The sequence below is a fragment of the Lampris incognitus genome, chromosome 12, assembly GCF_029633865.1.
Source record: "Lampris incognitus isolate fLamInc1 chromosome 12, fLamInc1.hap2, whole genome shotgun sequence".
Lineage (NCBI taxonomy): Eukaryota > Metazoa > Chordata > Actinopteri > Lampriformes > Lampridae > Lampris > Lampris incognitus.
Window position 1 is genome coordinate 46662814 of NC_079222.1, and position 72089 is coordinate 46734902.

Below are 72089 nucleotides of genomic sequence, written 5' to 3' on the forward strand. Positions count from 1 at the left end.
AAAACCGTTTGACTGCTCTTCGTCCGATTATAAATCAGTTTGACTGCTCTTCGTCCGATTATAAATCAGTTTGACTGCTCTTCGTCCGCTTATAAAACAGTTTGACTGCTCTTTATCCTTTTATAAAGCAGTTTGACTGCTCTTCATCCTCCTATAAATCAGTTTGACTGCTCTTCATCCTCTTATAAAAGAGTTTGACTGCTCTTCAACCTCTTGTAAAACAGGTTGACTGCTCTTCATCCTCTTGTAAACCAGTCTGACTGCTCTACATCCTCGTGTAAAACAGTTTGACTGCGCTTCATCCTCCTATATAACAGTTTGACTGCTCTTCGTCCGATGATTGACTGCTGTTCATCCGATTATAAATCAGTTTGACTGCTCTTCATCCTTTTATAAAGCAGTTTGACTACTCTTCATCCTCTTTTAAATCAGTTTGACTGCTCTTCATCCTCTTATAAAACAGTTTGACTGCTTTTCGTCCTCTTATAAAACAGTTTGACTGCTCTTCATCGTTTTATAAAGCAGGTTGACAGCTCTTCATCCTCTTATAAAGCAGTTTGACTGCTCTTCATCCTCTTATAAAACAGTTTGACTGCTCTTCGTCCTCTTATAAAACAGTTTGACTGCTCTTCATCGTTTTATAACGCAGGTTGACAGCTCTTCATCCTCTTATAAAGCAGTTTGACTGCTCTTCGTCCGATTATAAATCAGTTTGACTGCTCTTCGTCTGCCTATAAAACAGTTTGACTGCTTCTCATCCTTTTATAAAGCAGTTTGACTGCTCTTCATCCTCTTATAAAACAGTTTGACTGCTCTTCAACCTCTTGTAAAACAGGTTGACTGCTCTACATCCTCGTGTAAAACAGTTTGACTGCTCTTCATCCTCTTATAAAACAGTTTGACTGCTCTTCGTCCTCTTATAAAACAGTTTGACTGCTCTTCATCGTTTTATAAAGCAGTTTGACTGCTCTTCATCCTCTTATAAAGCAGTTTGACTGCTCTTCATCCTCCTATAGAACAGTTTGACTGCTCTTCATCCTCTTATAAAGCAGTTTGACTGCTCTTCATCCTCTTATAAATCAGTTTGACTGCTCTTCATCCTCTTATAAAGCAGTTTGACTGCTCTTCATCCTCTTATAAATCAGTTTGACTGCTCTTCGTCCGATTATAAATCAGTTTGACTGCGGTTCATCCGCTTATAAAACAGTTTGACTGCTTTTAATCCTTTTATAAATCAGTTTGACTGCTCTTCGTCCGATTATAAATCAGTTTGACTGCTCTTCGTCTGCTTATAAAACAGTTTGACTGCTCTTCATCCTTTTATAAAGCAGTTTGACTGCTCTTCATCCTCTTATAAATCAGTTTGACTGCTCTTCATCCTCTTATAAAAAAGTTTGACTGCTCTTCAACCTCTTGTAAAACAGGTTGACTGCTCTTCATACTCTTGTAAACCAATCTGACTGCTCTACATCCTCGTGTAAAACAGTTTGACTGCGCTTCATCCTCCTATAGAACAGTTTGGCTGCTCTTCGTCCGATTATTGACTGCTCTTCGTCCGTTTATAAATCAGTTTCACTGCTCTTCATCCTCTTATAAATCAGTTTGACTGCTCTTCATCCTCTTATAAATCAGTTTTACTGCTCTTCGTCCTCTTATAAAACAGTTTGACTGCTCTTAATCCTTTTATAAAGCAGTTTGACTGCTCTTCATCCTCTTATAAATCAATTTGACTGCTCTTCATCCTCTTATAAAACCGTTTGACTGCTCTTCGTCCGATTATAAATCAGTTTGACTGCTCTTCGTCCGATTATAAATCAGTTTGACTGCTCTTCGTCCGCTTATAAAACAGTTTGACTGCTCTTTATCCTTTTATAAAGCAGTTTGACTGCTCTTCATCCTCCTATAAATCAGTTTGACTGCTCTTCATCCTCTTATAAAACAGTTTGACTGCTCTTCAACCTCTTGTAAAACAGGTTGACTGCTCTTCATCCTCTTGTAAACCAGTCTGACTGCTCTACATCCTCGTGTAAAACAGTTTGACTGCGCTTCATCCTCCTATATAACAGTTTGACTGCTCTTCGTCCGATGATTGACTGCTGTTCATCCGATTATAAATCAGTTTGACTGCTCTTCATCCTTTTATAAAGCAGTTTGACTACTCTTCATCCTCTTTTAAATCAGTTTGACTGCTCTTCATCCTCTTATAAAACAGTTTGACTGCTCTTCGTCCTCCTATAAAACAGTTTGACTGCTCTTCATCGTTTTATAAAGCAGGTTGACAGCTCTTCATCCTCTTATAAAGCAGTTTGACTGCTCTTCATCCTCTTATAAAACAGTTTGACTGCTCTTCGTCCTCTTATAAAACAGTTTGACTGCTCTTCATCGTTTTATAACGCAGGTTGACAGCTCTTCATCCTCTTATAAAGCAGTTTGACTGCTCTTCGTCCGATTATAAATCAGTTTGACTGCTCTTCGTCTGCCTATAAAACAGTTTGACTGCTTCTCATCCTTTTATAAAGCAGTTTGACTGCTCTTCATCCTCTTATAAAACAGTTTGACTGCTCTTCAACCTCTTGTAAAACAGGTTGACTGCTCTACATCCTCGTGTAAAACAGTTTGACTGCTCTTCATCATCTTATAAAGCAGTTTGACTGCTCTTCATCCTCTTGTAAATCAGTTTGACTGCTCTTCGTCCGATTATAAATCAGGTTGACTGCTCTTCGTCCGCTTATATAACAGTTTGACTGCTCTTCATCCTTTTATAAATCAGTTTGACTGCTCTTCGTCCGATTATAAATCAGTTTGACTGCTCTTCATCCTTTTATAAATCAGTTTGACTGCTCTTCGTCCGATTATAAATCAGTTTGACTGCTCTTCGTCTGCTTATAAAACAGTTTGACTGCTCTTCATCCTTTTATAAAGCAGTTTGACTGCTCTTCATCCTCTTATAAATCAGTTTGACTGCTCTTCATCCTCTTATAAATCAATTTGACTGCTCTTCATCCTCTTATAAAACTGTTTGACTGCTCTTCGTCCGATTATAAATCAGTTTGACTGCTCTTCGTCCGATTATAAATCAGTTTGACTGCTCTTCATCTTCTTATAAATCAATTTGACTGCTCTTCATCCTCTTATAAAACCGTTTGACTGCTCTTCGTCCGATTATAAATCAGTTTGACTGCTCTTCGTCCGATTATAAATCAGTTTGACTGCTCTTCATCCTCTTATAAATCAGTTTGACTGCTCTTCGTCCTCTTATAAAACAGTTTGACTGCTCTTCATCGTTTTATAAAGCAGTTTGACTGCTCTTCATCCTCTTATAAAGCAGTTTGACTGCTCTTCATCCTCATATAAACCAGTTTGACTGCGCTTCATCCTCCTATAGAACAGTTTGACTGCTCTTCATCCTCTTATAAATCAGTTTGACTGCTCTTCATCCTCTTATAAATCAGTTTGACTGCTCTTCGTGCGATTATAAATCAGTTTGACTGCTCTTCGTCCGATTATAAATCAGTTTGACTGCTCTTCGTCTGCTTATAAAACAGTTTGACTGCTCTTCATCCTTTTATAAAGCAGTTTGACTGCTCTTCATCCTCTTATAAATCAGTTTGACTGCTCTTCATCCTTTTATAAAGCAGTTTGACTGCTCTTCATCCTCTTATAAATCAATTTGACTGCTCTTCATCCTCTTATAAAACCGTTTGACTGCTCTTCGTCCGATTATAAATCAGTTTGACTGCTCTTCGTCCGATTATAAATCAGTTTGACTGCTCTTCGTCCTCTTATAAAACAGTTTGACTGCTCTTCATCCTTTTCTAAAGCAGTTTGACTGCTCTTCATCCTCTTATAAATCTGTTTGACTGCTCTTCATCCGATTATAAATAATTTTGACTGCTCTTCGTCCTTTTATAAAACAGTAGACTGCTCTTCATCCTTTTATAAAGCGGTTTGACTGCTCTTCGTCCTCTTATAAAACAGTTTGACTGCTCTTCATCCTCTTATAAATCAGTTTGACTGCTCTTCATCCTTTTATAAAGCAGTTTGACTGCTCTTCATCATCTTATAAATCAATTTGACTGCTCTTCATCCTCTTATAAAACCGTTTGACTGCTCTTCGTCCGATTATAAATCAGTTTGACTGCTCTTCGTCCGATTATAAATCAGTTTGACTGCTCTTCGTCCTCTTATAAAACAGTTTGACTGCTCTTCATCCTTTTCTAAAGCAGTTTGACTGCTCTTCATCCTCTTATAAATCTGTTTGACTGCTCTTCATCCGATTATAAATAATTTTGACTGCTCTTCGTCCTTTTATAAAACAGTAGACTGCTCTTCATCCTTTTATAAAGCGGTTTGACTGCTCTTCGTCCTCTTATAAAACAGTTTGACTGCTCTTCATCCTCTTGTAAAACAGGTTGACTGCTCTTCGTCCGATTATAAATCAGTTTGACTGCTCTTCATCCTCTTATAAATCAGTTTGACTGCTCTTCGTCCGCTTATAAAACAGTTTGACTGCTCTTCATTCTCTTGTAAAACAGTCTGACTGCTCTACATCTCGTATAAAACAGTTTGACTGCTCTTCATCCTTTTATAAAGCAGTTTGACTGCTCTTCATCCTCTTATAAATCAATTTGACTGCTCTTCATCCTCTTATAAAACCGTTTGACTGCTCTTCGTCCGATTATAAATCAGTTTGACTGCTCTTCGTCCGATTATAAATCAGTTTGACTGCTGTTCGTCCGCTTATAAAACAGTTTGACTGCTCTTCGTCCTCTCATAAAACAGTTTGACTGCTCTTCATCCTTTTATAAAGCAGTTTGACTGCTCTTCATCCTCTTATAAATCAGTTTGACTGCTCTTCATCCGATTGTAATTCAGTTTGACTGCTCTTCGTCCTCTTATAATACAGTTTGACTGCTCTTCATCCTTTTCTAAAGCAGTTTGACTGCTCTTCATCCTCTTATAAATCAATTTGACTGCTCTTCATCCTCTTATAAAACCGTTTGACTGCTCTACGTCCGATTACAAATCAGTTTGACTGCTCTTCGTCCGATTATAAATCAGTTTGACTGCTGTTCGTCCGCTTATAAAACAGTTTGACTGCTCTTCGTCCTCTTATTAAACAGTTTGACTACTTTTCATCCTTTTATAAAGCAGTTTGACTGCTCTTCATCCTCTTATAAATCAGTTTGACTGCTCTTCACCCTCTTATAAAACCGTTTGACTGCTCTTCGTCCTCTTATAAAACAGTTTGACTGCTCTTCATCCTTTTATAAAGCAGTTTGACTGCTTTTAATCCTCTTATAAATCAGTTTGACTGCTCTTCATCCGATTGTAATTCAGTTTGACTGCTCTTCGTCCTCCTATAGAAGAGTTTGACTGCTCTTCGTCCGATCATTGACTGCTCTTCGTCCGATTATATATCAGTTTGACTGCTCTTCGTCCGATTATAAATCAGTTTGACTGCTGTTCGTCCGCTTATAAAACAGTTTGACTGCTCTTCGTCCTCTCATAAAACAGTTTGACTGCTCTTCATCCTTTTATAAAGCAGTTTGACTGCTCTTCATCCTCTTATAAATCAGTTTGACTGCTCTTCATCCGATTGTAATTCAGTTTGACTGCTCTTCGTCCTCTTATAATACAGTTTGACTGCTCTTCATCCTTTTCTAAAGCAGTTTGACTGCTCTTCATCCTCTTATAAATCAATTTGACTGCTCTTCATCCTCTTATAAAACCGTTTGACTGCTCTACGTCCGATTACAAATCAGTTTGACTGCTCTTCGTCCGATTATAAATCAGTTTGACTGCTGTTCGTCCGCTTATAAAACAGTTTGACTGCTCTTCGTCCTCTTATTAAACAGTTTGACTACTTTTCATCCTTTTATAAAGCAGTTTGACTGCTCTTCATCCTCTTATAAATCAGTTTGACTGCTCTTCACCCTCTTATAAAACCGTTTGACTGCTCTTCGTCCTCTTATAAAACAGTTTGACTGCTCTTCATCCTTTTATAAAGCAGTTTGACTGCTCTTCATCCTCTTATAAATCAGTTTGACTGCTCTTCATCCGATTGTAATTCAGTTTGACTGCTCTTCGTCCTCCTATAGAAGAGTTTGACTGCTCTTCGTCCGATCATTGACTGCTCTTCGTCCGATTATATATCAGTTTGACTGCTCTTCAGCCTTTTATAAAGCAGTTTGACTGCTCTTCATCCTCTTATAAATCAGTTTGACTGCTCTTCATCCTCTTATAAATCAGTTTGACTGCTCTTCAACCTCTTATAAAACAGTTGGACTGCTCTTCATCGTTTTATAAGGCAGTTTGACTGCTCTTCATCCTCTTATAAAACCATTTGACTGCTCTTCATCCTCTTATAAATCAATTTGACTGCTCTTCATCCTCTTATAAAACCGTTTGACTGCTCTTCGTCCGATTATAAATCAGTTTGACTGCTCTTCGTCCGATTATAAATCAGTTTGACTGCTGTTCGTCCGCTTATAAAGCAGTTTGACTGCTCTTCGTCCTCTTATTAAACAGTTTGACTGCTCTTCATCCTTTTATAAAGCAGTTTGACTGCTCTTCATCCTCTTATAAATCAGTTTGACTGCTCTTCATCCGATTATAATTCAGTTTGACTGCCCATCATCCTCCTTTATAACAGTTTGACTGCTCTTCGTCCGATTATTGACTGCTGTTCATCCGATTATAAATCTGTTTGACTGCTCTTCATCCTTTTATAAATCAGTTTGACTGCTCTTCATCCTCTTATAAAACAGTTTGACTGCTCTTCGTCCTCTTATAAAACAGTTTGACTGCTCTTCATCGTTTTATAAAGCAGTTTGACTGCTCTTCATCCTCCTATAGAACAGTTTGACTGCTCTTCATCCTCTTATAAAGCAGTTTGACTGCTCTTCATCCTCTTATAAATCAGTTTGACTGCTCTTCGTCCGATAATAAATCAGGTTGACTGCTCTTCGTCCGCTTATATAACAGTTTGACTGCTCTTCATCCTTTTATAAATCAGTTTGACTGCTCTTCGTCCGATTATAAATCAGTTTGACTGCTCTTCGTCTGCTTATAAAACAGTTTGACTGCTCTTCATCCTTTTATAAAGCAGTTTGACTGCTCTTCATCCTCTTATAAATCAGTTTGACTGCTCTTCATCCTCTTATAAAACAGTTTGACTGCTCTTCAACCTCTTGTAAAACAGGTTGACTGCTCTTCATCCTCTTGTAAACCAGTCTGACTGCTCTACATCCACGTGTAAAACAGTTTGACTGCGCTTCATCCTCCTAAAGAACAGTTTGGCTGCTCTTCGTCCAATTATTGACTGCTCTTCGTCCGTTTATAAATCAGTTTGACTGCTCTTCATCCGATTATAATTCAGTTTGACTGCTCTTCGTCCTCCTATATAACAGTTTGACTGCTCTTCGTCCGATTATTGACTGCTGTTCATCCGATTATAAATCAGTTTAACTGCTCTTCATCCTTTTATAAAGCAGTTTGACTGCTCTTCATCCTCTTTTAAATCACTTTGACTGCTCTTCATCCTCTTATAAATCAGTTTGACTGCTCTTCGTCCTCCTATAAAACAGTTTGACTGCTCTTCATCGTTTTATAAAGCAGTTTGACTGCTCTTCATCCTCTTATAAAGCAGATTGACTGCTCTTCATCCTCATATAAACCAGTTTGACTGCGTTTCATCCTCCTATAGAACAGTTTGACTGCTCTTCATCCTCTTATAAAGCAGTTTGACTGCTCTTCATCCTCTTATAAATCAGTTTGACTGCTCTTCGTCCGATTATAAATCAGTTTGACTGCGGTTCATCCGCTTATGAAACAGTTTGACTGCTCTTCATCATTTTATAAATCAGTTTGACTGCTCTTCGTCCGATTATAAATCAGTTTGACTGCTCTTCGTCTGCTTATAAATCAGTTTGACTGCTCTTCATCCTCTTATAAAACCGTTTGACTGCTCTTCGTCCGATTATAAATCAGTTTGACTGCTCTTCGTCCGATTATAAATCAGTTTGACTGCTCTTCATCCTTTTATAAAGCAGTTTGACTGCTCTTCATCCTCTTTTAAATCAGTTTGACTGCTCTTCATCCTCTTATAAATCAGTTTGACTGCTCTTCGTCCTCTTATAAAACAGTTTGACTGCTCTTCATCGTTTTATAAAGCAGTTTGACTGCTCTTCGTCCTCTTATAAAACAATTTGACTGCACTTCATCCTCATATAAACCAGTTTGACTGCGCTTCATCATCCTTTTATAAAGCAGTTTGACTGCTCTTCATTCGCTTATAAAGCAGTTTGACTGCTCTTCATCCTCTTATAAATCAGTTTGACTGCTCTTCGTCCGATTATAAATCAGTTTGACTGCGGTTCATCCGCTTATAAAACAGTTTGACTGCTTTTAATCCTTTTATAAATCAGTTTGACTGCTCTTCGTCCGATTATAAATCAGTTTGACTGCTCTTCGTCTGCTTATAAAACAGTTTGACTGCTCTTCATCCTTTTATAAAGCAGTTTGACTGCTCTTCATCCTCTTATAAATCAGTTTGACTGCTCTTCATCCTCTTATAAAAAAGTTTGACTGCTCTTCAACCTCTTGTAAAACAGGTTGACTGCTCTTCATACTCTTGTAAACCAATCTGACTGCTCTACATCCTCGTGTAAAACAGTTTGACTGCGCTTCATCCTCCTATAGAACAGTTTGGCTGCTCTTCGTCCGATTATTGACTGCTCTTCGTCCGTTTATAAATCAGTTTCACTGCTCTTCATCCTCTTATAAATCAGTTTGACTGCTCTTCATCCTCTTATAAATCAGTTTTACTGCTCTTCGTCCTCTTATAAAACAGTTTGACTGCTCTTAATCCTTTTATAAAGCAGTTTGACTGCTCTTCATCCTCTTATAAATCAATTTGACTGCTCTTCATCCTCTTATAAAACCGTTTGACTGCTCTTCGTCCGATTATAAATCAGTTTGACTGCTCTTCGTCCGATTATAAATCAGTTTGACTGCTCTTCGTCCGCTTATAAAACAGTTTGACTGCTCTTTATCCTTTTATAAAGCAGTTTGACTGCTCTTCATCCTCCTATAAATCAGTTTGACTGCTCTTCATCCTCTTATAAAAGAGTTTGACTGCTCTTCAACCTCTTGTAAAACAGGTTGACTGCTCTTCATCCTCTTGTAAACCAGTCTGACTGCTCTACATCCTCGTGTAAAACAGTTTGACTGCGCTTCATCCTCCTATATAACAGTTTGACTGCTCTTCGTCCGATGATTGACTGCTGTTCATCCGATTATAAATCAGTTTGACTGCTCTTCATCCTTTTATAAAGCAGTTTGACTACTCTTCATCCTCTTTTAAATCAGTTTGACTGCTCTTCATCCTCTTATAAAACAGTTTGACTGCTCTTCGTCCTCTTATAAAACAGTTTGACTGCTCTTCATCGTTTTATAAAGCAGGTTGACAGCTCTTCATCCTCTTATAAAGCAGTTTGACTGCTCTTCATCCTCTTATAAAACAGTTTGACTGCTCTTCGTCCTCTTATAAAACAGTTTGACTGCTCTTCATCGTTTTATAACGCAGGTTGACAGCTCTTCATCCTCTTATAAAGCAGTTTGACTGCTCTTCGTCCGATTATAAATCAGTTTGACTGCTCTTCGTCTGCCTATAAAACAGTTTGACTGCTTCTCATCCTTTTATAAAGCAGTTTGACTGCTCTTCATCCTCTTATAAAACAGTTTGACTGCTCTTCAACCTCTTGTAAAACAGGTTGACTGCTCTACATCCTCGTGTAAAACAGTTTGACTGCTCTTCATCCTCTTATAAAACAGTTTGACTGCTCTTCGTCCTCTTATAAAACAGTTTGACTGCTCTTCATCGTTTTATAAAGCAGTTTGACTGCTCTTCATCCTCTTATAAAGCAGTTTGACTGCTCTTCATCCTCCTATAGAACAGTTTGACTGCTCTTCATCCTCTTATAAAGCAGTTTGACTGCTCTTCATCCTCTTATAAATCAGTTTGACTGCTCTTCATCCTCTTATAAAGCAGTTTGACTGCTCTTCATCCTCTTATAAATCAGTTTGACTGCTCTTCGTCCGATTATAAATCAGTTTGACTGCGGTTCATCCGCTTATAAAACAGTTTGACTGCTTTTAATCCTTTTATAAATCAGTTTGACTGCTCTTCGTCCGATTATAAATCAGTTTGACTGCTCTTCGTCTGCTTATAAAACAGTTTGACTGCTCTTCATCCTTTTATAAAGCAGTTTGACTGCTCTTCATCCTCTTATAAATCAGTTTGACTGCTCTTCATCCTCTTATAAAAAAGTTTGACTGCTCTTCAACCTCTTGTAAAACAGGTTGACTGCTCTTCATACTCTTGTAAACCAATCTGACTGCTCTACATCCTCGTGTAAAACAGTTTGACTGCGCTTCATCCTCCTATAGAACAGTTTGGCTGCTCTTCGTCCGATTATTGACTGCTCTTCGTCCGTTTATAAATCAGTTTCACTGCTCTTCATCCTCTTATAAATCAGTTTGACTGCTCTTCATCCTCTTATAAATCAGTTTTACTGCTCTTCGTCCTCTTATAAAACAGTTTGACTGCTCTTAATCCTTTTATAAAGCAGTTTGACTGCTCTTCATCCTCTTATAAATCAATTTGACTGCTCTTCATCCTCTTATAAAACCGTTTGACTGCTCTTCGTCCGATTATAAATCAGTTTGACTGCTCTTCGTCCGATTATAAATCAGTTTGACTGCTCTTCGTCCGCTTATAAAACAGTTTGACTGCTCTTTATCCTTTTATAAAGCAGTTTGACTGCTCTTCATCCTCCTATAAATCAGTTTGACTGCTCTTCATCCTCTTATAAAACAGTTTGACTGCTCTTCAACCTCTTGTAAAACAGGTTGACTGCTCTTCATCCTCTTGTAAACCAGTCTGACTGCTCTACATCCTCGTGTAAAACAGTTTGACTGCGCTTCATCCTCCTATATAACAGTTTGACTGCTCTTCGTCCGATGATTGACTGCTGTTCATCCGATTATAAATCAGTTTGACTGCTCTTCATCCTTTTATAAAGCAGTTTGACTACTCTTCATCCTCTTTTAAATCAGTTTGACTGTTCTTCATCCTCTTATAAAACAGTTTGACTGCTCTTCGTCCTCCTATAAAACAGTTTGACTGCTCTTCATCGTTTTATAAAGCAGGTTGACAGCTCTTCATCCTCTTATAAAGCAGTTTGACTGCTCTTCATCCTCTTATAAAACAGTTTGACTGCTCTTCGTCCTCTTATAAAACAGTTTGACTGCTCTTCATCGTTTTATAACGCAGGTTGACAGCTCTTCATCCTCTTATAAAGCAGTTTGACTGCTCTTCGTCCGATTATAAATCAGTTTGACTGCTCTTCGTCTGCCTATAAAACAGTTTGACTGCTTCTCATCCTTTTATAAAGCAGTTTGACTGCTCTTCATCCTCTTATAAAACAGTTTGACTGCTCTTCAACCTCTTGTAAAACAGGTTGACTGCTCTACATCCTCGTGTAAAACAGTTTGACTGCTCTTCATCATCTTATAAAGCAGTTTGACTGCTCTTCATCCTCTTGTAAATCAGTTTGACTGCTCTTCGTCCGATTATAAATCAGGTTGACTGCTCTTCGTCCGCTTATATAACAGTTTGACTGCTCTTCATCCTTTTATAAATCAGTTTGACTGCTCTTCGTCCGATTATAAATCAGTTTGACTGCTCTTCATCCTTTTATAAATCAGTTTGACTGCTCTTCGTCCGATTATAAATCAGTTTGACTGCTCTTCGTCTGCTTATAAAACAGTTTGACTGCTCTTCATCCTTTTATAAAGCAGTTTGACTGCTCTTCATCCTCTTATAAATCAGTTTGACTGCTCTTCATCCTCTTATAAATCAATTTGACTGCTCTTCATCCTCTTATAAAACTGTTTGACTGCTCTTCGTCCGATTATAAATCAGTTTGACTGCTCTTCGTCCGATTATAAATCAGTTTGACTGCTCTTCATCTTCTTATAAACCAATTTGACTGCTCTTCATCCTCTTATAAAACCGTTTGACTGCTCTTCGTCCGATTATAAATCAGTTTGACTGCTCTTCGTCCGATTATAAATCAGTTTGACTGCTCTTCATCCTCTTATAAATCAGTTTGACTGCTCTTCGTCCTCTTATAAAACAGTTTGACTGCTCTTCATCGTTTTATAAAGCAGTTTGACTGCTCTTCATCCTCTTATAAAGCAGTTTGACTGCTCTTCATCCTCATATAAACCAGTTTGACTGCGCTTCATCCTCCTATAGAACAGTTTGACTGCTCTTCATCCTCTTATAAATCAGTTTGACTGCTCTTCATCCTCTTATAAATCAGTTTGACTGCTCTTCGTGCTATTATAAATCAGTTTGACTGCTCTTCGTCCGATTATAAATCAGTTTGACTGCTCTTCGTCTGCTTATAAAACAGTTTGACTGCTCTTCATCCTTTTATAAAGCAGTTTGACTGCTCTTCATCCTCTTATAAATCAGTTTGACTGCTCTTCATCCTTTTATAAAGCAGTTTGACTGCTCTTCATCCTCTTATAAATCAATTTGACTGCTCTTCATCCTCTTATAAAACCGTTTGACTGCTCTTCGTCCGATTATAAATCAGTTTGACTGCTCTTCGTCCGATTATAAATCAGTTTGACTGCTCTTCGTCCTCTTATAAAACAGTTTGACTGCTCTTCATCCTTTTCTAAAGCAGTTTGACTGCTCTTCATCCTCTTATAAATCTGTTTGACTGCTCTTCATCCGATTATAAATAATTTTGACTGCTCTTCGTCCTTTTATAAAACAGTAGACTGCTCTTCATCCTTTTATAAAGCGGTTTGACTGCTCTTCGTCCTCTTATAAAACAGTTTGACTGCTCTTCATCCTCTTATAAATCAGTTTGACTGCTCTTCATCCTTTTATAAAGCAGTTTGACTGCTCTTCATCATCTTATAAATCAATTTGACTGCTCTTCATCCTCTTATAAAACCGTTTGACTGCTCTTCGTCCGATTATAAATCAGTTTGACTGCTCTTCGTCCGATTATAAATCAGTTTGACTGCTCTTCGTCCTCTTATAAAACAGTTTGACTGCTCTTCATCCTTTTCTAAAGCAGTTTGACTGCTCTTCATCCTCTTATAAATCTGTTTGACTGCTCTTCATCCGATTATAAATAATTTTGACTGCTCTTCGTCCTTTTATAAAACAGTAGACTGCTCTTCATCCTTTTATAAAGCGGTTTGACTGCTCTTCGTCCTCTTATAAAACAGTTTGACTGCTCTTCATCCTCTTGTAAAACAGGTTGACTGCTCTTCGTCCGATTATAAATCAGTTTGACTGCTCTTCATCCTCTTATAAATCAGTTTGACTGCTCTTCGTCCGCTTATAAAACAGTTTGACTGCTCTTCATTCTCTTGTAAAACAGTCTGACTGCTCTACATCTCGTATAAAACAGTTTGACTGCTCTTCATCCTTTTATAAAGCAGTTTGACTGCTCTTCATCCTCTTATAAATCAATTTGACTGCTCTTCATCCTCTTATAAAACCGTTTGACTGCTCTTCGTCCGATTATAAATCAGTTTGACTGCTCTTCGTCCGATTATAAATCAGTTTGACTGCTGTTCGTCCGCTTATAAAACAGTTTGACTGCTCTTCGTCCTCTCATAAAACAGTTTGACTGCTCTTCATCCTTTTATAAAGCAGTTTGACTGCTCTTCATCCTCTTATAAATCAGTTTGACTGCTCTTCATCCGATTGTAATTCAGTTTGACTGCTCTTCGTCCTCTTATAATACAGTTTGACTGCTCTTCATCCTTTTCTAAAGCAGTTTGACTGCTCTTCATCCTCTTATAAATCAATTTGACTGCTCTTCATCCTCTTATAAAACCGTTTGACTGCTCTACGTCCGATTACAAATCAGTTTGACTGCTCTTCGTCCGATTATAAATCAGTTTGACTGCTGTTCGTCCGCTTATAAAACAGTTTAACTGCTCTTCGTCCTCTTATTAAACAGTTTGACTACTTTTCATCCTTTTATAAAGCAGTTTGACTGCTCTTCATCCTCTTATAAATCAGTTTGACTGCTCTTCACCCTCTTATAAAACCGTTTGACTGCTCTTCGTCCTCTTATAAAACAGTTTGACTGCTCTTCATCCTTTTATAAAGCAGTTTGACTGCTCTTCATCCTCTTATAAATCAGTTTGACTGCTCTTCATCCGATTGTAATTCAGTTTGACTGCTCTTCGTCCTCCTATAGAAGAGTTTGACTGCTCTTCGTCCGATCATTGACTGCTCTTCGTCCGATTATATATCAGTTTGACTGCTCTTCGTCCGATTATAAATCAGTTTGACTGCTGTTCGTCCGCTTATAAAACAGTTTGACTGCTCTTCGTCCTCTCATAAAACAGTTTGACTGCTCTTCATCCTTTTATAAAGCAGTTTGACTGCTCTTCATCCTCTTATAAATCAGTTTGACTGCTCTTCATCCGATTGTAATTCAGTTTGACTGCTCTTCGTCCTCTTATAATACAGTTTGACTGCTCTTCATCCTTTTCTAAAGCAGTTTGACTGCTCTTCATCCTCTTATAAATCAATTTGACTGCTCTTCATCCTCTTATAAAACCGTTTGACTGCTCTACGTCCGATTACAAATCAGTTTGACTGCTCTTCGTCCGATTATAAATCAGTTTGACTGCTGTTCGTCCGCTTATAAAACAGTTTGACTGCTCTTCGTCCTCTTATTAAACAGTTTGACTACTTTTCATCCTTTTATAAAGCAGTTTGACTGCTCTTCATCCTCTTATAAATCAGTTTGACTGCTCTTCACCCTCTTATAAAACCGTTTGACTGCTCTTCGTCCTCTTATAAAACAGTTTGACTGCTCTTCATCCTTTTATAAAGCAGTTTGACTGCTCTTCATCCTCTTATAAATCAGTTTGACTGCTCTTCATCCGATTGTAATTCAGTTTGACTGCTCTTCGTCCTCCTATAGAAGAGTTTGACTGCTCTTCGTCCGATCATTGACTGCTCTTCGTCCGATTATATATCAGTTTGACTGCTCTTCAGCCTTTTATAAAGCAGTTTGACTGCTCTTCATCCTCTTATAAATCAGTTTGACTGCTCTTCATCCTCTTATAAATCAGTTTGACTGCTCTTCAACCTCTTATAAAACAGTTGGACTGCTCTTCATCGTTTTATAAGGCAGTTTGACTGCTCTTCATCCTCCTATAAAGCAGTTTGACTGCTCTTCGACCTCCTATAAACCAGTTTGACTGCGCTTCATCCTCCTGTAGAACAGTTTGACTGCTCTTCGTCGGATTATAAATCAGTTTGACTGCTCTTCATCCTCTTATAAAATAGTTTGACTGCTCTTCATCCTCCTATAAACCAGTTTGACTGCGCTTCATCCTCGTATAGAACAGTTTGACTGCTCTTCATCCTTTTATAAAGCAGTTTGACTGCTCTTCATCCTCTTATAAATCAATTTGACTGCTCTTCATCCTCTTATAAAACCGTTTGACTGCTCTTCGTCCGATTATAAATCAGTTTGACTGCTCTTCGTCCGATTATAAATCAGTTTGACTGCTCTTCGTCCTCTTATAAAACAGTTTGACTGCTCTTCATCCTTTTCTAAAGCAGTTTGACTGCTCTTCATCCTCTTATAAATCTGTTTGACTGCTCTTCATCCGATTATAAATAATTTTGACTGCTCTTCGTCCTTTTATAAAACAGTAGACTGCTCTTCTTCCTTTTATAAAGTGGTTTGACTGCTCTTCGTCCTCTTATAAAACAGTTTGACTGCTCTTCATCCTCTTGTAAAACAGGTTGACTGCTCTTCGTCCGATTATAAATCAGTTTGACTGCTCTTCATCCTCTTAGAAATCATTTTGACTGCTCTTCGTCCGCTTATAAAACAGTTTGACTGCTCTTCATTCTCTTGTAAAACAGTCTGACTGCTCTACATCTCGTATAAAACAGTTTGACTGCTCTTCATCCTTTTATAAAGCAGTTTGACTGCTCTTCATCCTCTTATAAATCAATTTGACTGCTCTTCATCCTCTTATAAAACCGTTTGACTGCTCTTCGTCCGATTATAAATCAGTTTGACTGCTCTTCGTCCGATTATAAATCAGTTTGACTGCTGTTCGTCCGCTTATAAAACAGTTTGACTGCTCTTCGTCCTCTCATAAAACAGTTTGACTGCTCTTCATCCTTTTATAAAGCAGTTTGACTGCTCTTCATCCTCTTATAAATCAGTTTGACTGCTCTTCATCCGATTGTAATTCAGTTTGACTGCTCTTCGTCCTCTTATAATACAGTTTGACTGCTCTTCATCCTTTTATAAAGCAGTTAGACTGCTCTTCATTCTCTTATAAAACAGTTTGACTGCTCTTCATCCTCCTATAGAACAGTTTGACTGCTCTTCGTCGGATTATAAATCAGTTTGACTGCTCTTCATCCTCTTATAAAATAGTTTGACTGCTCTTCATCCTCCTATAAACCAGTTTGACTGCGCTTCATCCTCATATAGAACAGTTTGACTGCTCTTCATCCTTTTATAAAGCGGTTTGACTGCTCTTCATCCTCTTGTAAAACAGGTTGACTGCTCTTCAACCTCTTGTAAAACAGTCTGACTGCTCTACATCCTCGTATAAAACAGTTTGACTGGTCTTCATCCTTTTATAAAGCAGTTTGACTGCTCTTCATCCTCTTATAAATCAATTTGACTGCTCTTCATCCTCTTATAAAACCGTTTGACTGCTCTTCGTCCGATTACAAATCAGTTTGACTGCTCTTCGTCCGATTATAAATCAGTTTGACTGCTGTTCGTCCGCTTATAAAACAGTTTGACTGCTCTTCGTCCTCTTATTAAACAGTTTGACTACTCTTCATCCTTTTATAAAACAGTTTGACTGCTCTTCATCCTCTTATAAATCAGTTTGACTGCTCTTCATCCGATTATAATTCAGTTTGACTGCTCTTCGTCCTCCTATATAACAGTTTGACTGCTCTTCGTCCGATTATTGACTGCTGTTCATCCGTTTATAAATCAGTTTGACTGCTCTTCATCCTTTTATAAAGCAGTTTGACTGGTCTTCATCCTCTTTTAAATCAGTTTGACTGCTCTTCATCCTCTTATAAATCAGTTTGACTGCTCTTCGTCCTCTTATAAAACAGTTTGACTGCTCTTCATCGTTTTATAAAGCAGTTTGACTGCTCTTCATCCTCTTATAAAGCAGTTTAACTGCTCTTCATCCTCATATAAACCAGTTTGACTGCGCCTCATCCTCCTAAAGAACAGTTTGACTGCTCTTCATCCTCTTATAAAGCAGTTTGACTGCTCTTCATCCTCTTATAAATCAGTTTGACTGCTCTTCGTCCGATTATAAATCAGTTTGACTGCGGTTCATCCGCTTATAAAACAGTTTGACTGCTCTTCATCCTTTTATAAATCGGTTTGACTGCTCTTCGTCCGATTATAAATCAGTTTGACTGCTCTTCGTCCGATTATAAATCAGTTTGACTGCTGTTCGTCCGCTTATAAAACAGTTTGACTGCTCTTCGTCCTCTTATAAAACAGTTTGACTGTTCTTCATCCTTTTATAAAGCAGTTTGACTGCTCTTCATCCTCTTATAAATCAGTTTGACTGCTCTTCATCCGATTGTAATTCAGTTTGACTGCTCTTCGTCCTCTTATAATACAGTTTGACTGCTCTTCATCCTTTTATAAAGCAGTTAGACTGCTCTTCATTCTCTTATAAAACAGTTTGACTGCTCTTCATCCTCTTGTAAAAAGGTTGACTGCTCTTCATCCTCTTGTAAACCAGTCTGAATGCTCTACATCCTCGTGTAAAACAGTTTGACTGCGCTTCATCCTCCTATAGAAGAGTTTGACTGCTCTTCGTCCGATCATTGACTGCTCTTCGTCCGATTATATATCAGTTTGACTGCTCTTCAGCCTTTTATAAAGCAGTTTGACTGCTCTTCATCCTCTTATAAATCAGTTTGACTGCTCTTCGTCCTCTTATAAAACAGTTGGACTGCTCTTCATCGTTTTATGAGGCAGTTTGACTGCTCTTCATCCTCCTATAAAGCAGTTTCACTGCTCCTCATCCTCCTATAAACCAGTTTGACTGCGCTTCATCCTCCTATAGAACAGTTTGACTGCTCTTCGTCGGATTATAAATCAGTTTGACTGCTCTTCATCCTCTTATAAAATAGTTTGACTGCTCTTCATCCTCCTATAAACCAGTTTGACTGCGCTTCATCCTCGTATAGAACAGTTTGACTGCTCTTCATCCTTTTATAAAGCGGTTTGACTGCTCTTCATCCTCTTGTAAAACAGGTTGACTGCTCTTCAACCTCTTGTAAAACAGTCTGACTGCTCTACATCCTCGTATAAAACAGTTTGACTGGTCTTCATCCTTTTATAAAGCAGTTTGACTGCTCTTCATCCTCTTATAAATCAGTTTGACTGCTCTTCGTCCGATTATAAATCAGTTTGACTGCGGTTCATCCGCTTATAAAACAGTTTGACTGCTCTTCATCCTTTTATAAATCGGTTTGACTGCTCTTCGTCCGATTATAAATCAGTTTGACTGCTCTTCGTCCGATTATAAATCAGTTTGACTGCTGTTCGTCCGCTTATAAAACAGTTTGACTGCTCTTCGTCCTCTTATAAAACAGTTTGACTGCTCTTCATCCTTTTATAAAGCAGTTTGACTGCTCTTCATCCTCTTATAAATCAATTTGACTGCTCTTCATCCTCTTATAAAACCGTTTGACTGCTCTTCGTCCGATTATAAATCAGTTTGACTGCTCTTCGTCCGATTATAAATCAGTTTGACTGCTGTTCGTCCGCTTATAAAACAGTTTGACTGCTCTTCGTCCTCTCATAAAACAGTTTGACTGCTCTTCATCCTTTTATAAAGCAGTTTGACTGCTCTTCATCCTCTTATAAATCAGTTTGACTGCTCTTCATCCGATTGTAATTCAGTTTGACTGCTCTTCGTCCTCTTATAATACAGTTTGACTGCTCTTCATCCTTTTATAAAGCAGTTAGACTGCTCTTCATTCTCTTATAAAACAGTTTGACTGCTCTTCATCCTCCTATAGAACAGTTTGACTGCTCTTCGTCGGATTATAAATCAGTTTGACTGCTCTTCATCCTCTTATAAAATAGTTTGACTGCTCTTCATCCTCCTATAAACCAGTTTGACTGCGCTTCATCCTCATATAGAACAGTTTGACTGCTCTTCATCCTTTTATAAAGCGGTTTGACTGCTCTTCATCCTCTTGTAAAACAGGTTGACTGCTCTTCAACCTCTTGTAAAACAGTCTGACTGCTCTACATCCTCGTATAAAACAGTTTGACTGGTCTTCATCCTTTTATAAAGCAGTTTGACTGCTCTTCATCCTCTTATAAATCAATTTGACTGCTCTTCATCCTCTTATAAAACCGTTTGACTGCTCTTCGTCCGATTACAAATCAGTTTGACTGCTCTTCGTCCGATTATAAATCAGTTTGACTGCTGTTCGTCCGCTTATAAAACAGTTTGACTGCTCTTCGTCCTCTTATTAAACAGTTTGACTACTCTTCATCCTTTTATAAAACAGTTTGACTGCTCTTCATCCTCTTATAAATCAGTTTGACTGCTCTTCATCCGATTATAATTCAGTTTGACTGCTCTTCGTCCTCCTATATAACAGTTTGACTGCTCTTCGTCCGATTATTGACTGCTGTTCATCCGATTATAAATCAGTTTGACTGCTCTTCATCCTTTTATAAAGCAGTTTGACTGGTCTTCATCCTCTTTTAAATCAGTTTGACTGCTCTTCATCCTCTTATAAATCAGTTTGACTGCTCTTCGTCCTCTTATAAAACAGTTTGACTGCTCTTCATCGTTTTATAAAGCAGTTTGACTGCTCTTCATCCTCTTATAAAGCAGTTTGACTGCTCTTCATCCTCATATAAACCAGTTTGACTGCGCCTCATCCTCCTAAAGAACAGTTTGACTGCTCTTCATCCTCTTATAAAGCAGTTTGACTGCTCTTCATCCTCTTATAAATCAGTTTGACTGCTCTTCGTCCGATTATAAATCAGTTTGACTGCGGTTCATCCGCTTATAAAACAGTTTGACTGCTCTTCATCCTTTTATAAATCGGTTTGACTGCTCTTCGTCCGATTATAAATCAGTTTGACTGCTCTTCGTCCGATTATAAATCAGTTTGACTGCTGTTCGTCCGCTTATAAAACAGTTTGACTGCTCTTCGTCCTCTTATAAAACAGTTTGACTGCTCTTCATCCTTTTATAAAGCAGTTTGACTGCTCTTCATCCTCTTATAAATCAGTTTGACTGCTCTTCATCCGATTGTAATTCAGTTTGACTGCTCTTCGTCCTCTTATAATACAGTTTGACTGCTCTTCATCCTTTTATAAAGCAGTTAGACTGCTCTTCATTCTCTTATAAAACAGTTTGACTGCTCTTCATCCTCTTGTAAAAAGGTTGACTGCTCTTCATCCTCTTGTAAACCAGCATGAATGCTCTACATCCTCGTGTAAAACAGTTTGACTGCGCTTCATCCTCCTATAGAAGAGTTTGACTGCTCTTCGTCCGATCATTGACTGCTCTTCGTCCGATTATATATCAGTTTGACTGCTCTTCAGCCTTTTATAAAGCAGTTTGACTGCTCTTCATCCTCTTATAAATCAGTTTGACTGCTCTTCGTCCTCTTATAAAACAGTTGGACTGCTCTTCATCGTTTTATGAGGCAGTTTGACTGCTCTTCATCCTCCTATAAAGCAGTTTCACTGCTCCTCATCCTCCTATAAACCAGTTTGACTGCGCTTCATCCTCCTATAGAACAGTTTGACTGCTCTTCGTCGGATTATAAATCAGTTTGACTGCTCTTCATCCTCTTATAAAATAGTTTGACTGCTCTTCATCCTCCTATAAACCAGTTTGACTGCGCTTCATCCTCGTATAGAACAGTTTGACTGCTCTTCATCCTTTTATAAAGCGGTTTGACTGCTCTTCATCCTCTTGTAAAACAGGTTGACTGCTCTTCAACCTCTTGTAAAACAGTCTGACTGCTCTACATCCTCGTATAAAACAGTTTGACTGGTCTTCATCCTTTTATAAAGCAGTTTGACTGCTCTTCGTCCGATTATAAATCAGTTTGACTGCTCTTCGTCCGATTATAAATCAGTTTGACTGCGGTTCATCCGCTTATAAAACAGTTTGACTGCTCTTCATCCTTTTATAAATCGGTTTGACTGCTCTTCGTCCGATTATAAATCAGTTTGACTGCTCTTCGTCCGATTATAAATCAGTTTGACTGCTGTTCGTCCGCTTATAAAACAGTTTGACTGCTCTTCGTCCTCTTATAAAACAGTTTGACTGCTCTTCATCCTTTTATAAAGCAGTTTGACTGCTCTTCATCCTCTTATAAATCAGTTTGACTGCTCTTCATCCGATTGTAATTCAGTTTGACTGCTCTTCGTCCTCTTATAATACAGTTTGACTGCTCTTCATCCTTTTATAAAGCAGTTAGACTGCTCTTCATTCTCTTATAAAACAGTTTGACTGCTCTTCATCCTCTTGTAAAAAAGGTTGACTGCTCTTCATCCTCTTGTAAACCAGTCTGAATGCTCTACATCCTCGTGTAAAACAGTTTGACTGCGCTTCATCCTCCTATAGAAGAGTTTGACTGCTCTTCGTCCGATCATTGACTGCTCTTCGTCCGATTATATATCAGTTTGACTGCTCTTCAGCCTTTTATAAAGCAGTTTGACTGCTCTTCATCCTCTTATAAATCAGTTTGACTGCTCTTCGTCCTCTTATAAAACAGTTGGACTGCTCTTCATCGTTTTATAAGGCAGTTTGACTGCTCTTCATCCTCCTAATAAGCAGTTTGACTGCTCCTCATCCTCCTATAAACCAGTTTGACTGCGCTTCATCCTCCTATAGAACAGTTTGACTGCTCTTCGTCGGATTATAAATCAGTTTGACTGCTCTTCATCCTCTTATAAAATAGTTTGACTGCTCTTCATCCTCCTATAAACCAGTTTGACTGCGCTTCATCCTCGTATAGAACAGTTTGACTGCTCTTCATCCTTTTATAAAGCGGTTTGACTGCTCTTCATCCTCTTGTAAAACAGGTTGACTGCTCATCAACCTCTTGTAAAACCGTTTGACTGCTCTTCGTCCGATTACAAATCAGTTTGACTGCTCTTCGTCCGATTATAAATCAGTTTGACTGCTGTTCGTCCGCTTATAAAACAGTTTGACTGCTCTTCGTCCTCTTATTAAATCAGTTTGACTACTCTTCATCCTTTTATAAAGCAGTTTGACTGCTCTTCATCCTCTTATAAATCAGTTTGACTGCTCTTCACCCTCTTATAAAACCGTTTGACTGCTCTTCGTCCTCTTATAAAACAGTTTGACTGCTCTTCATCCTTTTATAAAGCAGTTTGACTGCTCTTCATCCTCTTATAAATCAGTTTGACTGCTCTTCATCCGATTGTAATTCAGTTTGACTGCTCTTTGTCCTCCTATAGAAGAGTTTGACTGCTCTTCGTCCGATCATTGACTGCTCTTCGTTCGATTATATATCAGTTTGACTGCTCTTCAGCCTTTTATAAAGCAGTTTGACTGCTCTTCATCCTCTTATAAATCAGTTTGACTGCTCTTCATCCTCTTATAAATCAGTTTGACTGCTCTTCAACCTCTTATAAAACAGTTGGACTGCTCTTCATCGTTTTATAATGCAGTTTGACTGCTCTTCATCCTCCTATAAAGCAGTTTGACTGCTCTTCGACCTCCTATAAACCAGTTTGACTGCGCTTCATCCTCCTATAAACCAGTTTGACTGCGCTTCATCCTCGTATAGAACAGTTTGACTGCTCTTCATCCTTTTATAAAGCAGTTTGACTGCTCTTCATCCTCTTATAAATCAATTTGACTGCTCTTCATCCTCTTATAAAACCGTTTGACTGCTCTTCGTCCGATTATAAATCAGTTTGACTGCTCTTCGTCCGATTATAAATCAGTTTGACTGCTCTTCGTCCTCTTATAAAACAGTTTGACTGCTCTTCATCCTTTTCTAAAGCAGTTTGACTGCTCTTCATCCTCTTATAAATCTGTTTGACTGCTCTTCATCCGATTATAAATAATTTTGACTGCTCTTCGTCCTTTTATAAAACAGTAGACTGCTCTTCATCCTTTTATAAAACGGTTTGACTGCTCTTCATCCTCTTATAAAACAGTTTGACTGCTCTTCATCCTCTTGTAAAACAGGTTGACTGCTCTTCGTCCGATTATAAATCAGTTTGACTGCTCTTCATCCTCTTATAAATCAGTTTGACTGCTCTTCGTCCGCTTATAAAACAGTTTGACTGCTCTTCATTCTCTTGTAAAACAGTCTGACTGCTCTACATCTCGTATAAAACAGTTTGACTGCTCTTCATCCTTTTATAAAGCAGTTTGACTGCTCTTCATCCTCTTATAAATCAATTTGACTGCTCTTCATCCTCTTATAAAATAGTTTGAGTGCTCTTCATCCTCCTATAAACCAGTTTGACTGCGCTTCATCCTCGTATAGAACAGTTTGACTGCTCTTCATCCTTTTATAAAGCGGTTTGACTGCTCTTCATCCTCTTGTAAAACAGGTTGACTGCTCTTCAACCTCTTGTAAAACAGTCTGACTGCTCTACATCCTCGTATAAAACAGTTTGACTGGTCTTCATCCTTTTATAAAGCAGTTTGACTGCTCTTCATCCTCTTATAAATCAATTTGACTGCTCTTCATCCTCTTATAAAACCGTTTGACTGCTCTTCGTCCGATTACAAATCAGTTTGACTGCTCTTCGTCCGATTATAAATCAGTTTGACTGCTGTTCGTCCGCTTATAAAACAGTTTGACTGCTCTTCGTCCTCTTATTAAACAGTTTGACTGCTCTTCATCCTTTTATAAAGCAGTTTGACTGCTCTTCATCCTCTTATAAATCAGTTTGACTGCTCTTCACCCTCTTATAAAACCGTTTGACTGCTCTTCGTCCTCTTATAAAACAGTTTGACTGCTCTTCATCCTTTTATAAAGCAGTTTGACTGCTCTTCATCCTCTTATAAATCAGTTTGACTGCTCTTCATCCGATTGTAATTCAGTTTGACTGCTCTTCGTCCTCCTATAGAAGAGTTTGACTGCTCTTCGTCCGATCATTGACTGCTCTTCGTCCGATTATATATCAGTTTGACTGCTCTTCAGCCTTTTATAAAGCAGTTTGACTGCTCTTCATCCTCTTATAAATCAGTTTGACTGCTCTTCATCCTCTTATAAATCAGTTTGACTGCTCTTCAACCTCTTATAAAACAGTTGGACTGCTCTTCATCGTTTTATAAGGCAGTTTGACTGCTCTTCATCCTCCTATAAAGCAGTTTGACTGCTCTTCGACCTCCTATAAACCAGTTTGACTGCGCTTCATCCTCCTATAGAACAGTTTGACTGCTCTTCGTCGGATTATAAATCAGTTTGACTGCTCTTCATCCTCTTATAAAATAGTTTGACTGCTCTTCATCCTCCTATAAACCAGTTTGACTGCTCTTCATCCTCTTATAAATCAATTTGACTGCTCTTCATCCTCTTATAAAACCGTTTGACTGCTCTTCGTCCGATTATAAATCAGTTTGACTGCTCTTCGTCCGATTATAAATCAGTTTGACTGCTCTTCGTCCTCTTATAAAACAGTTTGACTGCTCTTCATCCTTTTCTAAAGCAGTTTGACTGCTCTTCATCCTCTTATAAATCTGTTTGACTGCTCTTCATCCGATTATAAATAATTTTGACTGCTCTTCGTCCTTTTATAAAACAGTAGACTGCTCTTCATCCTTTTATAAAGCGGTTTGACTGCTCTTCATCCTCTTAGAAAACAGTTTGACTGCTCTTCATCCTCTTGTAAAACAGGTTGACTGCTCTTCGTCCTCTTATAAATCAATTTGACTGCTCTTCATCCTCTTATAAATCAGTTTGACTGCTCTTCGTCCGCTTATAAAACAGTTTGACTGCTCTTCATTCTCTTGTAAAACAGTCTGACTGCTCTACATCTCGTATAAAACAGTTTGACTGCTCTTCATCCTCTTATAAATCAGTTTGACTGCTCTTCATCCTCTTATAAATCAGTTTGACTGCTCTTCGTCCTCTTATAAAACAGTTGGACTGCTCTTCATCGTTTTATAAGGCAGTTTGACTGCTCTTCATCCTCCTATAAAGCAGTTTGACTGCTCCTCATCCTCCTATAAACCAGTTTGGCTGCGCTTCATCCTCCTATAGAACAGTTTGACTGCTCTTCGTCGGATTATAAATCAGTTTGACTGCTCTTCAGCCTTTTATAAAGCAGTTTGACTGCTCTTCATCCTCTTATAAATCAGTTTGACTGCTCTTCGTCCTCCTATAGAAGAGTTTGACTGCTCTTCGTCCGATCATTGACTGCTCTTCGTCCGATTATATATCAGTTTGACTGCTCTTCAGCCTTTTATAAAGCAGTTTGACTGCTCTTCATCCTCTTATAAATCAGTTTGACTGCTCTTCATCCTCTTATAAATCAGTTTGACTGCTCTTCAACCTCTTATAAAACAGTTGGACTGCTCTTCATCGTTTTATAAGGCAGTTTGACTGCTCTTCATCCTCCTATAAAGCAGTTTGACTGCTCTTCGACCTCCTATAAACCAGTTTGACTGCGCTTCATCCTCCTATAGAACAGTTTGACTGCTCTTCGTCGGATTATAAATCAGTTTGACTGCTCTTCATCCTCTTATAAAATAGTTTGATTGCTCTTCATCCTCCTATAAACCAGTTTGACTGCGCTTCATCCTCGTATAGAACAGTTTGACTGCTCTTCATCCTTTTATAAAGCAGTTTGACTGCTCTTCATCCTCTTATAAATCAATTTGACTGCTCTTCATCCTCTTATAAAACCGTTTGACTGCTCTTCGTCCGATTATAAATCAGTTTGACTGCTCTTCGTCCGATTATAAATCAGTTTGACTGCTCTTCGTCCTCTTATAAAACAGTTTGACTGCTCTTCATCCTTTTCTAAAGCAGTTTGACTGCTCTTCATCCTCTTATAAATCTGTTTGACTGCTCTTCATCCGATTATAAATAATTTTGACTGCTCTTCGTCCTTTTATAAAACAGTAGACTGCTCTTCATCCTTTTATAAAGCGGTTTGACTGCTCTTCATCCTCTTATAAAACAGTTTGACTGCTCTTCATCCTCTTGTAAAACAGGTTGACTGCTCTTCGTCCGATTATAAATCAGTTTGACTGCTCTTCATCCTCTTATAAATCAGTTTGACTGCTCTTCGTCCGCTTATAAAACAGTTTGACTGCACTTCATTCTCTTGTAAAACAGTCTGACTGCTCTACATCTCGTATAAAACAGTTTGACTGCTCTTCATCCTTTTATAAAGCAGTTTGACTGCTCTTCATCCTCTTATAAATCAATTTGACTGCTCTTCATCCTCTTATAAAATAGTTTGAGTGCTCTTCATCCTCCTATAAACCAGTTTGACTGCGCTTCATCCTCGTATAGAACAGTTTGACTGCTCTTCATCCTTTTATAAAGCGGTTTGATTGCTCTTCATCCTCTTGTAAAACAGGTTGACTGCTCTTCAACCTCTTGTAAAACAGTCTGACTGCTCTACATCCTCGTATAAAACAGTTTGACTGGTCTTCATCCTTTTATAAAGCAGTTTGACTGCTCTTCATCCTCTTATAAATCAATTTGACTGCTCTTCATCCTCTTATAAAACCGTTTGACTGCTCTTCGTCCGATTACAAATCAGTTTGACTGCTCTTCGTCGGATTATAAATCAGTTTGACTGCTGTTCGTCCGCTTATAAAACAGTTTGACTGCTCTTCGTCCTCTTATTAAACAGTTTGACTACTCTTCATCCTTTTATAAAGCAGTTTGACTGCTCTTCATCCTCTTATAAATCAGTTTGACTGCTCTTCACCCTCTTATAAAACCGTTTGACTGCTCTTCGTCCTCTTATAAAACAGTTTGACTGCTCTTCATCCTTTTATAAAGCAGTTTGACTGCTCTTCATCCTCTTATAAATCAGTTTGACTGCTCTTCATCCGATTGTAACTCAGTTTGACTGCTCTTCGTCCTCCTATAGAAGAGTTTGACTGCTCTTCGTCCGATCATTGACTGCTCTTCGTCCGATTATATATCAGTTTGACTGCTCTTCAGCCTTTTATAAAGCAGTTTGACTGCTCTTCATCCTCTTATAAATCAGTTTGACTGCTCTTCATCCTCTTATAAATCAGTTTGACTGCTCTTCAACCTCTTATAAAACAGTTGGACTGCTCTTCATCGTTTTATAAGGCAGTTTGACTGCTCTTCATCCTCCTATAAAGCAGTTTGACTGCTCTTCGACCTTCTATAAACCAGTTTGAATGCGCTTCATCCTCCTATAGAACAGTTTGACTGCTCTTCGTCGGATTATAAATCAGTTTGACTGCTCTTCATCCTCTTATAAAATAGTTTGACTGCTCTTCATCCTCCTATAAACCAGTTTGACTGCGCTTCATCCTCGTATAGAACAGTTTGACTGCTCTTCATCCTTTTATAAAGCAGTTTGACTGCTCTTCATCCTCTTATAAATCAATTTGACTGCTCTTCATCCTCTTATAAAACCGTTTGACTGCTCTTCGTCCGATTATAAATCAGTTTGACTGCTCTTCGTCCGATTATAAATCAGTTTGACTGCTCTTCGTCCGCTTATAAAACAGTTTGACTGCTCTTCATTCTCTTGTAAAACAGTCTGACTGCTCTACATCTCGTATAAAACAGTTTGACTGCTCTTCATCCTTTTATAAAGCAGTTTGACTGCTCTTCATCCTCTTATAAATCAATTTGACTGCTCTTCATCCTCTTATAAAATAGTTTGAGTGCTCTTCATCCTCCTATAAACCAGTTTGACTGCGCTTCATCCTCGTATAGAACAGTTTGACTGCTCTTCATCCTTTTATAAAGCGGTTTGACTGCTCTTCATCCTCTTGTAAAACAGGTTGACTGCTCTTCAACCTCTTGTAAAACAGTCTGACTGCTCTACATCCTCGTATAAAACAGTTTGACTGGTCTTCATCCTTTTATAAAGCAGTTTGACTGCTCTTCATCCTTTTATAAATCAATTTGACTGCTCTTCATCCTCTCATAAAACCGTTTGACTGCTCTTCGTCCGATTACAAATCAGTTTGACTGCTCTTCGTCGGATTATAAATCAGTTTGACTGCTGTTCGTCCGCTTATAAAACAGTTTGACTGCTCTTCGTCCTCTTATTAAACAGTTTGACTACTCTTCATCCTTTTATAAAGCAGTTTGACTGCTCTTCATCCTCTTATAAATCAGTTTGACTGCTCTTCACCCTCTTATAAAACCGTTTGACTGCTCTTCGTCCTCTTATAAAACAGTTTGACTGCTCTTCATCCTTTTATAAAGCAGTTTGACTGCTCTTCATCCTCTTATAAATCAGTTTGACTGCTCTTCATCCGATTGTAATTCAGTTTGACTGCTCTTCGTCCTCCTATAGAAGAGTTTGACTGCTCTTCGTCCGATCATTGACTGCTCTTCGTCCGATTATATATCAGTTTGACTGCTCTTCAGCCTTTTATAAAGCAGTTTGACTGCTCTTCATCCTCTTATAAATCAGTTTGACTGCTCTTCATCCTCTTATAAATCAGTTTGACTGCTCTTCAACCTCTTATAAAACAGTTGGACTGCTCTTCATCGTTTTATAAGGCAGTTTGACTGCTCTTCATCCTCCTATAAAGCAGTTTGACTGCTCTTCGACCTCCTATAAACCAGTTTGACTGCGCTTCATTCTCCTATAGAACAGTTTGACTGCTCTTCGTCGGATTATAAATCAGTTTGACTGCTCTTCATCCTCTTATAAAATAGTTTGACTGCTCTTCATCCTCCTATAAACCAGTTTGACTGCACTTCATCCTCGTATAGAACAGTTTGACTGCTCTTCATCCTTTTATAAAGCAGTTTGACTGCTCTTCATCCTCTTATAAATCAATTTGACTGCTCTTCATCCTCTTATAAAACCGTTTGACTGCCCTTCGTCCGATTATAAATCAGTTTGACTGCTCTTTGTACGATTATAAATCAGTTTGACTGCTCTTCGTCCTGTTATAAAACAGTTTGACTGCTCTTCATCCTTTTCTAAAGCAGTTTGACTGCTCTTCATCCTCTTATAAATCTGTTTGACTGCTCTTCATCCGATTATAAATAATTTTGACTGCTCTTCGTCCTTTTATAAAACAGTAGACTGCTCTTCATCCTTTTATAAAGCGGTTTGACTGCTCTTCATCCTCTTAGAAAACAGTTTGACTGCTCTTCATCCTCTTGTAAAACAGGTTGACTGCTCTTCGTCCTCTTATAAATCAATTTGACTGCTCTTCATCCTCTTATAAATCAGTTTGACTGCTCTTCGTCCGCTTATAAAACAGTTTGACTGCTCTTCATTCTCTTGTAAAACAGTCTGACTGCTCTACATCTCGTATAAAACAGTTTGACTGCTCTTCATCCTTTTATAAAGCAGTTTGACTGCTCTTCATCCTCTTATAAATCAATTTGACTGCTCTTCATCCTCTTATAAAACCGTTTGACTGCTCTTCGTCTGATTATAAATCAGTTTGACTGCTCTTCGTCCGATTATAAATCAGTTTGACTGCTGTTCGTCCGCTTATAAAAAAGTTTGACTGCTCTTCGTCCTCTTATAAAAACGTTTGACTGCTCTTTATCCTTTTATAAAGCAGTTTGACTGCTCTTAATCCTCTTAAAAATCAGTTTGACTGCTCTTCATCCGATTGTAATTCAGTTTGACTGCTCTTCGTCCTCTTATAATACAGTTTGACTGCTCTTCATCCTTTTATAAAGCAGTTAGACTGCTCTTCATTCTCTTATAAAACAGTTTGACTGCTCTTCATCCTCCTATAGAACAGTTTGACTGCTCTTCGTCGGATTATAAATCAGTTTGACTGCTCTTCATCCTCTTATAAAATAGTTTGACTGCTCTTCATCCTCCTATAAACCAGTTTGACTGCTCTTCATCCTTTTATAAAGCGGTTTGACTGCTCTTCATCCTCTTATAAATCAGTTTGACTGCTCTTCGTCCGATTATAAATCAGTTTGACTGCGGTTCATCCGCTTATAAAACAGTTTGACTGCTCTTCATCCTTTTATAAATCAGTTTGACTGCTCTTCGTTCGATTATAAATCAGTTTGACTGCTCTTCGTCCGATTATAAATCAGTTTGACTGCTGTTCGTCCGCTTATAAAACAGTTTGACTGCTCTTCGTCCTCTTATAAAACAGTTTGACTGCTCTTCATCCTTTTATAAAGCAGTTTGACTGCTCTTCATCCTCTTATAAATCAGTTTGACTGCTCTTCATCCGATTGTAATTCAGTTTGACTGCTCTTCGTCCTCTTATAATACAGTTTGACTGCTCTTCATCCTTTTATAAAGCAGTTAGACTGCTCTTCATTCTCTTATAAAACAGTTTGACTGCTCTTCATCCTCTTGTAAAAAAGGTTGACTGCTCTTCATCCTCTTGTAAACCAGTCTGACTGCTCTACATCCTCGTGTAAAACAGTTTGACTGCGCTTCATCCTCCTATAGAAGAGTTTGACTGCTCTTCGTCCGATCATTGACTGCTCTTCGTCCGATTATATATCAGTTTGACTGCTCTTCAGCCTTTTATAAAGCAGTTTGACTGCTCTTCATCCTCTTATAAATCAGTTTGACTGCTCTTCATCCTCTTATAAATCAGTTTGACTGCTCTTCGTCCTCTTATAAAACAGTTGGACTGCTCTTCATCGTTTTATAAGGCAGTTTGACTGCTCTTCATCCTCCTATAAAGCAGTTTGACTGCTCCTCATCCTCCTATAAACCAGTTTGGCTGCGCTTCATCCTCCTATAGAACAGTTTGACTGCTCTTCGTCGGATTATAAATCAGTTTGACTGCTCTTCATCCTCTTATAAAATAGTTTGACTGCTCTTCATCCTCCTATAAACCAGTTTGACTGCGCTTCATCCTCGTATAGAACAGTTTGACTGGTCTTCATCCTTTTATAAAGCAGTTTGACTGCTCTTCATCCTCTTATAAATCAATTTGACTGCTCTTCATCCTCTTATAAAACCGTTTGACTGCTCTTCGTCCGATTACAAATCAGTTTGACTGCTCTTCGTCCGATTATAAATCAGTTTGACTGCTGTTCGTCCGCTTATAAAACAGGTTGACTGCTCTTCGTCCTCTTATTAAACAGTTTGACTGCTCTTCATCCTTTTATAAAGCAGTTTGACTGCTCTTCATCCTCTTATAAATCAGTTTGACTGCTCTTCACCCTCTTATAAAACCGTTTGACTGCTCTTCGTCCTCTTATAAAACAGTTTGACTGCTCTTCATCCTTTTATAAAGCAGTTTGACTGCTCTTCATCCTCTTATAAATCAGTTTGACTGCTCTTCATCCGATTGTAATTCAGTTTGACTGCTCTTCGTCCTCCTATAGAAGAGTTTGACTGCTCTTCGTCCGATCATTGACTGCTCTTCGTCCGATTATATATCAGTTTGACTGCTCTTCAGCCTTTTATAAAGCAGTTTGACTGCTCTTCATCCTCTTATAAATCAGTTTGACTGCTCTTCATCCTCTTATAAATCAGTTTGACTGCTCTTCAACCTCTTATAAAACAGTTGGACTGCTCTTCATCGTTTTATAAGGCAGTTTGACTGCTCTTCATCCTCCTATAAAGCAGTTTGACTGCTCTTCGACCTCCTATAAACCAGTTTGACTGCGCTTCATCCTCCTATAGAACAGTTTGACTGCTCTTCGTCGGATTATAAATCAGTTTGACTGCTCTTCATCCTCTTATAAAATAGTTTGACTGCTCTTCATCCTCCTATAAACCAGTTTGACTGCTCTTCATCCTCTTATAAATCAATTTGACTGCTCTTCATCCTCTTATAAAACCGTTTGACTGCTCTTCGTCCGATTATAAATCAGTTTGACTGCTCTTCGTCCGATTATAAATCAGTTTGACTGCTCTTCGTCCTCTTATAAAACAGTTTGACTGCTCTTCATCCTTTTCTAAAGCAGTTTGACTGCTCTTCATCCTCTTATAAATCTGTTTGACTGCTCTTCATCCGATTATAAATAATTTTGACTGCTCTTCGTCCTTTTATAAAACAGTAGACTGCTCTTCATCCTTTTATAAAGCGGTTTGACTGCTCTTCATCCTCTTAGAAAACAGTTTGACTGCTCTTCATCCTCTTGTAAAACAGGTTGACTGCTCTTCGTCCTCTTATAAATCAATTTGACTGCTCTTCATCCTCTTATAAATCAGTTTGACTGCTCTTCGTCCGCTTATAAAACAGTTTGACTGCTCTTCATTCTCTTGTAAAACAGTCTGACTGCTCTACATCTCGTATAAAACAGTTTGACTGCTCTTCATCCTCTTATAAATCAGTTTGACTGCTCTTCATCCTCTTATAAATCAGTTTGACTGCTCTTCGTCCTCTTATAAAACAGTTGGACTGCTCTTCATCGTTTTATAAGGCAGTTTGACTGCTCTTCATCCTCCTATAAAGCAGTTTGACTGCTCCTCATCCTCCTATAAACCAGTTTGGCTGCGCTTCATCCTCCTATAGAACAGTTTGACTGCTCTTCGTCGGATTATAAATCAGTTTGACTGCTCTTCAGCCTTTTATAAAGCAGTTTGACTGCTCTTCATCCTCTTATAAATCAGTTTGACTGCTCTTCGTCCTCCTATAGAAGAGTTTGACTGCTCTTCGTCCGATCATTGACTGCTCTTCGTCCGATTATATATCAGTTTGACTGCTCTTCAGCCTTTTATAAAGCAGTTTGACTGCTCTTCATCCTCTTATAAATCAGTTTGACTGCTCTTCATCCTCTTATAAATCAGTTTGACTGCTCTTCAACCTCTTATAAAACAGTTGGACTGCTCTTCATCGTTTTATAAGGCAGTTTGACTGCTCTTCATCCTCCTATAAAGCAGTTTGACTGCTCTTCGACCTCCTATAAACCAGTTTGACTGCGCTTCATCCTCCTATAGAACAGTTTGACTGCTCTTCGTCGGATTATAAATCAGTTTGACTGCTCTTCATCCTCTTATAAAATAGTTTGATTGCTCTTCATCCTCCTATAAACCAGTTTGACTGCGCTTCATCCTCGTATAGAACAGTTTGACTGCTCTTCATCCTTTTATAAAGCAGTTTGACTGCTCTTCATCCTCTTATAAATCAATTTGACTGCTCTTCATCCTCTTATAAAACCGTTTGACTGCTCTTCGTCCGATTATAAATCAGTTTGACTGCTCTTCGTCCGATTATAAATCAGTTTGACTGCTCTTCGTCCTCTTATAAAACAGTTTGACTGCTCTTCATCCTTTTCTAAAGCAGTTTGACTGCTCTTCATCCTCTTATAAATCTGTTTGACTGCTCTTCATCCGATTATAAATAATTTTGACTGCTCTTCGTCCTTTTATAAAACAGTAGACTGCTCTTCATCCTTTTATAAAGCGGTTTGACTGCTCTTCATCCTCTTATAAAACAGTTTGACTGCTCTTCATCCTCTTGTAAAACAGGTTGACTGCTCTTCGTCCGATTATAAATCAGTTTGACTGCTCTTCATCCTCTTATAAATCAGTTTGACTGCTCTTCGTCCGCTTATAAAACAGTTTGACTGCACTTCATTCTCTTGTAAAACAGTCTGACTGCTCTACATCTCGTATAAAACAGTTTGACTGCTCTTCATCCTTTTATAAAGCAGTTTGACTGCTCTTCATCCTCTTATAAATCAATTTGACTGCTCTTCATCCTCTTATAAAATAGTTTGAGTGCTCTTCATCCTCCTATAAACCAGTTTGACTGCGCTTCATCCTCGTATAGAACAGTTTGACTGCTCTTCATCCTTTTATAAAGCGGTTTGATTGCTCTTCATCCTCTTGTAAAACAGGTTGACTGCTCTTCAACCTCTTGTAAAACAGTCTGACTGCTCTACATCCTCGTATAAAACAGTTTGACTGGTCTTCATCCTTTTATAAAGCAGTTTGACTGCTCTTCATCCTCTTATAAATCAATTTGACTGCTCTTCATCCTCTTATAAAACCGTTTGACTGCTCTTCGTCCGATTACAAATCAGTTTGACTGCTCTTCGTCGGATTATAAATCAGTTTGACTGCTGTTCGTCCGCTTATAAAACAGTTTGACTGCTCTTCGTCCTCTTATTAAACAGTTTGACTACTCTTCATCCTTTTATAAAGCAGTTTGACTGCTCTTCATCCTCTCATAAATCAGTTTGACTGCTCTTCACCCTCTTATAAAACCGTTTGACTGCTCTTCGTCCTCTTATAAAACAGTTTGACTGCTCTTCATCCTTTTATAAAGCAGTTTGACTGCTCTTCATCCTCTTATAAATCAGTTTGACTGCTCTTCATCCGATTGTAACTCAGTTTGACTGCTCTTCGTCCTCCTATAGAAGAGTTTGACTGCTCTTCGTCCGATCATTGACTGCTCTTCGTCCGATTATATATCAGTTTGACTGCTCTTCAGCCTTTTATAAAGCAGTTTGACTGCTCTTCATCCTCTTATAAATCAGTTTGACTGCTCTTCATCCTCTTATAAATCAGTTTGACTGCTCTTCAACCTCTTATAAAACAGTTGGACTGCTCTTCATCGTTTTATAAGGCAGTTTGACTGCTCTTCATCCTCCTATAAAGCAGTTTGACTGCTCTTCGACCTTCTATAAACCAGTTTGAATGCGCTTCATCCTCCTATAGAACAGTTTGACTGCTCTTCGTCGGATTATAAATCAGTTTGACTGCTCTTCATCCTCTTATAAAATAGTTTGACTGCTCTTCATCCTCCTATAAACCAGTTTGACTGCGCTTCATCCTCGTATAGAACAGTTTGACTGCTCTTCATCCTTTTATAAAGCAGTTTGACTGCTCTTCATCCTCTTATAAATCAATTTGACTGCTCTTCATCCTCTTATAAAACCGTTTGACTGCTCTTCGTCCGATTATAAATCAGTTTGACTGCTCTTCGTCCGATTATAAATCAGTTTGACTGCTCTTCGTCCGCTTATAAAACAGTTTGACTGCTCTTCATTCTCTTGTAAAACAGTCTGACTGCTCTACATCTCGTATAAAACAGTTTGACTGCTCTTCATCCTTTTATAAAGCAGTTTGACTGCTCTTCATCCTCTTATAAATCAATTTGACTGCTCTTCATCCTCTTATAAAATAGTTTGAGTGCTCTTCATCCTCCTATAAACCAGTTTGACTGCGCTTCATCCTCGTATAGAACAGTTTGACTGCTCTTCATCCTTTTATAAAGCGGTTTGACTGCTCTTCATCCTCTTGTAAAACAGGTTGACTGCTCTTCAACCTCTTGTAAAACAGTCTGACTGCTCTACATCCTCGTATAAAACAGTTTGACTGGTCTTCATCCTTTTATAAAGCAGTTTGACTGCTCTTCATCCTTTTATAAATCAATTTGACTGCTCTTCATCCTCTTATAAAACCGTTTGACTGCTCTTCGTCCGATTACAAATCAGTTTGACTGCTCTTCGTCGGATTATAAATCAGTTTGACTGCTGTTCGTCCGCTTATAAAACAGTTTGACTGCTCTTCGTCCTCTTATTAAACAGTTTGACTACTCTTCATCCTTTTATAAAGCAGTTTGACTGCTCTTCATCCTCTTATAAATCAGTTTGACTGCTCTTCACCCTCTTATGAAACCGTTTGACTGCTCTTCGTCCTCTTATAAAACAGTTTGACTGCTCTTCATCCTTTTATAAAGCAGTTTGACTGCTCTTCATCCTCTTATAAATCAGTTTGACTGCTCTTCATCCGATTGTAATTCAGTTTGACTGCTCTTCGTCCTCCTATAGAAGAGTTTGACTGCTCTTCGTCCGATCATTGACTGCTCTTCGTCCGATTATATATCAGTTTGACTGCTCTTCAGCCTTTTATAAAGCAGTTTGACTGCTCTTCATCCTCTTATAAATCAGTTTGACTGCTCTTCATCCTCTTATAAATCAGTTTGACTGCTCTTCAACCTCTTATAAAACAGTTGGACTGCTCTTCATCGTTTTATAAGGCAGTTTGACTGCTCTTCATCCTCCTATAAAGCAGTTTGACTGCTCTTCGACCTCCTATAAACCAGTTTGACTGCGCTTCATTCTCCTATAGAACAGTTTGACTGCTCTTCGTCGGATTATAAATCAGTTTGACTGCTCTTCATCCTCTTATAAAATAGTTTGACTGCTCTTCATCCTCCTATAAACCAGTTTGACTGCACTTCATCCTCGTATAGAACAGTTTGACTGCTCTTCATCCTTTTATAAAGCAGTTTGACTGCTCTTCATCGTCTTATAAATCAATTTGACTGCTCTTCATCCTCTTATAAAACCGTTTGACTGCCCTTCGTCCGATTATAAATCAGTTTGACTGCTCTTTGTACGATTATAAATCAGTTTGACTGCTCTTCGTCCTGTTATAAAACAGTTTGACTGCTCTTCATCCTTTTCTAAAGCAGTTTGACTGCTCTTCATCCTCTTATAAATCTGTTTGACTGCTCTTCATCCGATTATAAATAATTTTGACTGCTCTTCGTCCTTTTATAAAACAGTAGACTGCTCTTCATCCTTTTATAAAGCGGTTTGACTGCTCTTCATCCTCTTAGAAAACAGTTTGACTGCTCTTCATCCTCTTGTAAAACAGGTTGACTGCTCTTCGTCCTCTTATAAATCAATTTGACTGCTCTTCATCCTCTTATAAATCAGTTTGACTGCTCTTCGTCCGCTTATAAAACAGTTTGACTGCTCTTCATTCTCTTGTAAAACAGTCTGACTGCTCTACATCTCGTATAAAACAGTTTGACTGCTCTTCATCCTTTTATAAAGCAGTTTGACTGCTCTTCATCCTCTTATAAATCAATTTGACTGCTCTTCATCCTCTTATAAAACCGTTTGACTGCTCTTCGTCTGATTATAAATCAGTTTGACTGCTCTTCGTCCGATTATAAATCAGTTTGACTGCTGTTCGTCCGCTTATAAAAAAGTTTGACTGCTCTTCGTCCTCTTATAAAAACGTTTGACTGCTCTTTATCCTTTTATAAAGCAGTTTGACTGCTCTTAATCCTCTTAAAAATCAGTTTGACTGCTCTTCATCCGATTGTAATTCAGTTTGACTGCTCTTCGTCCTCTTATAATACAGTTTGACTGCTCTTCATCCTTTTATAAAGCAGTTAGACTGCTCTTCATTCTCTTATAAAACAGTTTGACTGCTCTTCATCCTCCTATAGAACAGTTTGACTGCTCTTCGTCGGATTATAAATCAGTTTGACTGCTCTTCATCCTCTTATAAAATAGTTTGACTGCTCTTCATCCTCCTATAAACCAGTTTGACTGCTCTTCATCCTTTTATAAAGCGGTTTGACTGCTCTTCATCCTCTTATAAATCAGTTTGACTGCTCTTCGTCCGATTATAAATCAGTTTGACTGCGGTTCATCCGCTTATAAAACAGTTTGACTGCTCTTCATCCTTTTATAAATCAGTTTGACTGCTCTTCGTTCGATTATAAATCAGTTTGACTGCTCTTCGTCCGATTATAAATCAGTTTGACTGCTGTTCGTCCGCTTATAAAACAGTTTGACTGCTCTTCGTCCTCTTATAAAACAGTTTGACTGCTCTTCATCCTTTTATAAAGCAGTTTGACTGCTCTTCATCCTCTTATAAATCAGTTTGACTGCTCTTCATCCGATTGTAATTCAGTTTGACTGCTCTTCGTCCTCTTATAATACAGTTTGACTGCTCTTCATCCTTTTATAAAGCAGTTAGACTGCTCTTCATTCTCTTATAAAACAGTTTGACTGCTCTTCATCCTCTTGTAAAAAAGGTTGACTGCTCTTCATCCTCTTGTAAACCAGTCTGACTGCTCTACATCCTCGTGTAAAACAGTTTGACTGCGCTTCATCCTCCTATAGAAGAGTTTGACTGCTCTTCGTCCGATCATTGACTGCTCTTCGTCCGATTATATATCAGTTTGACTGCTCTTCAGCCTTTTATAAAGCAGTTTGACTGCTCTTCATCCTCTTATAAATCAGTTTGACTGCTCTTCATCCTCTTATAAATCAGTTTGACTGCTCTTCGTCCTCTTATAAAACAGTTGGACTGCTCTTCATCGTTTTATAAGGCAGTTTGACTGCTCTTCATCCTCCTATAAAGCAGTTTGACTGCTCCTCATCCTCCTATAAACCAGTTTGGCTGCGCTTCATCCTCCTATAGAACAGTTTGACTGCTCTTCGTCGGATTATAAATCAGTTTGACTGCTCTTCATCCTCTTATAAAATAGTTTGACTGCTCTTCATCCTCCTATAAACCAGTTTGACTGCGCTTCATCCTCGTATAGAACAGTTTGACTGCTCTTCATCCTTTTATAAAGCGGTTTGACTGCTCTTCATCCTCTTGTAAAACAGGTTGACTGCTCTTCAACCTCTTGTAAAACAGTCTGACTGATCTACATCCTCGTATAAAACAGTTTGACTGGTCTTCATCCTTTTATAAAGCAGTTTGACTGCTCTTCATCCTCTTATAAATCAATTTGACTGCTCTTCATCCTCTTGTAAAAAAGGTTGACTGCTCTTCATCCTCTTGTAAACCAGTCTGAATGCTCTACATCCTCGTGTAAAACAGTTTGACTGCGCTTCATCCTCCTATAGAAGAGTTTGACTGCTCTTCGTCCGATCATTGACTGCTCTTCGTCCGATTATATATCAGTTTGACTGCTCTTCAGCCTTTTATAAAGCAGTTTGACTGCTCTTCATCCTCTTATAAATCAGTTTGACTGCTCTTCGTCCTCTTATAAAACAGTTGGACTGCTCTTCATCGTTTTATAAGGCAGTTTGACTGCTCTTCATCCTCCTAATAAGCAGTTTGACTGCTCCTCATCCTCCTATAAACCAGTTTGACTGCGCTTCATCCTCCTATAGAACAGTTTGACTGCTCTTCGTCGGATTATAAATCAGTTTGACTGCTCTTCATCCTCTTATAAAATAGTTTGACTGCTCTTCATCCTCCTATAAACCAGTTTGACTGCGCTTCATCCTCGTATAGAACAGTTTGACTGCTCTTCATCCTTTTATAAAGCGGTTTGACTGCTCTTCATCCTCTTGTAAAACAGGTTGACTGCTCATCAACCTCTTGTAAAACCGTTTGACTGCTCTTCGTCCGATTACAAATCAGTTTGACTGCTCTTCGTCCGATTATAAATCAGTTTGACTGCTGTTCGTCCGCTTATAAAACAGTTTGACTGCTCTTCGTCCTCTTATTAAACAGTTTGACTACTCTTCATCCTTTTATAAAGCAGTTTGACTGCTCTTCATCCTCTTATAAATCAGTTTGACTGCTCTTCACCCTCTTATAAAACCGTTTGACTGCTCTTCGTCCTCTTATAAAACAGTTTGACTGCTCTTCATCCTTTTATAAAGCAGTTTGACTGCTCTTCATCCTCTTATAAATCAGTTTGACTGCTCTTCATCCGATTGTAATTCAGTTTGACTGCTCTTTGTCCTCCTATAGAAGAGTTTGACTGCTCTTCGTCCGATCATTGACTGCTCTTCGTTCGATTATATATCAGTTTGACTGCTCTTCAGCCTTTTATAAAGCAGTTTGACTGCTCTTCATCCTCTTATAAATCAGTTTGACTGCTCTTCATCCTCTTATAAATCAGTTTGACTGCTCTTCAACCTCTTATAAAACAGTTGGACTGCTCTTCATCGTTTTATAATGCAGTTTGACTGCTCTTCATCCTCCTATAAAGCAGTTTGACTGCTCTTCGACCTCCTATAAACCAGTTTGACTGCGCTTCATCCTCCTATAAACCAGTTTGACTGCGCTTCATCCTCGTATAGAACAGTTTGACTGCTCTTCATCCTTTTATAAAGCAGTTTGACTGCTCTTCATCCTCTTATAAATCAATTTGACTGCTCTTCATCCTCTTATAAAACCGTTTGACTGCTCTTCGTCCGATTATAAATCAGTTTGACTGCTCTTCGTCCGATTATAAATCAGTTTGACTGCTCTTCGTCCTCTTATAAAACAGTTTGACTGCTCTTCATCCTTTTCTAAAGCAGTTTGACTGCTCTTCATCCTCTTATAAATCTGTTTGACTGCTCTTCATCCGATTATAAATAATTTTGACTGCTCTTCGTCCTTTTATAAAACAGTAGACTGCTCTTCATCCTTTTATAAAACGGTTTGACTGCTCTTCATCCTCTTATAAAACAGTTTGACTGCTCTTCATCCTCTTGTAAAACAGGTTGACTGCTCTTCGTCCGATTATAAATCAGTTTGACTGCTCTTCATCCTCTTATAAATCATTTTGACTGCTCTTCGTCCGCTTATAAAACAGTTTGACTGCTCTTCATTCTCTTGTAAAACAGTCTGACTGCTCTACATCTCGTATAAAACAGTTTGACTGCTCTTCATCCTTTTATAAAGCAGTTTGACTGCTCTTCATCCTCTTATAAATCAATTTGACTGCTCTTCATCCTCTTATAAAATAGTTTGAGTGCTCTTCATCCTCCTATAAACCAGTTTGACTGCGCTTCATCCTCGTATAGAACAGTTTGACTGCTCTTCATCCTTTTATAAAGCGGTTTGACTGCTCTTCATCCTCTTGTAAAACAGGTTGACTGCTCTTCAACCTCTTGTAAAACAGTCTGACTGCTCTACATCCTCGTATAAAACAGTTTGACTGGTCTTCATCCTTTTATAAAGCAGTTTGACTGCTCTTCATCCTCTTATAAATCAATTTGACTGCTCTTCATCCTCTTATAAAACCGTTTGACTGCTCTTCGTCCGATTACAAATCAGTTTGACTGCTCTTCGTCCGATTATAAATCAGTTTGACTGCTGTTCGTCCGCTTATAAAACAGTTTGACTGCTCTTCGTCCTCTTATTAAACAGTTTGACTGCTCTTCATCCTTTTATAAAGCAGTTTGACTGCTCTTCATCCTCTTATAAATCAGTTTGACTGCTCTTCACCCTCTTATAAAACCGTTTGACTGCTCTTCGTCCTCTTATAAAACAGTTTGACTGCTCTTCATCCTTTTATAAAGCAGTTTGACTGCTCTTCATCCTCTTATAAATCAGTTTGACTGCTCTTCATCCGATTGTAATTCAGTTTGACTGCTCTTCGTCCTCCTATAGAAGAGTTTGACTGCTCTTCGTCCGATCATTGACTGCTCTTCGTCCGATTATATATCAGTTTGACTGCTCTTCAGCCTTTTATAAAGCAGTTTGACTGCTCTTCATCCTCTTATAAATCAGTTTGACTGCTCTTCATCCTCTTATAAATCAGTTTGACTGCTCTTCAACCTCTTATAAAACAGTTGGACTGCTCTTCATCGTTTTATAAGGCAGTTTGACTGCTCTTCATCCTCCTATAAAGCAGTTTGACTGCTCTTCGACCTCCTATAAACCAGTTTGACTGCGCTTCATCCTCCTATAGAACAGTTTGACTGCTCTTCGTCGGATTATAAATCAGTTTGACTGCTCTTCATCCTCTTATAAAATAGTTTGACTGCTCTTCATCCTCCTATAAACCAGTTTGACTGCTCTTCATCCTCTTATAAATCAATTTGACTGCTCTTCATCCTCTTATAAAACCGTTTGACTGCTCTTCGTCCGATTATAAATCAGTTTGACTGCTCTTCGTCCGATTATAAATCAGTTTGACTGCTCTTCGTCCTCTTATAAAACAGTTTGACTGCTCTTCATCCTTTTCTAAAGCAGTTTGACTGCTCTTCATCCTCTTATAAATCTGTTTGACTGCTCTTCATCCGATTATAAATAATTTTGACTGCTCTTCGTCCTTTTATAAAACAGTAGACTGCTCTTCATCCTTTTATAAAGCGGTTTGACTGCTCTTCATCCTCTTAGAAAACAGTTTGACTGCTCTTCATCCTCTTGTAAAACAGGTTGACTGCTCTTCGTCCTCTTATAAATCAATTTGACTGCTCTTCATCCTCTTATAAATCAGTTTGACTGCTCTTCGTCCGCTTATAAAACAGTTTGACTGCTCTTCATTCTCTTGTAAAACAGTCTGACTGCTCTACATCTCGTATAAAACAGTTTGACTGCTCTTCATCCTCTTATAAATCAGTTTGACTGCTCTTCATCCTCTTATAAATCAGTTTGACTGCTCTTCGTCCTCTTATAAAACAGTTGGACTGCTCTTCATCGTTTTATAAGGCAGTTTGACTGCTCTTCATCCTCCTATAAAGCAGTTTGACTGCTCCTCATCCTCCTATAAACCAGTTTGGCTGCGCTTCATCCTCCTATAGAACAGTTTGACTGCTCTTCGTCGGATTATAAATCAGTTTGACTGCTCTTCAGCCTTTTATAAAGCAGTTTGACTGCTCTTCATCCTCTTATAAATCAGTTTGACTGCTCTTCGTCCTCCTATAGAAGAGTTTGACTGCTCTTCGTCCGATCATTGACTGCTCTTCGTCCGATTATATATCAGTTTGACTGCTCTTCAGCCTTTTATAAAGCAGTTTGACTGCTCTTCATCCTCTTATAAATCAGTTTGACTGCTCTTCATCCTCTTATAAATCAGTTTGACTGCTCTTCAACCTCTTATAAAACAGTTGGACTGCTCTTCATCGTTTTATAAGGCAGTTTGACTGCTCTTCATCCTCCTATAAAGCAGTTTGACTGCTCTTCGACCTCCTATAAACCAGTTTGACTGCGCTTCATCCTCCTATAGAACAGTTTGACTGCTCTTCGTCGGATTATAAATCAGTTTGACTGCTCTTCATCCTCTTATAAAATAGTTTGATTGCTCTTCATCCTCCTATAAACCAGTTTGACTGCGCTTCATCCTCGTATAGAACAGTTTGACTGCTCTTCATCCTTTTATAAAGCAGTTTGACTGCTCTTCATCCTCTTATAAATCAATTTGACTGCTCTTCATCCTCTTATAAAACCGTTTGACTGCTCTTCGTCCGATTATAAATCAGTTTGACTGCTCTTCGTCCGATTATAAATCAGTTTGACTGCTCTTCGTCCTCTTATAAAACAGTTTGACTGCTCTTCATCCTTTTCTAAAGCAGTTTGACTGCTCTTCATCCTCTTATAAATCTGTTTGACTGCTCTTCATCCGATTATAAATAATTTTGACTGCTCTTCGTCCTTTTATAAAACAGTAGACTGCTCTTCATCCTTTTATAAAGCGGTTTGACTGCTCTTCATCCTCTTATAAAACAGTTTGACTGCTCTTCATCCTCTTGTAAAACAGGTTGACTGCTCTTCGTCCGATTATAAATCAGTTTGACTGCTCTTCATCCTCTTATAAATCAGTTTGACTGCTCTTCGTCCGCTTATAAAACAGTTTGACTGCACTTCATTCTCTTGTAAAACAGTCTGACTGCTCTACATCTCGTATAAAACAGTTTGACTGCTCTTCATCCTTTTATAAAGCAGTTTGACTGCTCTTCATCCTCTTATAAATCAATTTGACTGCTCTTCATCCTCTTATAAAATAGTTTGAGTGCTCTTCATCCTCCTATAAACCAGTTTGACTGCGCTTCATCCTCGTATAGAACAGTTTGACTGCTCTTCATCCTTTTATAAAGCGGTTTGATTGCTCTTCATCCTCTTGTAAAACAGGTTGACTGCTCTTCAACCTCTTGTAAAACAGTCTGACTGCTCTACATCCTCGTATAAAACAGTTTGACTGGTCTTCATCCTTTTATAAAGCAGTTTGACTGCTCTTCATCCTCTTATAAATCAATTTGACTGCTCTTCATCCTCTTATAAAACCGTTTGACTGCTCTTCGTCCGATTACAAATCAGTTTGACTGCTCTTCGTCGGATTATAAATCAGTTTGACTGCTGTTCGTCCGCTTATAAAACAGTTTGACTGCTCTTCGTCCTCTTATTAAACAGTTTGACTACTCTTCATCCTTTTATAAAGCAGTTTGACTGCTCTTCATCCTCTTATAAATCAGTTTGACTGCTCTTCACCCTCTTATAAAACCGTTTGACTGCTCTTCGTCCTCTTATAAAACAGTTTGACTGCTCTTCATCCTTTTATAAAGCAGTTTGACTGCTCTTCATCCTCTTATAAATCAGTTTGACTGCTCTTCATCCGATTGTAACTCAGTTTGACTGCTCTTCGTCCTCCTATAGAAGAGTTTGACTGCTCTTCGTCCGATCATTGACTGCTCTTCGTCCGATTATATATCAGTTTGACTGCTCTTCAGCCTTTTATAAAGCAGTTTGACTGCTCTTCATCCTCTTATAAATCAGTTTGACTGCTCTTCATCCTCTTATAAATCAGTTTGACTGCTCTTCAACCTCTTATAAAACAGTTGGACTGCTCTTCATCGTTTTATAAGGCAGTTTGACTGCTCTTCATCCTCCTATAAAGCAGTTTGACTGCTCTTCGACCTTCTATAAACCAGTTTGAATGCGCTTCATCCTCCTATAGAACAGTTTGACTGCTCTTCGTCGGATTATAAATCAGTTTGACTGCTCTTCATCCTCTTATAAAATAGTTTGACTGCTCTTCATCCTCCTATAAACCAGTTTGACTGCGCTTCATCCTCGTATAGAACAGTTTGACTGCTCTTCATCCTTTTATAAAGCAGTTTGACTGCTCTTCATCCTCTTATAAATCAATTTGACTGCTCTTCATCCTCTTATAAAACCGTTTGACTGCTCTTCGTCCGATTATAAATCAGTTTGACTGCTCTTCGTCCGATTATAAATCAGTTTGACTGCTCTTCGTCCGCTTATAAAACAGTTTGACTGCTCTTCATTCTCTTGTAAAACAGTCTGACTGCTCTACATCTCGTATAAAACAGTTTGACTGCTCTTCATCCTTTTATAAAGCAGTTTGACTGCTCTTCATCCTCTTATAAATCAATTTGACTGCTCTTCATCCTCTTATAAAATAGTTTGAGTGCTCTTCATCCTCCTATAAACCAGTTTGACTGCGCTTCATCCTCGTATAGAACAGTTTGACTGCTCTTCATCCTTTTATAAAGCGGTTTGACTGCTCTTCATCCTCTTGTAAAACAGGTTGACTGCTCTTCAACCTCTTGTAAAACAGTCTGACTGCTCTACATCCTCGTATAAAACAGTTTGACTGGTCTTCATCCTTTTATAAAGCAGTTTGACTGCTCTTCATCCTTTTATAAATCAATTTGACTGCTCTTCATCCTCTTATAAAACCGTTTGACTGCTCTTCGTCCGATTACAAATCAGTTTGACTGCTCTTCGTCGGATTATAAATCAGTTTGACTGCTGTTCGTCCGCTTATAAAACAGTTTGACTGCTCTTCGTCCTCTTATTAAACAGTTTGACTACTCTTCATCCTTTTATAAAGCAGTTTGACTGCTCTTCATCCTCTTATAAATCAGTTTGACTGCTCTTCACCCTCTTATAAAACCGTTTGACTGCTCTTCGTCCTCTTATAAAACAGTTTGACTGCTCTTCATCCTTTTATAAAGCAGTTTGACTGCTCTTCATCCTCTTATAAATCAGTTTGACTGCTCTTCATCCGATTGTAATTCAGTTTGACTGCTCTTCGTCCTCCTATAGAAGAGTTTGACTGCTCTTCGTCCGATCATTGACTGCTCTTCGTCCGATTATATATCAGTTTGACTGCTCTTCAGCCTTTTATAAAGCAGTTTGACTGCTCTTCATCCTCTTATAAATCAGTTTGACTGCTCTTCATCCTCTTATAAATCAGTTTGACTGCTCTTCAACCTCTTATAAAACAGTTGGACTGCTCTTCATCGTTTTATAAGGCAGTTTGACTGCTCTTCATCCTCCTATAAAGCAGTTTGACTGCTCTTCGACCTCCTATAAACCAGTTTGACTGCGCTTCATCCTCCTATAGAACAGTTTGACTGCTCTTCGTCGGATTATAAATCAGTTTGACTGCTCTTCATCCTCTTATAAAATAGTTTGACTGCTCTTCATCCTCCTATAAACCAGTTTGACTGCACTTCATCCTCGTATAGAACAGTTTGACTGCTCTTCATCCTTTTATAAAGCAGTTTGACTGCTCTTCATCCTCTTATAAATCAATTTGACTGCTCTTCATCCTCTTATAAAACCGTTTGACTGCTCTTCGTCCGATTATAAATCAGTTTGACTGCTCTTTGTACGATTATAAATCAGTTTGACTGCTCTTCGTCCTGTTATAAAACAGTTTGACTGCTCTTCATCCTTTTCTAAAGCAGTTTGACTGCTCTTCATCCTCTTATAAATCTGTTTGACTGCTCTTCATCCGATTATAAATAATTTTGACTGCTCTTCGTCCTTTTATAAAACAGTAGACTGCTCTTCATCCTTTTATAAAGCGGTTTGACTGCTCTTCATCCTCTTAGAAAACAGTTTGACTGCTCTTCATCCTCTTGTAAAACAGGTTGACTGCTCTTCGTCCTCTTATAAATCAATTTGACTGCTCTTCATCCTCTTATAAATCAGTTTGACTGCTCTTCGTCCGCTTATAAAACAGTTTGACTGCTCTTCATTCTCTTGTAAAACAGTCTGACTGCTCTACATCTCGTATAAAACAGTTTGACTGCTCTTCATCCTTTTATAAAGCAGTTTGACTGCTCTTCATCCTCTTATAAATCAATTTGACTGCTCTTCATCCTCTTATAAAACCGTTTGACTGCTCTTCGTCTGATTATAAATCAGTTTGACTGCTCTTCGTCCGATTATAAATCAGTTTGACTGCTGTTCGTCCGCTTATAAAAAAGTTTGACTGCTCTTCGTCCTCTTATAAAAACGTTTGACTGCTCTTTATCCTTTTATAAAGCAGTTTGACTGCTCTTAATCCTCTTAAAAATCAGTTTGACTGCTCTTCATCCGATTGTAATTCAGTTTGACTGCTCTTCGTCCTCTTATAATACAGTTTGACTGCTCTTCATCCTTTTATAAAGCAGTTAGACTGCTCTTCATTCTCTTATAAAACAGTTTGACTGCTCTTCATCCTCCTATAGAACAGTTTGACTGCTCTTCGTCGGATTATAAATCAGTTTGACTGCTCTTCATCCTCTTATAAAATAGTTTGACTGCTCTTCATCCTCCTATAAACCAGTTTGACTGCTCTTCATCCTTTTATAAAGCGGTTTGACTGCTCTTCATCCTCTTATAAATCAGTTTGACTGCTCTTCGTCCGATTATAAATCAGTTTGACTGCGGTTCATCCGCTTATAAAACAGTTTGACTGCTCTTCATCCTTTTATAAATCAGTTTGACTGCTCTTCGTTCGATTATAAATCAGTTTGACTGCTCTTCGTCCGATTATAAATCAGTTTGACTGCTGTTCGTCCGCTTATAAAACAGTTTGACTGCTCTTCGTCCTCTTATAAAACAGTTTGACTGCTCTTCATCCTTTTATAAAGCAGTTTGACTGCTCTTCATCCTCTTATAAATCAGTTTGACTGCTCTTCATCCGATTGTAATTCAGTTTGACTGCTCTTCGTCCTCTTATAATACAGTTTGACTGCTCTTCATCCTTTTATAAAGCAGTTAGACTGCTCTTCATTCTCTTATAAAACAGTTTGACTGCTCTTCATCCTCTTGTAAAAAAGGTTGACTGCTCTTCATCCTCTTGTAAACCAGTCTGACTGCTCTACATCCTCGTGTAAAACAGTTTGACTGCGCTTCATCCTCCTATAGAAGAGTTTGACTGCTCTTCGTCCGATCATTGACTGCTCTTCGTCCGATTATATATCAGTTTGACTGCTCTTCAGCCTTTTATAAAGCAGTTTGACTGCTCTTCATCCTCTTATAAATCAGTTTGACTGCTCTTCATCCTCTTATAAATCAGTTTGACTGCTCTTCGTCCTCTTATAAAACAGTTGGACTGCTCTTCATCGTTTTATAAGGCAGTTTGACTGCTCTTCATCCTCCTATAAAGCAGTTTGACTGCTCCTCATCCTCCTATAAACCAGTTTGGCTGCGCTTCATCCTCCTATAGAACAGTTTGACTGCTCTTCGTCGGATTATAAATCAGTTTGACTGCTCTTCATCCTCTTATAAAATAGTTTGACTGCTCTTCATCCTCCTATAAACCAGTTTGACTGCGCTTCATCCTCGTATAGAACAGTTTGACTGCTCTTCATCCTTTTATAAAGCGGTTTGACTGCTCTTCATCCTCTTGTAAAACACGTTGACTGCTCTTCAACCTCTTGTAAAACAGTCTGACTGATCTACATCCTCGTATAAAACAGTTTGACTGGTCTTCATCCTTTTATAAAGCAGTTTGACTGCTCTTCATCCTCTTATAAATCAATTTGACTGCTCTTCATCCTCTTATAAAACCGTTTGACTGCTCTTCGTCCGATTACAAATCAGTTTGACTGCTCTTCGTCCGATTATAAATCAGTTTGACTGCTGTTCGTCCGCTTATAAAACAGTTTGACTGCTCTTCGTCCTCTTATTAAACAGTTTGACTACTCTTCATCCTTTTATAAAGCAGTTTGACTGCTCTTCATCCTCTTATAAATCAGTTTGACTGCTCTTCACCCTCTTATAAAACCGTTTGACTGCTCTTCGTCCTCTTATAAAAAAGTTTGACTGCTCTTCATCCTTTTATAAAGCAGTTTGACTGCTCTTCATCCTCTTATAAATCAGTTTGACTGCTCTTCATCCGATTGTAATTCAGTTTGACTGCTCTTCGTCCTCCTATAGAAGAGTTTGACTGCTCTTCGTCCGATCATTGACTGCTCTTCGTCCGATTATATATCAGTTTGACTGCTCTTCAGCCTTTTATAAAGCAGTTTGACTGCTCTTCATCCTCTTATAAATCAGTTTGACTGCTCTTCATCCTCTTATAAATCAGTTTGACTGCTCTTCATTCTCTTATAAAACAGTTGGACTGCTCTTCATCGTTTTATAAGGCAGTTTGACTGCTCTTCATCCTCCTATAAAGCAGTTTGACTGCTCTTCGACCTCCTATAAACCAGTTTGACTGCGCTTCATCCTCCTATAGAACAGTTTGACTGCTCTTCGTCGGATTATAAATCAGTTTGACTGCTCTTCATCCTCTTATAAAATAGTTTGACTGCTCTTCATCCGATTATAAATAATTTTGACTGCTCTTCGTCCTTTTATAAAACAGTAGACTGCTCTTCATCCTTTTATAAAGCGGTTTGACTGCTCTTCATCCTCTTATAAATCTGTTTGACTGCTCTTCATCCGATTATAAATAATTTTGACTGCTCTTCGTCCTTTTATAAAACAGTAGACTGCTCTTCATCCTTTTATAAAGCGGTTTGACTGCTCTTCATCCTCTTAGAAAACAGTTTGACTGCTCTTCATCCTCTTGTAAAACAGGTTGACTGCTCTTCGTCCTCTTATAAATCAATTTGACTGCTCTTCATCCTCTTATAAATCAGTTTGACTGCTCTTCGTCCGCTTATAAAACAGTTTGACTAATCTTCATTCTCTTGTAAAACAGTCTGACTGCTCTACATCTCGTATAAAACAGTTTGACTGCTCTTCATCCTTTTATAAAGCAGTTTGACTGCTCTTCATCCTCTTATAAATCAATTTGACTGCTCTTCATCCTCTTATAAAACCGTTTGACTGCTCTTCGTCTGATTATAAATCAGTTTGACTGCTCTTCGTCCGATTATAAATCAGTTTGACTGCTGTTCGTCCGCTTATAAAACAGTTTGACTGCTCTTCGTCCTCTTATAAAAACGTTTGACTGCTCTTTATCCTTTTATAAAGCAGTTTGACTGCTCTTCATCCTCTTAAAAATCAGTTTGACTGCTCTTCATCCGATTGTAATTCAGTTTGACTGCTCTTCGTCCTCTTATAATACAGTTTGACTGCTCTTCATCCTTTTATAAAGCAGTTAGACTGCTCTTCATTCTCTTATAAAACAGTTTGACTGCTCTTCATCCTCCTATAGAACAGTTTGACTGCTCTTCGTCGGATTATAAATCAGTTTGACTGCTCTTCATCCTCTTATAAAATAGTTTGACTGCTCTTCATCCTCCTATAAACCAGTTTGACTGCTCTTCATCCTTTTATAAAGCGGTTTGACTGCTCTTCATCCTCTTATAAATCAGTTTGACTGCTCTTCGTCCGATTATAAATCAGTTTGACTGCGGTTCATCCGCTTATAAAACAGTTTGACTGCTCTTCATCCTTTTATAAATCAGTTTGACTGCTCTTCGTTCGATTATAAATCAGTTTGACTGCTCTTCGTCCGATTATAAATCAGTTTGACTGCTGTTCGTCCGCTTATAAAACAGTTTGACTGCTCTTCGTCCTCTTATAAAACAGTTTGACTGCTCTTCATCCTTTTATAAAGCAGTTTGACTGCTCTTCATCCTCTTATAAATCAGTTTGACTGCTCTTCATCCGATTGTAATTCAGTTTGACTGCTCTTCGTCCTCTTATAATACAGTTTGACTGCTCTTCATCCTTTTATAAAGCAGTTAGACTGCTCTTCATTCTCTTATAAAACAGTTTGACTGCTCTTCATCCTCTTGTAAAAAAGGTTGACTGCTCTTCATCCTCTTGTAAACCAGTCTGACTGCTCTACATCCTCGTGTAAAACAGTTTGACTGCGCTTCATCCTCCTATAGAAGAGTTTGACTGCTCTTCGTCCGATCATTGACTGCTCTTCGTCCGATTATATATCAGTTTGACTGCTCTTCAGCCTTTTATAAAGCAGTTTGACTGCTCTTCATCCTCTTATAAATCAATTTGACTGCTCTTCATCCTCTTATAAATCAGTTTGACTGCTCTTCGTCCTCTTATAAAACAGTTGGACTGCTCTTCATCGTTTTATAAGGCAGTTTGACTGCTCTTCATCCTCCTATAAAGCAGTTTGACTGCTCCTCATCCTCCTATAAACCAGTTTGGCTGCGCTTCATCCTCCTATAGAACAGTTTGACTGCTCTTCGTCGGATTATAAATCAGTTTGACTGCTCTTCATCCTCTTATAAAATAGTTTGACTGCTCTTCATCCTCCTATAAACCAGTTTGACTGCGCTTCATCCTCGTATAGAACAGTTTGACTGCTCTTCATCCTTTTATAAAGCGGTTTGACTGCTCTTCATCCTCTTGTAAAACAGGTTGACTGCTCTTCAACCTCTTGTAAAACAGTCTGACTGATCTACATCCTCGTATAAAACAGTTTGACTGGTCTTCATCCTTTTATAAAGCAGTTTGACTGCTCTTCATCCTCTTATAAATCAATTTGACTGCTCTTCATCCTCTTATAAAACCGTTTGACTGCTCTTCGTCCGATTACAAATCAGTTTGACTGCTCTTCGTCCGATTATAAATCAGTTTGACTGCTGTTCGTCCGCTTATAAAACAGTTTGACTGCTCTTCGTCCTCTTATTAAACAGTTTGACTACTCTTCATCCTTTTATAAAGCAGTTTGACTGCTCTTCATCCTCTTATAAATCAGTTTGACTGCTCTTCACCCTCTTATAAAACCGTTTGACTGCTCTTCGTCCTCTTATAAAAAAGTTTGAGTGCTCTTCATCCTTTTATAAAGCAGTTTGACTGCTCTTCATCCTCTTATAAATCAGTTTGACTGCTCTTCATCCGATTGTAATTCAGTTTGACTGCTCTTCGTCCTCCTATAGAAGAGTTTGACTGCTCTTCGTCCGATCATTGACTGCTCTTCGTCCGATTATATATCAGTTTGACTGCTCTTCAGCCTTTTATAAAGCAGTTTGACTGCTCTTCATCCTCTTATAAATCAGTTTGACTGCTCTTCATCCTCTTATAAATCAGTTTGACTGCTCTTCAACCTCTTATAAAACAGTTGGACTGCTCTTCATCGTTTTATAAGGCAGTTTGACTGCTCTTCATCCTCCTATAAAGCAGTTTGACTGCTCTTCGACCTCCTATAAACCAGTTTGACTGCGCTTCATCCTCCTATAGAACAGTTTGACTGCTCTTCGTCGGATTATAAATCAGTTTGACTGCTCTTCATCCTCTTATAAAATAGTTTGACTGCTCTTCATCCGATTATAAATAATTTTGACTGCTCTTCGTCCTTTTATAAAACAGTAGACTGCTCTTCATCCTTTTATAAAGCGGTTTGACTGCTCTTCATCCTCTTATAAATCTGTTTGACTGCTCTTCATCCGATTATAAATAATTTTGACTGCTCTTCGTCCTTTTATAAAACAGTAGACTGCTCTTCATCCTTTTATAAAGCGGTTTGACTGCTCTTCATCCTCTTAGAAAACAGTTTGACTGCTCTTCATCCTCTTGTAAAACAGGTTGACTGCTCTTCGTCCTCTTATAAATCAATTTGACTGCTCTTCATCCTCTTATAAATCAGTTTGACTGCTCTTCGTCCGCTTATAAAACAGTTTGACTGCTCTTCATTCTCTTGTAAAACAGTCTGACTGCTCTACATCTCGTATAAAACAGTTTGACTGCTCTTCATCCTTTTATAAAGCAGTTTGACTGCTCTTCATCCTCTTATAAATCAATTTGACTGCTCTTCATCCTCTTATAAAACCGTTTGACTGCTCTTCGTCTGATTATAAATCAGTTTGACTGCTCTTCGTCCGATTATAAATCAGTTTGACTGCTGTTCGTCCGCTTATAAAACAGTTTGACTGCTCTTCGTCCTCTTATAAAAACGTTTGACTGCTCTTTATCCTTTTATAAAGCAGTTTGACTGCTCTTCATCCTCTTAAAAATCAGTTTGACTGCTCTTCATCCGATTGTAATTCAGTTTGACTGCTCTTCGTCCTCTTATAATACAGTTTGACTGCTCTTCATCCTTTTATAAAGCAATTAGACTGCTCTTCATTCTCTTATAAAACAGTTTGACTGCTCTTCATCCTCCTATAGAACAGTTTGACTGCTCTTCGTCGGATTATAAATCAGTTTGACTGCTCTTCATCCTCTTATAAAATAGTTTGACTGCTCTTCATCCTCCTATAAACCAGTTTGACTGCTCTTCATCCTTTTATAAAGCGGTTTGACTGCTCTTCATCCTCTTATAAATCAGTTTGACTGCTCTTCGTCCGATTATAAATCAGTTTGACTGCGGTTCATCCTCTTATAAAACAGTTTGACTGCTCTTCATCCTTTCATAAACCAGTTTGACTGCTCTTCGTCCGATTATAAATCAGTTTGACTGCTCTTCGTCCGATTATATATCAGTTTGACTGCTGTTCGTCCGCTTATAAAACAGTTTGACTGCTCTTCGTCCTCTTATAAAACAGTTTGACTGCTCTTCATCCTTTTATAAAGCAGTTTGACTGCTCTTCATCCTCTTATAAATCAGTTTGACTGCTCTTCATCCGATTGTAATTCAGTTTGACTGCTCTTCGTCCTCTTATAATACAGTTTGACTGCTCTTCATCCTTTTATAAAGCAGTTAGACTGCTCTTCATTCTCTTATAAAACAGTTTGACTGCTCTTCATCCTCTTGTAAAAAAGGTTGACTGCTCTTCATCCTCTTGTAAACCAGTCTGACTGCTCTACATCCTCGTGTAAAACAGTTTGACTGCGCTTCATCCTCCTATAGAAGAGTTTGACTGCTCTTCGTCCGATCATTGACTGCTCTTCGTCCGATTATATATCAGTTTGACTGCTCTTCAGCCTTTTATAAAGCAGTTTGACTGCTCTTCATCCTCTTATAAATCAGTTTGACTGCTCTTCATCCTCTTATAAATCAGTTTGACTGCTCTTCGTCCTCTTATAAAAGAGTTGGACTGCTCTTCATCGTTTTATAAGGCAGTTTGACTGCTCTTCATCCTCCTATAAAGCAGTTTGACTGCTCCTCATCCTCCTATAAACCAGTTTGGCTGCGCTTCATCCTCCTATAGAACAGTTTGACTGCTCTTCGTCGGATTATAAATCAGTTTGACTGCTCTTCATCCTCTTATAAAATAGTTTGACTGCTCTTCATCCTCCTATAAACCAGTTTGACTGCGCTTCATCCTCGTATAGAACAGTTTGACTGCTCTTCATCCTTTTATAAAGCGGTTTGACTGCTCTTCATCCTCTTGTAAAACAGGTTGACTGCTCTTCAACCTCTTGTAAAACAGTCTGACTGATCTACATCCTCGTATAAAACAGTTTGACTGGTCTTCATCCTTTTATAAAGCAGTTTGACTGCTCTTCATCCTCTTATAAATCAATTTGACTGCTCTTCATCCTCTTATAAAACCGTTTGACTGCTCTTCGTCCAATTACAAATCAGTTTGACTGCTCTTCGTCCGATTATAAATCAGTTTGACTGCTGTTCGTCCGCTTATAAAACAGTTTGACTGCTCTTCGTCCTCTTATTAAACAGTTTGACTACTCTTCATCCTTTTATAAAGCAGTTTGACTGCTCTTCATCCTCTTATAAATCAGTTTGACTGCTCTTCACCCTCTTATAAAACCGTTTGACTGCTCTTCGTCCTCTTATAAAAAAGTTTGACTGCTCTTCATCCTTTTATAAAGCAGTTTGACTGCTCTTCATCCTCTTATAAATCAGTTTGACTGCTCTTCATCCGATTGTAATTCAGTTTGACTGCTCTTCGTCCTCCTATAGAAGAGTTTGACTGCTCTTCGTCCGATCATTGACTGCTCTTCGTCCGATTATATATCAGTTTGACTGCTCTTCAGCCTTTTATAAAGCAGTTTGACTGCTCTTCATCCTCTTATAAATCAGTTTGACTGCTCTTCATCCTCTTATAAATCAGTTTGACCGTTCTTCAACCTCTTATAAAACAGTTGGACTGCTCTTCATCGTTTTATAAGGCAGTTTGACTGCTCTTCATCCTCCTATAAAGCAGTTTGACTGCTCTTCGACCTCCTATAAACCAGTTTGACTGCGCTTCATCCTCCTATAGAACAGTTTGACTGCTCTTCGTCGGATTATAAATCAGTTTGACTGCTCTTCATCCTCTTATAAAATAGTTTGACTGCTCTTCATCCGATTATAAATAATTTTGACTGCTCTTCGTCCTTTTATAAAACAGTAGACTGCTCTTCATCCTTTTATAAAGCGGTTTGACTGCTCTTCATCCTCTTATAAATCTGTTTGACTGCTCTTCATCCGATTATAAATAATTTTGACTGCTCTTCGTCCTTTTATAAAACAGTAGACTGCTCTTCATCCTTTTATAAAGCGGTTTGACTGCTCTTCATCCTCTTAGAAAACAGTTTGACTGCTCTTCATCCTCTTGTAAAACAGGTTGACTGCTCTTCGTCCTCTTATAAATCAATTTGACTGCTCTTCATCCTCTTATAAATCAGTTTGACTGCTCTTCGTCCGCTTATAAAACAGTTTGACTGCTCTTCATTCTCTTGTAAAACAGTCTGACTGCTCTACATCTCGTATAAAACAGTTTGACTGCTCTTCATCCTTTTATAAAGCAGTTTGACTGCTCTTCATCCTCTTATAAATCAATTTGACTGCTCTTCATCCTCTTATAAAACCGTTTGACTGCTCTTCGTCTGATTATAAATCAATTTGACTGCTCTTCGTCCGATTATAAATCAGTTTGACTGCTGTTCGTCCGCTTATAAAACAGTTTGACTGCTCTTCGTCCTCTTATAAAAACGTTTGACTGCTCTTTATCCTTTTATAAAGCAGTTTGACTGCTCTTCATCCTCTTAAAAATCAGTTTGACTGCTCTTCATCCGATTGTAATTCAGTTTGACTGCTCTTCGTCCTCTTATAATACAGTTTGACTGCTCTTCATCCTTTTATAAAGCAGTTAGACTGCTCTTCATTCTCTTATAAAACAGTTTGACTGCTCTTCATCCTCCTATAGAACAGTTTGACTGCTCTTCGTCGGATTATAAATCAGTTTGACTGCTCTTCATCCTCTTATAAAATAGTTTGACTGCTCTTCATCCTCCTATAAACCAGTTTGACTGCGCTTCATCCTCGTATAGAACAGTTTGACTGCTCTTCATCCTTTTATAAAGCGGTTTGACTGCTCTTCATCCTCTTATAAATCAGTTTGACTGCTCTTCGTCCGATTATAAATCAGTTTGACTGCGGTTCATCCGCTTATAAAACAGTTTGACTGCTCTTCATCCTTTTATAAATCAGTTTGACTGCTCTTCGTCCGATTATAAATCAGTTTGACTGCTCTTCGTCCGATTATAAATCAGTTTGACTGCTGTTCGTCCGCTTATAAAACAGTTTGACTGCTCTTCGTCCTCTTATAAAACAGTTTGACTGCTCTTCATCCTTTTATAAAGCAGTTTGACTGCTCTTCATCCTCTTATAAATCAGTTTGACTGCTCTTCATCCGATTGTAATTCAGTTTGACTGCTCTTCGTCCTCTTATAATACAGTTTGACTGCTCTTCATCCTTTTATAAAGCAGTTAGACTGCTCTTCATTCTCTTATAAAACAGTTTGACTGCTCTTCATCCTCTTGTAAAAAAGGTTGACTGCTCTTCATCCTCTTGTAAACCAGTCTGACTGCTCTATATCCTCGTGTAAAACAGTTTGACTGCGCTTCATCCTCCTATAGAAGAGTTTGACTGCTCTTCATCCTCTTATAAATCAATTTGACTGCTCTTCATCCTCTTATAAAACCGTTTGACTGCTCTTCGTCCGATTACAAATCAGTTTGACTGCTCTTCGTCCGATTATAAATCAGTTTGACTGCTGTTCGTCCGCTTATAAAACAGTTTGACTGCTCTTCGTCCTCTTATTAAACAGTTTGACTACTCTTCATCCTTTTATAAAGCAGTTTGACTGCTCTTCATCCTCTTATAAATCAGTTTGACTGCTCTTCACCCTCTTATAAAACCGTTTGACTGCTCTTCGTCCTCTTATAAAAAAGTTTGACTGCTCTTCATCCTTTTATAAAGCAGTTTGACTGCTCTTCATCCTCTTATAAATCAGTTTGACTGCTCTTCATCCGATTGTAATTCAGTTTGACTGCTCTTCGTCCTCCTAAAGAAGAGTTTGACTGCTCTTCGTCCGATCATTGACTGCTCTTCGTCCGATTATATATCAGTTTGACTGCTCTTCAGCCTTTTATAAAGCAGTTTGACTGCTCTTCATCCTCTTATAAATCAGTTTGACTGCTCTTCATCCTCTTATAAATCAATTTGACTGCTCTTCAACCTCTTATAAAACAGTTGGACTGCTCTTCATCGTTTTATAAGGCAGTTTGACTGCTCTTCATCCTCCTATAAAGCAGTTTGACTCCTCTTCGACCTCCTATAAACCAGTTTGACTGCACTTCATCCTCCTATAGAACAGTTTGACTGCTCTTCGTCGGATTATAAATCAGTTTGACTGCTCTTCATCCTCTTATAAAATAGTTTGACTGCTCTTCATCCTCCTATAAACCAGTTTGACTGCGCTTCTTCTTCGTATAGAACAGTTTGACTGCTCTTCATCCTTTTATAAAGCAGTTTGACTGCTCTTCATCCTCTTATAAATCAATTTGACTGCTCTTCATCCTCTTATAAAACCGTTTGACTGCTCTTCGTCCGATTATGAATCAGTTTGACTGCTCTTCGTCCGATTATAAATCAGTTTGACTGCTCTTCGTCCTCTTATAAAACAGTTTGACTGCTCTTCATCCTTTTCTAAAGCAGTTTGACTGCTCTTCATCCTCTTATAAATCTGTTTGACTGCTCTTCATCCGATTATAAATAATTTTGACTGCTCTTAGTCCTTTTATAAAACAGTAGACTGCTCTTCATCCTTTTATAAAGCGGTTTGACTGCTCTTCATCCTCTTATAAAACAGTTTGACTGCTCTTCATCCTCTTGTAAAACAGGTTGACTGCTCTTCGTCCGATTATAAATCAGTTTGACTGCTCTTCATCCTCTTATAAATCAGTTTGACTGCTCTTCGTCCGCTTATAAAACAGTTTGACTGCTCTACATTCTCTTGTAAAACAGTCTGACTGCTCTACATCTCGTATAAAACAGTTTGACTGCTCTTCATCCTTTTATAAAGCAGTTTGACTGCTCTTCATCCTCTTATAAATCAATTTGACTGCTCTTCATGCTCTTATAAAACCGTTTGACTGCTCTTCGTCCGATTATAAATCAGTTTGACTGCTCTTCGTCCGATTATAAATCAGTTTGACTGCTGTTCGTCCGCTTATAAAACAGTTTGACTGCTCTTCGTCCTCTTATAAAACAGTTTGACTGCTCTTCATCCTTTTATAAACCAGTTTGACTGCTCTTCATCCTCTTATAAATCAGTTTGACTGCTCTTCATCCGATTGTAATTCAGTTTGACTGTTCTTCGTCCTTTTATAATACAGTTTGACTGCTCTTCATCCTTTTATAAAGCAGTTAGACTGCTCTTCATTCTCTTATAAAACAGTTTGACTGCTCTTCATCCTCCTATAGAACAGTTTGACTGCTCTTCGTCGGATTATAAATCAGTTTGACTGCTCTTCATCCTCTTATAAAATAGTTTGACTGCTCTTCATCCTCCTATAAACCAGTTTGACTGCGCTTCATCCTCGTATAGAACAGTTTGACTGCTCTTCATCCTTTTATAAAGCGGTTTGACTGCTCTTCATCCTCTTGTAAAACAGGTTGACTGCTCTTCAACCTCTTGTAAAACAGTCTGACTGCTCTACATCCTCGTATAAAACAGTTTGACTGGTCTTCATCCTTTTATAAAGCAGTTTGACTGCTCTTCATCCTCTTATAAATCAATTTGACTGCTCTTCATCCTCTTATAAAACCGTTTGACTGCTCTTCGTCCGATTACAAATCAGTTTGACTGCTCTTCGTCCGATTATAAATCAGTTTGACTGCTGTTCGTCCGCTTATAAAACAGTTTGACTGCTCTTCGTCCTCTTATTAAACAGTTTGACTACTCTTCATCCTTTTATAAAGCAGTTTGACTGCTCTTCATCCTCTTATAAATCAGTTTGACTGCTCTTCATCCGATTATAATTCAGTTTGACTGCTCTTCGTCCTCCTATATAACAGTTTGACTGCTCTTCGTCCGATTATTGACTGCTGTTCATCCGATTATAAATCAGTTTGACTGCTCTTCATCCTTTTATAAAGCAGTTTACCTGCTCTTCATCCTCTTTTAAATCAGTTTGACTGCTCTTCATCCTCTTATAAATCAGTTTGACTGCTCTTCGTCCTCTTATAAAACAGTTTGACTGCTCTTCATCGTTTTATAAAGCAGTTTGACTGCTCTTCATCCTCTTATAAAGCAGTTTGACTGCTCTTCATTCTCATATAAACCAGTTTGACTGCGCTTCATCCTCCTATAGAACAGTTTGACTGCTCTTCATCCTCTTATAAAGCAGTTTGACTGCTCTTCGTCCGATTATAAATCAGTTTGACTGCGGTTCATCCGCTTATAAAACAGTTTGACTGCTCTTCATCCTCTTATAAATCAGTTTGACTGCTCTTCATCCTCTTATAAATCAGTTTGACTGCTCTTCGTCCTCTTATAAAACAGTTTGACTGCTCTTCATCCTTTTATAAAGCAGTTTGACTGCTCTTCATCCTCTTATAAATCAATTTGACTGCTCTTCATCCTCTTATAAAACCGTTTGACTGCTCTTCGTCCTATTATAAATCAGTTTGACTGCTCTTCGTCCTATCATAAAACCGTTTGACTGCTCTTCGTCCGATTATAAATCAGTTTGACTGCTCTTCGTATGATTATAAATCAGTTTGACTGCTGTTCGTCCGCTTATAAAACAGTTTGACTGCTCTTCGTCCTCTTAATAAAGCAGTTTGACTGCTCTTCATCCTCTTATAAATCAGTTTGACTGCTCTTCATCCGATTATAATTCAGTTTGACTGCTCTTCGACCTCCTATATAACAGTTTGACTGCTCTTCGTCCGATTATTGACTGCTGTTCATCCGATTATAAATCAGTTTGACTGCTCTTCGTCCTCTTATAAAACAGTTTGACTGCTCTTCATCCTTTTATAAAGCAGTTTGACTGCTCTTCATCCTCTTATAAATCTGTTTGACTGCTCTTCATCCGATTATAAATCAGTTTGACTGCTCTTCATCCTTTTGTAAAGCAGTTTGACTGCTCTTCATCCTCCTATAAAGCAGTTTGACTGCTCTTCATCCTCCTATAAACCAGTTTGACTGCGCTTCATCGTCCTATAGAACAGTTTGACTGCTCTTCGTCCTATTATAAATCAGTTTGACTGCTCTTCATCCTCTTATAAAGCAGGTTGACTGCTCTTCATCCACCTATAAACCACTTTGACTGCGCTTCATCCTCCTATAGAACAGTTTGACTGCTCTTCGTCGGATTATAAATCAGTTTGACTGCTCTTCATCCTTTTATAAAGCAGTTTGACTGCTCTTCATCCTTTTATAAAGCAGTTTTACTGCTCTTCATCCTCTTATAAATCAGTTTGACTGCTCTTCATCCGATTATAAATCATTTTGACTGCTCTTCGTCCTCTTATAAAACAGTTTGACTGCTCTTCATCCTTTTATAAAGCGGTTTGACTGCTCTTCATCCTCTGATAAAACAGTTTGACTGCTCTTCATCCTCTTGTAAAACAGGTTGACTGCTCTTCATCCTCTTTTAAAACAATCTGACTGCTCTACATCCTCGTATAAAACAGTTTGACTGCTCTTCATCCTTTTATAAAGCAGTTTGACTGCTCTTCATTCTCTTATAAATCAATTTGACTGCTCTTCATCCTCTTATAAAACCGTTTGACTGCTCTTCGTCCGATTATAAATCAGTTTGACTGCTCTTCGTCCGATTATAAATCAGTTTGACTGCTCTTCATACGCTTATAAAACAGTTTGACTGCTCTTCATCCTCTTATAAATCTGTTTGACTGCTCTTCATCCGATTATAAATCAGTTTGACTGCTCTTCATCCTTTTGTAAAGCAGTTTGACTGCTCTTCATCCTCCTATAAAGCAGTTTGACTGCTCTTCATCCTCCTATAAACCAGTTTGACTGCGCTTCATCGTCCTATAGAACAGTTTGACTGCTCTTCGTCCTATTATAAATCAGTTTGACTGCTCTTCATCCTCTTATAAAGCAGGTTGACTGCTCTTCATCCACCTATAAACCACTTTGACTGCGCTTCATCCTCCTATAGAACAGTTTGACTGCTCTTCGTCGGATTATAAATCAGTTTGACTGCTCTTCATCCTTTTATAAAGCAGTTTGACTGCTCTTCATCCGATTATAATTCAGTTTGACTGCTCTTCGTCCTCCTATATAACAGTTTGACTGCTCTTCGTCCGATTATTGACTGCTGTTCATCCGATTATAAATCAGTTTGACTGCTCTTCATCCTTTTATAAAGCAGTTTGACTGCTCTTCATCCTCTTTTAAATCAGTTTGACTGCTCTTCATCGTCTTATAAATCAGTTTGACTGCTCTTCGTCCTCTTATAAAACAGTTTGACTGCTCTTCATCGTTTTATAAAGCAGTTTGACTGCTCTTCATCCTCTTATAAAGCAGTTTGACTGCACTTCATCCTCCTATAAACCAGTTTGACTGCGCTTCATCCTCCTATAGAACAGTTTGACTGCTCTTCATCCTCTTATAAAGCAGTTTGACTGCTCTTCATCCTCTTATAAATCAGTTTGACTGCTCTTCGTCCGATTATAAATCAGTTTGACTGCGGTTCATCCGCTTATAAAACAGTTTGACTGCTCTTCATCCTCTTATAAATCAGTTTGACTGCTCTTCATCCTCTTATAAATCAGTTTGACTGCTCTTCGTCCTCTTATAAAACAGTTTGACTGCTCTTCATCCTTTTATAAAGCAGTTTGACTGCTCTTCGTCCGATTATAAATCAGTTTGACTGCTCTTCATCCTCTTATAAATCAATTTGACTGCTCTTCATCCTCTTAAAAAAACCGTTTGACTGCTCTTCATCCTCTTATAAATCAATTTGACTGCTCTTCATCCTATCATAAAACCGTTTGACTGCTCTTCGTCCGATTATAAATCAGTTTGACTGCTCTTCGTATGATTATAAATCAGTTTGACTGCTGTTCGTCCGCTTATAAAACAGTTTGACTGCTCTTCGTCCTCTTAATAAACAGTTTGGCTGCTCTTCATCCTTTTATAAAGCAGTTTGACTGCTCTTCATCCTCTTATAAATCAGTTTGACTGCTCTTCATCCGATTATAATTCAGTTTGACTGCTCTTCGACCCCCTATATAACAGTTTGACTGCTCTTCGTCCGATTATTGACTGCTGTTCATCCGATTATAAATCAGTTTGACTGCTCTTCGTCCTCTTATAAAACAGTTTGACTGCTCTTATTCCTTTTATAAAGCAGTTTGACTGCTCTTCATCCTCTTATAAATCTGTTTGACTGCTCTTCATCCGATTATAAATCAGTTTGACTGCTCTTCATCCTTTTGTAAAGCAGTTTGACTGCTCTTCATCCTCCTATAAAGCAGTTTGACTGCTCTTCATCCTCCTATAAACCAGTTTGACTGCGCTTCATCGTCCTATAGAACAGTTTGACTGCTCTTCGTCCTATTATAAATCAGTTTGACTGCTCTTCATCCTCTTATAAAGCAGGTTGACTGCTCTTCATCCACCTATAAACCACTTTGACTGCGCTTCATCCTCCTATAGAACAGTTTGACTGCTCTTCGTCGGATTATAAATCAGTTTGACTGCTCTTCATCCTTTTATAAAGCAGTTTGACTGCTCTTCATCCTTTTATAAAGCAGTTTGACTGCTCTTCATCCTCTCATCAATCAGTTTGACTGCTCTTCATCCGATTATAAATCATTTTGACTGCTCTTCGTCCTCTTATAAAACAGTTTGACTGCTCTTCATCCTTTTATAAAGCGGTTTGACTGCTCTTCATCCTCTGATAAAACAGTTTGACTGCTCTTCATCCTCTTGTAAAACAGGTTGACTGCTCTTCATCCTCTTTTAAAACAATCTGACTGCTCTACATCCTCGTATAAAACAGTTTGACTGCTCTTCATCCTTTTATAAAGCAATTTGACTGCTCTTCATTGTCTTATAAAACCTTTTGACTGCTCTTCGTCCGATTATAAAACAGTTTGACTGCTCTTCGTCCGATTATAAATCAGTTTGACTGCTCTTCATCCTCTTGTAAAACAGGTTGACTGCTCTTCATCCTTTTATAAAGCAGTTTGACTGCTCTTCATTCTCTTATAAATCAATTTGACTGCTCTTCATCCTCTTATAAAACCGTTTGACTGCTCTTCGTCCGATTATAAATCAGTTTGACTGCTCTTCGTCCGATTATAAATCAGTTTGACTGCTCTTCATACGCTTATAAAACAGTTTGACTGCTCTTCATCCTTTTATAAAGCAGTTTGACTGCTCCTCATCCTCTTATAAAGCAGTTTGACTGCTCTTCATCCTCCTATAAATCAGTTTGACTGCTCTTCATCCTCTTATAAATCAGTTTGACTGCTCTTCATCCTCTTATAAATCAGTTTGACTGCTCTTCGTCCGCTTATAAAAGAGTTTGACTGCTCTTCATCCTCTTATAAAACAGTTTGACTGCTCTTCATCCTCTTGTAAAACAGGTTGACTGCTCTTCATCCTTTTATAAAGCAGTTTGACTGCTCTTCATTCTCTTATAAATCAATTTGACTGCTCTTCATCCTCTTATAATACAGTTTGACTGCTCTTCGTCCGATTATAAGTCAGTTTGACTGCTCTTCATCCTTTTATAAAGCATTTTGACTGCTCTTCATCCTCCTATAAAGCAGTTTGACTGCTCTTCATCCTCCTATAAACCAGTTTGACTGCGCTTCATCCTCCTATAGAACAGTTTGACTGCTCTTCGTCCGATTATAAATCAGTTTGACTGCTCTTCATCCTCTTATAAAACAGTTTGACTGCTCTTCATCCTCCTATAAACCAGTTTGACTGCGCTTCATCCTCGTATAGAACAGTTTGACTGCTCTTCGTCCGATTATAAATCAGTTTGACTGCTCTTCGTCCTCTTATAAAACAGTTTGACTGCTCTTCATCTTTTTCTAAAGCAGTTTGACTGCTCTTCATCCTCTTATAAATCTGTTTGACTGCTCTTCATCCGATTATAAATAATTTTGACTGCTCTTCGTCCTCTTATAAAACAGGAGACTGCTCTTCATCCTTTTATAAAGCGGTTTGACTGCTCTTCATCCTCTTATAAAACAGTTTGACTGCTCTTCATCCTCTTGTAAAACAGGTTGACTGCTCTTCGTCCGATTATAAATCAGTTTGACTGCTCTTCATCCTCTTATAAATCAGTTTGACTGCTCTTCGTCCGCTTATAAAACAGTTTGACTGCTCTTCATTCTCTTGTAAAACAGTCTTGCTCTACATCTCGTATAAAACAGTTTGACTGCGCTTCATCCTTTTATAAAGCAGTTTGACTGCTCTTCATCCTTTTATAAAATAGTTTGACTGCTCTTCATTCTCTTATAAATCAATTTGACTGCTCTTCATCCTCTTATAAAACCGTTTGACTGCTCTTCGTCCGATTATAAATCAGTTTGACTGCTCTTCGTCCGATTATAAATCAGTTTGACTGCTCTTTGTCCGATTATAAATCAGTTTGACTGCTCTTCATACGCTTATAAAACAGTTTGACTGCTCTTCATCCTTTTATAAAACAGTTTGACTGCTCTTCATCCTCCTATAAATCAGTTTTACTGCTCTTCATCCTCTTATAAATCAGTTTGACTGCTCTTCATCCTCTTATAAATCAGTTTGACTGCTCTTCGTCCGCTTATAAAACAGTTTGACTGCTCTTCATCCTCTTATAAAACAGTTTGACTGCTCTTCATCCTCTTGTAAAACAGGTTGACTGCTCTTCATCCTTTTATAAAGCAGTTTGACTGCTCTTCATCCTCTTATAAAACAGTTTGACTGCTCTTCATCCTCTTGTAAAACAGGTTGACTGCTCTTCATCCTTTTATAAAGCAGTTTGACTGCTCTTCATTCTCTTATAAATCAATTTGACTGCTCTTCATCCTCTTATAAAACCGTTTGACTGCTCTTCGTCCGATTATAAATCAGTTTGACCGCTCTTCATCCTTTTATAAAGCATTTTGACTGCTCTTCATCCTCCTATAAAGCAGTTTGACTGCTCTTCATCTTCCTATAAACCAGTTTGACTGCGCTTCATCCTCCTATAGAACAGTTTGACTGCTCTTCGTCCGATTATAAATCAGTTTGACTGCTCTTCATCCTCTTATAAAACAGTTTGACTGCTCTTCATCCTCCTATAAACCAGTTTGACTGCGCTTCATCCTCGTATAGAACAGTTTGACTGCTCTTCGTCCGATTATAAATCAGTTTGACTGCTCTTCGTCCTCTTATAAAACAGTTTGACTGCTCTTCATACTTTTCTAAAGCAGTTTGACTGCTCTTCATCCTCTTATAAATCTGTTTGACTGCTCTTCATCCGATTATAAATAATTTTGACTGCTCTTCGTCCTCTTATAAAACAGTAGACTGCTCTTCATCCTTTTATAAAGCGGTTTGACTGCTCTTCATCCTCTTATAAAACAGTTTGACTGCTCTTCATCCTCTTGTAAAACAGGTTGACTGCTCTTCGTCCGATTATAAATCAGTTTGACTGCTCTTCATCCTCTTATAAATCAGTTTGACTGCTCTTCGTCCGCTTATAAAACAGTTTGACTGCTCTTCATTCTCTTGTAAAACAGTTTGACTGATCTACATCTCGTATAAAACAGTTTGACTGCTCTTCATCCTTTTATAAAGCAGTTTGACTGCTCTTCATCCTCTTTTAAATCAATTTGACTGCTCTTCATCCTCTTATAAAACCGTTTGACTGCTCTTCGTCCGATTATAAATCAGTTTGACTGCTCTTCGTCCGATTATAAATCAGGTTGACTGCTGTTCGTCCGCTTATAAAACAGTTTGACTGCTCTTCATCCTCCTATAAATCAGTTTGACTGCTCTTCATCCTCTTATAAATCAGTTTGACTGCTCTTCATCCTCTTATAAAACAGTTTGACTGCTCTTCGTCCGCTTATAAAACAGTTTGACTGCTCTTCATCCTCTTATAAAACAGTTTGACTGCTCTTCATCCTCTTGTAAAACAGGTTGACTGCTCTTCATCCTTTTATAAAGCAGTTTGACTGCTCTTCATTCTCTTATAAATCAATTTGACTGCTCTTCATCCTCTTATAAAACCGTTTGACTGCTCTTCGTACGATTATAAATCAGTTTGACTGCTCTTCATCCTTTTATAAAGCTTTTTGACTGCTCTTCATCCTCTTGTAAAACAGGTTGACTGCTCTTCAACCTCTTGTAAAACAGTCTGACTGCTCTACATCCTCGTATAAAACAGTTTGACTGGTCTTCATCCTTTTATAAAGCAGTTTGACTGCTCTTCATCCTCTTATAAATCAATTTGACTGCTCTTCATCCTCTTATAAAACCGTTTGACTGCTCTTCGTCCGATTACAAATCAGTTTGACTGCTCTTCGTCCGATTATAAATCAGTTTGACTGCTGTTCGTCCGCTTATAAAACAGTTTGACTGCTCTTCGTCTTTTATTAAACAGTTTGACTACTCTTCATCCTTTTATAAAGCAGTTTGACTGCTCTTCATCCTCTTATAAATCAGTTTGACTGCTCTTCATCCGATTATAATTCAGTTTGACTGCTCTTCGTCCTCCTATATAACAGTTTGACTGCTCTTCGTCCGATTATTGACTGCTGTTCATCCGATTATAAATCAGTTTGACTGCTCTTCATCCTTTTATAAAGCAGTTTGACTGCTCTTCATCCTCTTTTAAATCAGTTTGACTGCTCTTCATCCTCTTATAAATCAGTTTGACTGCTCTTCGTCCTCTTATAAAACAGTTTGACTGCTCTTCATCGTTTTATAAAGCAGTTTGACTGCTCTTCATCTTCTTATAAAGCAGTTTGACTGCTCTTCATCCTCATATAAACCAGTTTGACTGCGCTTCATCCTCCTATAGAACAGTTTGACTGCTCTTCATCCTCTTATAAAGCAGTTTGACTGCTCTTCATCCTCTTATAAATCAGTTTGACTGCTCTTCGTCCGATTATAAATCAGTTTGACTGCGGTTCATCCGCTTATAAAACAGTTTGACTGCTCTTCATCCTCTTATAAATCAGTTTGACTGCTCTTCATCCTCTTATAAATCAGTTTGACTGCTCTTCGTCCTCTTATAAAACAGTTTGACTGCTCTTCATCCTTTTATAAAGCAGTTTGACTGCTCTTCATCCTCTTATAAATCAATTTGACTGCTCTTCATCCTCTTATAAAACCGTTTGACTGCTCTTCGTCCTATTATAAATCAGTTTGACTGCTCTTCGTCCGATTATAAATCAGTTTGACTGCTCTTCATCCTCTTATAAATCAATTTGACTGCTCTTCATCCTCTTAAAAAAACCGTTTGACTGCTCTTCATCCTCTTATAAATCAATTTGACTGCTCTTCATCCTATCATAAAACCGTTTGACTGCTCTTCGTCCGATTATAAATCAGTTTGACTGCTCTTCGTCCGATTATAAATCAGTTTGACTGCTGTTCGTCCGCTTAATAAACAGTTTGACTGCTCTTCATCCTTTTATAAAGCAGTTTGACTGCTCTTCATCCTCTTATAAATCAGTTTGACTGCTCTTCATCCGATTATAATTCAGTTTGACTGCTCTTCATTCTCTTGTAAAACAGTCTGACTGCTCTACATCTCGTATAAAACAGTTTGACTGCTCTTCATCCTTTTATAAAGCAGTTTGACTGCTCTTCATCCTTTTATAAAATAGTTTGACTGCTCTTCATTCTCTTATAAATCAATTTGACTGCTCTTCATCCTCTTATAAAACCGTTTGACTGCTCTTCGTCCGATTATAAATCAGTTTGACTGCTCTTTGTCCGATTATAAATCAGTTTGACTGCTCTTCATACGCTTATAAAACAGTTTGACTGCTCTTCATCCTTTTATAAAGCAGTTTGACTGCTCTTCATCCTCCTATAAATCAGTTTGACTGCTCTTCATCCTCTTATAAATCAGTTTGACTGCTCTTCATCCTCTTATAAATCAGTTTGACTGCTCTTCGTCCGCTTATAAAACAGTTTGACTGCTCTTCATCCTCTTATAAAACAGTTTGACTGCTCTTCATCCTCTTGTAAAACAGGTTGACTGCTCTTCATCCTTTTATAAAGCAGTTTGACTGCTCTTCATTCTCTTATAAATCAATTTGACTGCTCTTCATCCTCTTATAAAACCGTTTGACTGCTCTTCGTCCGATTATAAATCAGTTTGACTGCTCTTCATCCTTTTATAAAGCATTTTGACTGCTCTTCATCCTCCTATAAAGCAGTTTGACTGCTCTTCATCCTCCTATAAACCAGTTTGACTGCGCTTCATCCTCCTATAGAACAGTTTGACTGCTCTTCGTCCGATTATAAATCAGTTTGACTGCTCTTCATCCTCTTATAAAACAGTTTGACTGCTCTTCATCCTCCTATAAACCAGTTTGACTGCGCTTCATCCTCGTATAGAACAGTTTGACTGCTCTTCGTCCGATTATAAATCAGTTTGACTGCTCTTCATCCTCTTATAAAACAGTTTGACTGCTCTTCATACTTTTCTAAAGCAGTTTGACTGCTCTTCATCCTCTTATAAATCTGTTTGACTGCTCTTCATCCGATTATAAATAATTTTGACTGCTCTTCGTCCTCTTATAAAACAGTAGACTGCTCTTCATCCTTTTATAAAGCGGTTTGACTGCTCTTCATCCTCTTATAAAACAGTTTGACTGCTCTTCATCCTCTTGTAAAACAGGTTGACTGCTCTTCGTCCGATTATAAATCAGTTTGACTGCTCTTCATCCTCTTATAAATCAGTTTGACTGCTCTTCGTCCGCTTATAAAACAGTTTGACTGCTCTTCATTCTCTTGTAAAACAGTTTGACTGATCTACATCTCGTATAAAACAGTTTGACTGCTCTTCATCCTCTTTTAAATCAATTTGACTGCTCTTCATCCTCTTATAAAACCGTTTGACTGCTCTTCGTCCGATTATAAATCAGTTTGACTGCTCTTCGTCCGATTATAAATCAGTTTGACTGCTGTTCGTCCGCTTATAAAACAGTTTGACTGCTCTTCATCCTCCTATAAATCAGTTTGACTGCTCTTCATCCTCTTATAAATCAGTTTGATTGCTCTTCATCCTCTTATAAATCAGTTTGACTGCTCTTCGTCCGCTTATAAAACAGTTTGACTGCTCTTCATCCTCTTATAAAACAGTTTGACTGCTCTTCATCCTCTTGTAAAACAGGTTGACTGCTCTTCATCCTTTTATAAAGCAGTTTGACTGCTCTTCATTCTCTTATAAATCAATTTGACTGCTCTTCATCCTCTTATAAAACCGTTTGACTGCTCTTCGTCCGATTATAAATCAGTTTGACTGCTCTTCATCCTTTTATAAAGCATTTTGACTGCTCTTCATCCTCTTGTAAAACAGGTTGACTGCTCTTCAACCTCTTGTAAAACAGTCTGACTGCTCTACATCCTCGTGTAAAATAGTTTGACTGGTCTTCATCCTTTTATAAAGCAGTTTGACTGCTCTTCATCCTCTTATTAATCAATTTGACTGCTCTTCATCCTCTTATAAAACCGTTTGACTGCTCTTCGTCCGATTACAAATCAGTTTGACTGCTCTTCGTCCGATTATAAATCAGTTTGACTGCTGTTCGTCCGCTTATAAAACAGGTTGACTGCTCTTCGTCTTTTATTAAACAGTTTGACTACTCTTCATCCTTTTATAAAGCAGTTTGACTGCTCTTCATCCTCTTATAAATCAGTTTGACTGCTCTTCATCCGATTATAATTCAGTTTGACTGCTCTTCGTCCTCCTATATAACAGTTTGACTGCTCTTCGTCCGATTATTGACTGCTGTTCATCCGATTATAAATCAGTTTGACTGCTCTTCATCCTTTTATAAAGCAGTTTGACTGCTCTTCATCCTCTTTTAAATCAGTTTGACTGCTCTTCATCCTCTTATAAATCAGTTTGACTGCTCTTCGTCCTCTTATAAAACAGTTTGACTGCTCTTCATCGTTTTATAAAGCAGTTTGACTGCTCTTCATCTTCTTATAAAGCAGTTTGACTGCTCTTCATCCTCATATAAACCAGTTTGACTGCGCTTCATCCTCCTATAGAACAGTTTGACTGCTCTTCATCCTCTTATAAAGCAGTTTGACTGCTCTTCATCCTCTTATAAATCAGTTTGACTGCTCTTCGTCCGATTATAAATCAGTTTGACTGCGGTTCATCCGCTTATAAAACAGTTTGACTGCTCTTCATCCTCTTATAAATCAGTTTGACTGCTCTTCATCCTCTTATAAATCAGTTTGACTGCTCTTCGTCCTCTTATAAAACAGTTTGACTGCTCTTCATCCTTTTATAAAGCAGTTTGACTGCTCTTCATCCTCTTATAAATCAATTTGACTGCTCTTCATCCTCTTATAAAACCGTTTGACTGCTCTTCGTCCTATTATAAATCAGTTTGACTGCTCTTCGTCCGATTATAAATCAGTTTGACTGCTCTTCATCCTCTTATAAATCAATTTGACTGCTCTTCATCCTCTTAAAAAAACCGTTTGACTGCTCTTCATCCTCTTATAAATCAATTTGACTGCTCTTCGTCCGATTATAAATCAGTTTGACTGCTGTTCGTCCGCTTATAAAACAGTTTGACTGCTCTTCGTCCTCTTAATGAACAGTTTGACTGCTCTTCATCCTTTTATAAAGCAGTTTGACTGCTCTTCATCCTCTTATAAATCAGTTTGACTGCTCTTCATCCGATTATAATTCAGTTTGACTGCTCTTCGACCTCCTATATAACAGTTTGACTGCTCTTCGTCCGATTATTGACTGCTGTTCATCCGATTATAAATCAGTTTGACTGCTCTTCGTCCTCTTATAAAACAGTTTGACTGCTCTTCATCCTTTTATAAAGCAGTTTGACTGCTCTTCATCCTCTTATAAATCTGTTTGACTGCTCTTCATCCGATTATAAATCAGTTTGACTGCTCTTCATCCTTTTGTAAAGCAGTTTGACTGCTCTTCATCCTCCTATAAAGCAGTTTGAATGCTCTTCATCCTCCTATAAACCAGTTTGACTGCGCTTCATCGTCCTATAGAACAGTTTGACTGCTCTTCGTCCTATTATAAATCAGTTTGACTGCTCTTCACCCTCTTATAAAGCAGGTTGACTGCTCTTCATCCACCTATAAACCACTTTGACTGCGCTTCATCCTCCTATAGAACAGTTTGACTGCTCTTCGTCGGATTATAAATCAGTTTGACTGCTCTTCATCCTTTTATAAAGCAGTTTGACTGCTCTTCATCCTCTTATAAATCAGTTTGACTGCTCTTCATCCGATTATAAATCATTTTGACTGCTCTTCGTCCTCTTATAAAACAGTTTGACTGCTCTTCATCCTTTTATAAAGCGGTTTGACTGCTCTTCATCCTCTGATAAAACAGTTTGACTGCTCTTCATCCTCTTGTAAAACAGGTTGACTGCTCTTCATCCTCTTTTAAAACAATCTGACTGCTCTACATCCTCGTATAAAACAGTTTGACTGCTCTTCATCCTTTTATAAAGCAATTTGACTGCTCTTCATTGTCTTATAAAACCTTTTGACTGCTCTTCGTCCGATTATAAAACAGTTTGACTGCTCTTCGTCCGATTATAAATCAGTTTGACTGCTCTTCATCCTCTTGTAAAACAGGTTGACTGCTCTTCATCCTTTTATAAAGCAGTTTGACTGCTCTTCATTCTCTTATAAATCAATTTGACTGCTCTTCATCCTCTTATAAAACCGTTTGACTGCTCTTCGTCCGATTATAAATCAGTTTGACTGCTCTTCGTCAGATTATAATTCAGTTTGACTGCTCTTCATACGCTTATAAAACAGTTTGACTGCTCTTCATCCTTTTATAAAGCAGTTTGACTGCTC